This window comes from Protomyctophum parallelum (genome assembly GCF_964188405.1).
Source record: "Protomyctophum parallelum genome assembly, chromosome: 7".
NCBI lineage: Eukaryota > Metazoa > Chordata > Actinopteri > Myctophiformes > Myctophidae > Protomyctophum > Protomyctophum parallelum.
This window is the reverse complement of record NC_139705.1, coordinates 40,847,024-40,919,112: the sequence shown is the minus strand read 5'-3', so window position 1 is coordinate 40,919,112 and position 72,089 is coordinate 40,847,024. Positions and strand designations below refer to the sequence as shown.

At 42.0% G+C, this 72,089-nt stretch overlaps 4 protein-coding genes across 5 annotated transcripts; 2 read left to right on the top strand and 2 right to left on the bottom strand.

Annotated features, from left to right (window-relative positions):
- Window positions 1-2,791: 2,791 nt before the first annotated feature.
- LOC310862097 (general transcription factor 3C polypeptide 4-like) lies at window positions 2,792-5,197 on the top strand (the record flags this gene model as incomplete). Its single annotated transcript, XM_083769834.1, has 1 exon — window positions 2,792-5,197. The coding sequence occupies one exon, from the start codon at window positions 2,792-2,794 to the stop codon at window positions 5,195-5,197; it is 2,406 nt and encodes an 801-aa protein (XP_083625960.1).
- Window positions 5,198-24,524: 19,327 nt separating this feature from the next.
- On the bottom strand, window positions 24,525-41,671 carry LOC310861507 (N-fatty-acyl-amino acid synthase/hydrolase PM20D1.2-like). The gene is made up of 13 exons (XM_083768970.1): window positions 41,416-41,671; window positions 40,808-40,894; window positions 28,760-28,995; window positions 28,591-28,677; window positions 28,342-28,475; window positions 27,960-28,079; window positions 27,671-27,746; window positions 27,513-27,574; window positions 27,351-27,429; window positions 26,456-26,527; window positions 26,163-26,328; window positions 25,952-26,051; window positions 24,525-25,089 (listed from the first exon to the last, which is right to left on the bottom strand). Exons 1-13 carry the CDS (start codon window positions 41,633-41,635, stop codon window positions 24,960-24,962), a joined length of 1,569 nt encoding a protein of 522 aa, XP_083625096.1. The 5' UTR covers window positions 41,636-41,671; the 3' UTR covers window positions 24,525-24,959.
- Window positions 41,672-43,115: 1,444 nt separating this feature from the next.
- Window positions 43,116-44,141, top strand: LOC310862096 (eukaryotic translation initiation factor 3 subunit H-like; the record flags this gene model as incomplete). The annotated part of the gene is made up of 1 exon (XM_083769833.1): window positions 43,116-44,141. The coding sequence occupies one exon, from the start codon at window positions 43,116-43,118 to the stop codon at window positions 44,139-44,141; it is 1,026 nt and encodes a 341-aa protein (XP_083625959.1).
- Window positions 44,142-47,210: 3,069 nt separating this feature from the next.
- Window positions 47,211-55,430, bottom strand: lemd1 (LEM domain containing 1). Of its 2 annotated transcripts, XM_083768971.1 has the most exons (7): window positions 55,097-55,430; window positions 52,354-52,462; window positions 51,917-52,102; window positions 50,724-50,779; window positions 48,583-48,678; window positions 48,278-48,369; window positions 47,211-47,940 (listed from the first exon to the last, which is right to left on the bottom strand). In XM_083768971.1, the coding sequence occupies exons 1-7, from the start codon at window positions 55,295-55,297 to the stop codon at window positions 47,619-47,621; spliced, it is 1,062 nt and encodes a 353-aa protein (XP_083625097.1). In that variant the 5' UTR covers window positions 55,298-55,430; the 3' UTR covers window positions 47,211-47,618. The 2 variants fall into 2 exon arrangements, with proteins under 2 accessions (XP_083625097.1, XP_083625098.1); XM_083768972.1 differs by lacking the exon at window positions 48,583-48,678.
- Between the last annotated feature and the right edge of the window lie 16,659 nt (window positions 55,431-72,089).

Here is a 72,089-nt window from a genome sequence, read left to right as displayed (position 1 = left end):
CGACCCATTTTGGGCCGTGGACCCGCTTTTATGGGTCGCGATAATAAAAATCACACCCGTTTGAAGTGAGGGGCGCTAATAGGCCTATATTAAAGTATACCTCATTTGAATAGGTGATGTAAAACAAACGGTGTAAAAACAAACATTAGGCCTAAATGTTATTTGGCATTTAATGTTTGTGTTAGGGACAAGATGACAACATTTTCCCTTCATTGTCAATGCCGTTTTGAACATTGAACTAAAAACAAACATTAATTTATTTCAATGGCGTTTAAAACAAACATTGAACTAAACACAAACATTAAACCATAGGAGGGGCTAGTGCCCGTCAAAAATAATATATAATATAGGCTATATAGTATAGGCCTATAGTAGCCTATAGCCTATTATAGAAAAACATAATAGTATATTGTCAGGGTGCGTTCAGTGGACCCAAAAGCAGTACGGCCAAAAGGCAGGATTCACAGTTCAGGATGTTTATTAAACAATAACTTAAACTTCCCATAAAATGGGGCAGGCAAAATAAGGACACAGTAGACACTATGACATGAAATGACATCTGACAAGGAACTGAACCAACTGGGGTATATAAATAGACAAAGACTAACTAGACACAGGTGAACTCAAAACACAGGATAAGCTAACAGGACAAAGAGGACACAGGTGAAAACACTGACACATCACAAGGTAGGTGAGACAAGGTAGGGAACAGAAACTAGGCAGACAGGAAACACTAGGGACCATACTACAAAATAAGATACACAAAGGGTAACAGAAAACCAAACAGAACAGGAAGACATGGCAAAATACTGAACATAAAACAACCACATAACCATTAAGGTCAAGACACATATTAGTCCAGTGGTTTGGACCTAAGTCAATTCTCAAATTAAAATGCAGAGGAGCGAGGTGTGACAGATATATAGTACTATAGCCAATTATATGTTTTATTATCGCGATTATATAAATATGTAATTTCATATTTTATTATAGCCTAGGCCTACTATATGAAATAACATATTTATATAATATAATATAATATACTTTACAATAGATTGAATAGAAGAGTGTTCATTTGATTTAACCCATCAAGGCCCTTATGCATGCATTGGTTCCATTTGTAGGCTACACTCTCCGAGATACAAATGGATGCATTAACTAGCAACCATTGTGTTGCTTGCTATGGGAACAGTTTGGGTCCAAGTTCATTTCTTTTCAGCTACATAGTAAAATCCAGTGTTCATTTATTCATTTGTAGCCTTCCAAGGGAAGCACTCCAACTTTATATAAAATAGCAAAACCAAAACCACAAGGTAGCAATATTCTGTTACACATGAAAAGCCTGCATTTGCATTTGAGTAAAAGTATTATTATTGGAATACTCACTTAACAATAACAATCAGGCCAGGACATTGATGATCAATTGCAACACTGAAATGTGCATCTTGTGTTCAATGTAGGCTACTTTTAAATGTATATTGCAATGATTTGAGAGCTTACAAATCATGCTTCCGTGTCCAATCTTTAGATTTAATACTTTCAAACCATCCTATAGAATGTGGTTCAAATATGCTGTCAGACTTAGGAGACCATTAGGATTTGTGTACCATTTCACCTCTAGTGGTTTAAATTGGGATGATCTATTCTATATTCATAAACCATCTTTGGTTAAACTGTACCAGAGTTTCCAACCTCCCTCCAGACAGTGTGGAGATCAACGTCTGTTACCCGATTATGAGGACTGGTTTTGGGCGTTGGGGACTACAGTACCATGACCTGCCTGGAGGTCATGTCGGTTCACGAAAGAATATATACATCACCTCATGAACAACTGAATTTATGTGATTGGTTAGCAGATTTACATATGACGTAAATGTTCCCTTGTGTGGGGACAGAATTTACGTCATATTTGAGGCACATATTGGTTAGCCGATTTGCTCATCTACATATGACGTAAATTTTCCCTTCTTTGTCAATGGCATTTAATGTTTGTATTGCCACAAATTTACATCATATTTGGTGGACATTTGACCTAATTTCTCCTTTCATTGTCAATGGCAAATATTGTGACATGTGTCTGACATGAGTCTCAGACTAAACTACTGATCGGAAATGTATTACGCCTGAAACCCAGATGCTATTAAATACCATTATCTTTGGACACGTCACAATTAAAACACAGTGGTGAGAATGAGCCTAACCTTTTTTCAACCATAATAATAAAGCATAGTTAAAACAGTGACTGTACAGTATAGGCCTATGTCCATATCTGGGAATAATTTTCACTGACATCAGGGATCTCCATATGGTATGTGATGTCAGATATAACAGAAATGTGATCATTTGAGTGACAGAAATTTCCACAGACTGCAGGGATCTCAATACATATTGGCATAATGTGGGCATACAATGCATAATAAACATACTTTGATTTCGTGATGTCATCTCTGACGCCACGGTTGTGATGTCAGAGTGATGCTCCGTTCCTTCGCAACAGCTAATAGCTTCACTAAGGGGGAGTGTTACGAAGGAACGGAGCGTCGCTCTGACATCACAACCGTGGCGTCAGAGATGACATCACGACATTATAAATATAGGCAGCCTAGCGGGTTAGAGTTCGAATTAAACATTAAAAACGACAGTTGGGACTTCGACTATTGACTTATAGCTCGCCTCAAGATATCCCATTTCTATCCCTTACTACTGAGCTAAGGTGGGATCTCTCGGCAGTAATTCTCAGACCAGATCAGGCCCTTGACTTAGGGCCTCGGTTACACATACAGTAGAATAGATGGCAGCATCCAGTGCTTCAGGAAATGAAGCAAGTGGATCCATAACAAGCAACATAAGTATTAAACCTGAATGTATGGACGAAAGCCCCCCATCTACTTTGACAGTAGTAAAAAGAGACCCTGTCGTAAAGCTGAAGTCACCGGTGAGCGGCTCTCAGCCGCTGCAGTGGGCTGCAGACCACAGGTTGGCAGCATCAACAGCTACTGCTGTATCGCTCATGGAGCTGGTGTGTGATTTCCACAGCAATAAACAGGACATGGTTCTGCATAGAACCTCCATCACCGTGCCTACAGAGACTCTCAAATTGAAAGTCGGATCAGACAGTGAGCTTGAAACAGCCAGAAAGCACTTTAGCTCGGACCCAGACCCAGCAACGAGTCAGCGTTTCAAGGCTGAAAGAGTCATCAACGCCTCTAAATGGAACCGCAGAGGCATCAAATACACAAGTTGGTCTCCCCAGGGCTGTGACGCCAATGGTCGCTGCCTCATTGCTTGTCTGACTTTGGACCAAAGACTGACAATCCACTGCAGTCACAAACGCTTTCAGTGGCTCCATCTCGTTGACCTCACCAGCCTCTACAGCAAGAGGCTCGAGGCGTACGGCTACTCACACACAAAGAACGAACCAGCCAAGTTGAACCTCCTCAACCTACAGGAGCTGCAGCGTCGTTTCCAAATGCAGACCCCCGTAAGTATGGAGTGGTCCCATACCTACAGGATGAAGAAGGTGCTTGACGAAAACACCTGTAAAGAGGTCGAGATGGTTATGCTTGCAGTCCTGATGGAGAATGGCGACATTGTCCTGTGGCGGTTCATTGTTCCATTTGTCCGGGGGGGTGAAGTCGAAATCCAAGCCATAATTGAATCCGGTGTCGCCAAGCCTACTGGCTTGGCATGGTGGGAGTCGGAGAATGAAGACTGCAGGATGACCGCGCTCGTAGTGGGCAGTCAAGTTGGGACTTTAAAGGTGATGCCAGTGCAGGCCTGCAATGATACCTTGAAGAAATACTTCACTCTTCGCCAGCCTGTGATCCTGTGTAAAGAAGAGGACCAGATTCCTGTGGAACACATCAAGTGTGTCTCCATCTACCACCCAATGGAAAAGAGGAACTGCAATCTTGTGCTTGCGACACGAGGCTGCTATGTCTTCTGGTGCTTGTTGATGATTTCTCCCGCTGGACTTAAAGTCCAAAAATCCCATGTTTCCGGCCTGCATAGTCTCCCAATAGTCTCTTTTTCAGTCACTGAGCATTCTGCAGCTGCCTATACTTGCTCCTTAGATGGCACAGTAAGGAAGCTGACCCCCACTTTCACAGAATCAACTCTGATCTTCAAGAGAGACTACTTAGTGACACCAGACTGGTTGCCAGGCAGGGCACTAAACCTGTTGCCAGGCAGGAGGCTGCAAAGTATCTCGGTGAGTCAAAATGGTGCTTACATGGCTGTTGCCAGCACTGATGGCTTAGTTGATGGCCATCACGTTATTGACAGGAGCTATCAGGTAAACCTCTTTGCATTACAAACACCTGGGGAGGCTGCAAAACAGATATTGAACTCAACCAAACAGAACCTGCACAGGTATGCAGACCTCCTCGAACTGGTGCGCTGGCAAATCCTGCAGGACAAGGCCATCCCTCAGCCCTGGCTGGATGAAGTTGACAGTAAAATCCAAGCTGCAGACCAGCCATACTTTTGGCGCTTCAAGCTCTTCCTCGTCCGAGTGTACTTCCAGGCTCTGAAGAGGGCGCCCGTGGACCATCGGTGGAAGCCTACACATGAAGGCACTAGTAAGGTCTTCATACAGGAAGAGGAGGATGCCGCTACATGTACACAGGATGTGAAGTTTGGCGGTGTGAAGGAGGAGGAGGAGGAGGAGGGGGAACCAGGAGCAAGGTCACAAGTGAAGCAGGAGAGACCAGTGAAAGACGAGAACTTAGACCAGCAGATAGACATGGCACAGGCCTGGATCCAGAGTGCTGAGCAATATCTGGTGAAACAGCATGTCAAGAAGGTCCTTGCCGAAGTCTGTCTGAACATCTGCACTCATGTAACGAACAGCATACCCACATGTGGGTTGTTGGACTACCTGTCTAAACACTCTGAAGACAGGAATGCAGAGATCCTGATTGGTCACATCCGCCAGAAGGTGAGCAATCAGACATTCACAGAGAATTGCAGCCTGTGTGGAGTGAAGCTGCCTTTCACAGACCACAAAGAAGCCATGTGTGACAACGGCCACATATGGCTCAGGTGTGGGTTGTCATATCAAGCTTGCCAAACGCTGACGTTCAGGCATTGCCTGCTTCTAGATAGCATCGGCAGCATGCCTGCACCTGAGGAACCAGAGTGGATCAGGAACCTGCTGCAGTGGAGTTGTGCTTTTTGTGACTCTCCCATGATCTGATCTTAAGAGGAGCTGCAAGTGACACGTCGTCAGTGATCAGAGACATCAAATACATTCTTGAACAGTGCTAACCGCTCCAACACTTGACTATGTGTGTTTTGCTTGGGTGCATGTCTATTATAATATTTATTTATAGTGGACAAACCTTATGTTACCGTTGATTTGAATGGTAAAATGCTGAAACTCACTATTCCGCCCCTGTATGTCAATACTCAATACATCATCAGACATAATCATCATATGTCATCATCAAATACTTAATAGTGGGTGCAGCAGCACTGAGCACTTACTGCAAAGGCACCGCTCACTTCAGTCACACTGGGATTAAGTTTGTGTTGTGTTAAGTTTGTTCTTGGCTGTAACAGCATGTTGATCCAAGACCACGTCACTCAGTGTTTTTATTATTAATTAAAACGTATTAATAATAATGAAAAGTATTAGTTGAGTGTTTTCATTATGATTAATATTGGATTAATATGTTCATACTCTTTAGGCAAAATTCACATGAAATAAAATAGTATTTACAGAAATGGGCCTAAATATCAATAATCTAAATGTATAGAATATCAAACAGATGTTGCTAAAACTAGAACCAAAGGTAGATTATTGTGTTATTAATATAGTTTACATAATTTTATTTGTCTTTATATAGGACCTTTAGATGCTCTTTATTAGCAATTGAAACTGCCAATCATAGAACTTTGGTGTTGGTCTTTAGTTTGAAGTAGGAGTGTGGTAATATTGTGTGATAGTTTGATTCATGTCATGTACTGTAGGTGCACCATGGTTGCCTGGGTGGGACTATGGCTGTCAATATGAACTCTGTGAGGAGTTGCTGAATGAACGAAACAAGTCAGTCCAGATGTTTGCTCCTCCTACGGTTGAATTACCTAACGATGAGAAATGGAATCAAGTATTGTATCATGTCAAGGACAAAAAGGGTTAATTCACTATTGCTCTCAATCTTATCTACCATATGCAGAACTATTGGAACTGTGAGTGACCATAATTAAACTAAAGTCAACTTTCAAAGAATATGTCAGTAGCCTGATATGTGGCAATAAAAGTATCACATTTTCTTGTATTAATCATTATATTTCATTCTGCAGTGCAAAGATGCATTGTATTGTGAAAGGGTGAATTTCAACACTGAAGCAGAAGGAGCTTGCATGTAAACAGCTGTTTACTTTGCAAAGTATTCAATTATAGGACTATAATCGTACACCACCAAATAATAAGGTATCATATTGCAATGTAGTTCCTGAACATTCTGTCTTTACTTAGTTTTAATAGCTGCAAGAGTATATTTCATGAAATAGAGCTAGTGAGAAGTGATGAGGTACTGGAGACACTAATGGAGATCACTAGAATGTGTGATCTTGACCTGTCTTGTGTTTCATTTGTTCTTTAGGAAAAGGGAATATCAATTATTGATGACCAATATAAGTTGGCTCAGGAGGAGGTAGAGTGGCCGATTGGTAACAGGTTCCCATGAAGTTCCGATTCCGGGCTCCCCCAGACGCCAGAGCTAGTGTCAAGTGTCTTTACTATGGGTGACTGTATAATGCATCATTGTAAAGCTCATTGGGAAGCACTTCATAAATGCACCATTTACAGCCTAATTAATTGAATCACGATGCAACGTGTTCGAAAAGATTTTCATGAACAGACAAGGAAATAAACAATGTATTGGTTCACCCCCTGACCCAAGTGTCATGAGGGGGTTTGAGAAAACACAGCACAACAGGTATTCAGACAAGATCTGATCTATACAGCTGTTGTGGGCACAACAAGCAGCAAATAACTTTGTAAATACCTACACACACCTTCATGGTAAGGCGTTGGCTCAGACAACTGCAACTGGGGAGGATATTGATCTACAATGGATGCTTACATGGTCAAAGGTGCATGCCTCAACAAGAACACTTCCCTATACACATCAATTGTTCTAATGGATATACAAACACAAAAAACTAGAGTTCTCTTAAATTATACTTATTTCAGAATTATTTTTAGAATTTCAAAGTATACAATTGAATGCCACAGACGAAAAACAGTCTAAGTCCACAGTATTGATCCATAATGTATGATTGATAAGGGTTCAGGACGAGGAGGGGTCAGAATGAAATTTGGACTTGGACTGTTTTTCGTCTGTGGTACTCAATTATTGAGTAGTACTCTGTAGTTGGATGTTTGATTGCAAAAGGTCATTTTGATTTATTTGAATAAAAAGCATGTTCATGTATGCTACGTTCCAGCAGCATAATTCATATTTTAGGATATTCTTTTCTTTTTCCAATTTTCATCTTTCCACTTTCATGTCCTCCTGATTACATCACTAGTAGTGAATAGTCAAGCTATTAACTCCATATAGCTCCCCTCCCCTATGCTTCAGCCCCTATAAGAGAAGTGCATTATTCCAAATTCTTATAATCTTTGAAGACTTCTGGAGTCATATCCAATTGTTTATTCAGGAGTAGTTAAGAGGGATCTTTATCTGTGTTGTTTCAATTATTTCAATACATCCCAAATAAGTATTTTGGATCTTGACTGTTAAACATGAGTGGACTGCTGATGGACTTTTCAAAGACAAGGATAGGTTTCCCTCCGCTGGCCGCATTTGGTATTGTATTCCTGAACTAACTCATTAGTATACTACTGCTGTGTGTCACTGTGGGCAACAACTATAGTGAAGTCCCAGCTTTCCTCCCTGGAAATAAAAACGTCAGGGTTTCCGAGGCTACAGCACATGAAGTAAAGTACCCGTAAGTGGAGGATTCTGATATAACGGTTCCATAAATATTAGGTGCTGCAGCTAATGGAAGCCACCACCTGATAACCACTCTATTCTCCCTTATTTGAGAATGGATAAGGTATTGTCTGGATTAAACAAATATAACTTCAGCCATCTTGGACAGCTATTACAACACAGATCTTTTAAACATCTTGAGAGCGGCTTAAACAAAATTTGCATAAAAAAAGAACTGACCCAGTATGCAGTATCGATTGATATATGAAGGATTTAACTACTTTTGATGAATAAACGTCCAAATTGCTGTTGAGAAAAACTCAAGTCACATCACATATGTGCACATTATGTGCATGCAGCACGCTGGTATGCATGGTAACCATGGTCAGAACACCTTCAACATCATCATTCTGGAAGTATTGCAAACTGTTTTATTTTGTAAATGAAACAACAACAATGGAACAACAATGAGGTAAAGAACCAGCGTTTTGTTCACATACTGTAGTGTAGACACCACAGAAGAGATGCAGCCCCAACTACAAATCACCACGCATCAAGACTTGACAGCTAATAGACAAGACTGTCAAACCACAGTTCGACAAAATTTGTTCCCAGAAACGCAAAGAGCTTTACTTTTGGTCTTCAGGGGAGAAAATGGTAAGCTTTCAGGAATTGTGTTTTCTTGTCGACGCTTTCTTCTACGGTCACAGTGCTGTTGTCGTCACAGGCCATCACGGCGACCCTGAAACAGATAGGACCCCAGCAGCAGGGGAAGGTTTAAAACAGTGCTTTTGTTTGTTCGTAATCATCATCTATTTAAGCTATTTGGAGCACTGATGCATATAGCCAGTGTATAACATAACGATATTCGTACAGGTACAGTAGCAAAAGGCATGGCTGAATGTGAAACACACTATATTCGTTTATGCATTATTTGAACAGAGGAAGAACGTTTTCAGAAAAGCACACTATTTACAAATAACTTCTAAAATTAATATTCTTGCACTCAAACTGAATTACATAACCTGACTTTCCAGGGCTTTATATCTGCCAGTAATATTTGGAATTCTCAGATCATTCGGCCTCAAATTACATGTTGATCTATTTTCACTATTCTTGAAAGTTTTCAAAATGTTTTGAAAGATTTCTCCTATGACGGCATGCCCAAAGACAGGGGTAAATTATTAACAGATTATTTTAATAGATTATCGATTATTTTTTCATATAATTGATTGATCAATTGATTATTTCTGCTGTACTTTAACGGCCACCTGTCTGTTGTTGTTGACAAAGTGTTGTGTGTATTATACCGTGCATGAGGGACGGAACTTGGGATGGTAAATTTGTCGTTCAGTTTCTCGTTGTTCCATGTGTACACTTTTAAAGTCCCGTCCCGACCGGCAGCCACCACATGAAAGCCATTCTGTAAACACAATTGCATGAAAATAATTTACTAATTGTAGCCGAGAAAGGTGTTGCAGCATCCAGACACACTTGATTTCTTGACAACTTGCCTGCAAGTTAACCAATGCAAAGGTCACACAAACAATCGATATGTTTCACAGCTATAAAGTAGCCTGGTAAACCATCCCGGTCGGTCGTGTAAACTCATATTATCATAATGTCATCTGCAGACCAGTCTGACCCAAGCGCTGTGTGAGAAATATATAAATAGAAGAGCCAATCGGTGTCTGTCAATCACAGGGCCCTGAGTGCTGTGATTGAATACATATTATAATGTGAATTCACGCGGCTGGGATGGTTTACCAGGCTAGCGACAAGCTTACAAGTGCTTGTCCTTTTCACCATAAGAAGAAGAGCCTACCACAAATATGGATGAAACAAGTTCAGCTTGGTAGACCTTGACGACCTCGTAGACCTTGTCAGTCACATGAAGGACCCAGATGTCGCTTTGATCCGCCAGCACGAGTGTATTCCCGTCCTTGGCCCCCAGCAGGAGGTCTTTTGGAGATGGTTTAATAGCAAAGGATTTGGACTTCGTTGCTACAATGGAAACGTAAATTATACACGGGAAAACTGAGGTCTATTCATTCGAAAATCATTCCGTATGACTCGAAAAGTCGAAAGTAGGGCTGCAACTAATTTATATCTATTTTCTTAGTGATTATTATATCGATTACGACAGAGGTCTTCCAAGCCAGAGAGGAAGCTAGTACATTGTGTAAAATTGTGTTGCAGATAAAACTTTTTCATAAATTCTTGATTCATAGACTTGTTTGACAACACTGTTATCAGTGTATGTTGGATTCATGGAAATGTGCATTTACTATTTTTCATACATTTAACCACTTAAACCCTCAATACTGGGGGGGGGGGGGTCCTAACACAAAGATTTAGCGGCCCCCTTGTAGTAACTCAGAGGACCCCCTGTTGAAGACCCATGGATTACACCATGCATCCACTATCCCAGCTTTAGAATACAGGTACAACATTCACAGCACAGAGTGTATAGATACCTATTATATGGTCATCCAGCCGTGCTTTATTGTAATTCATCATTTCGTAATCCATCACACGGACGTATCCAGCCACAGTGGATCCGGCTTTGCTGTGGACGATGGCCAGTCTACCAGGCTGGGTGGGCATAAAGACGGCCGCGTGGAGACAGTCGATCGCCGGAGGCAGTTTCATCGGAGGAAACGTAGTTACACCGATCAAACTGCTGGAAAGGAACACCTGCCAGCCACATCAAACAAAATAAATGAACCTTTAATCCAGGTTTCATTTTCATTTATCAGCTGCACACAGAAATGTAATATAATATAGTAAAACAAGCATTACCCAGTGCCTACAGAGCTATACTTACCTTTGAAGGCGAATTACAGTCGACTGTGGTTCCTGCGAAGATCCATTCCCCATTGGGAGAAGCTAGCAGAATGTTGACTTTGTATTTGCTGCACACCACTACACTGCGTTCATCTGACCACTCTGAGTCTCTGTCCGACTTGTAGGATAGTGTGTGCAGTGATCCATTTATGGTGCCTACCTGAGAAACATTTGAATTAAGAGAGAGCGTTGACATTTCAGAAGAGAGGGACTTGAATAAAGATGACGTGAGCAAAGATTTGAAGAATTGAGTTGGTAACTTACAAAGAGAAAGTAGCAGCCTCCCCTTGTGTATGGTAGTAATGTGGAGATAGAGTTTCCATTGGGCTCTGTCCATGACCATGACCTTCCTGTATCAACCTGCCAGAACTTGATAAGCCCTGAGGAATACCCTGTAATGACTGATCCTTGCCCTTCGTGACAGACAATGCTCGTCCATAACCCAGCTCCGATCGGTGCCGCCTTGGAATTGGCCTTGACCAACCCCTAAAACAAATGAGACAAACACAACAAGCTAATTCAGTTCACTTAAATGGCCACACAAGTTGCTAGCTTGTGATGTGAATACATAATACATTTGGAGTTACTGTTTAATTGATTGATTTTTTATAATACATAATATATATTGGTACATATCTGTCAACATGATCTTTCAACACAAAAAAGGCTTGAGCTTATTTCCATTAGTGGTCCTTTATGTATGAATGTTTAATATATGTTGTTTGCCCCCATTGTAGTCATTGCCAATTATGTTTGTACAGAATAGTAATATAGTAATCGAAGCTTAATTACTTTGACCTTCAATCCCTTTCAAATGTCTGTTTCTTTGCCTGTAATTAAGGTTGCATTCATGCCAAATGTTTAGAATCAGACTAAAAGAGTAGGATTGACATTTCTTTGTTGCGAGGCTTTTGTACACAAGGTAATAATGTCTTTGTGACAGGTGTGTAGGTGAAGCACACAATGATGCACAGAGAACAATAAAGGCGGTAAGGCACAGGACTTGCACAGTACAAGAGAAGAACTATTATTAAACACATTTCGGTCACCAAGGCCTTCTTCAATCATGCATTAAGGTCTTGGTGACCGAAACGTGACCACAATTATTAAGTTATTCTCCTGTTTTGTTTGTTTTTTTTCTTTGTTTTGTTGCATTTATTTTTCCTTTCTATAGCTATTTTGAATATTAAAAGGGCTGGCACTATAAGCTGAGGCTTCTGCCAAACACTCCCTTTTGGTCAAAAAAGAAAACCCTGAATACATTGTATAAGGTGTGTGTATTTTAAATGACCAATAAACTTGAACTTGAAAAAAAACAAGTTGGGCAGTGTGCGGGTGCCTTTATTGTTCTATATTTACATGATACAATTACAAGGTAATTGAAGGCAACTTTGTTCCAAAGCTAGAAACCAAGCAAATCCACTGAATCAACATATTTTTTACTCACATTTTTCACAACCCACTCTTGCAGTGTGCCATCAGCTGGGGCAGTGCAGATGCGCCAGGGATCCTCATTGGCTGCTTTGGGTGTATTCTTCTTCAGGTACACTAAACCAAGAATAGATGATTCACCTAGAATAGATGACAACCATTTCACACCAAAAGAATGAGGTTAGAGTGGCATGGCATCATGGCAGAAAGGGTGCAAAACGAATCGATGTAATCAATTACTGTGTGTGTATATATATATAAAAAAAAATAAGATCAATTATCCATTATTAATGTATCCCTAATTTGGATGTCATTATTGGAAAACATTTGCAATTCAACTTTCGATTTTCACACTTTTTTGCATGACACTAATGTATAAAATGGGCTCAAGTGGTTAATCAATTCGTTGACTTGATATATAAATCATTTCAAATATATATATATATATATATATATATATATATAACAGAAAGGCGGTCTCGATTATTTGTATTAATCTAAAAGGTAATTGATAGAATAATCGCTAAGAAGATTATAGATAGCTGCAGCCCTACATGGCAGATATGGGAATGCAAGTCCTGTAGACAGGTACAGTATGTAAGTACATACCTGCATCCTTCAGGTTGTAGCACTTGTACTTCTCCCTGGAGGAGCCACACACACCTGTAGCTATGCCCTTTGAGGAGAACATGAGAAAACAAATAAAAACTACTTTAGAGAAAAACTAAGACTATGGAATAAAATAAATGAAAGTGGAATGAGATAGCTGGGGAAAGAAATATTCTAGAGGTGTGTTTGAACTTGTGTGTGTGGCTGGCATGTCTTGTGAGTTTTGGGAAGTGCATAGTTTTGACAGGTCTGCCTGCTGTGGACAGTGAAACCCTGACCATTAAATACGGGCAGACGCAACGATAGTCTATCATTCATTGTGAAGCCAGCAACATGTTGATGCAAACAGACGTGTACAGTAGCTGCTCTGCCTGCTTCTAACGATATGGACCAGAGTTAAACTAATGTTAGCTCCCATGCTAACTAGTTGCTACCCTCGTCAGAAACAACACCACCATCCAGATCGGGTGGAAGGTGCTGATATCACTTTGCTTGTGCCCGTGGATGGGACATGAGATTTAAAAGGCTATAGAAGCGTGGATGAAAGCACAGATGTGCAATAAAGTTGTGTCGTGACTCGTATTTGCGTGTGTATTCCGTCTGACGACGAGTGGTTTATGCTGCTAGTGCTCTGTGTTGTTGTCGCTGCTGGCTGCTGAGTGCTGAATGCATATTTAAGAGCGTCATAGGCATGCGCCCGTCCTGCGCTGGAAGTAGCAGATCTACAAGTTATCTGCCCGTCGCAATGCACAGCGCTTTGGGCTTGTACATCTAGCTTAAATACTGCAGCATCCCTCACTTAATTTCAGACCAAAACAAAGACATGGTCAAGACAGCTGACCTGCTTTCATGATGTCTTGGCTGGTACAGTCAAAACGGTTTATACAACAGGTTACAGGAATTCATGGCTCTTTTGATTGATTTAATTTTGACTGTTTAATAGATATATAACAGTATAGTCTAAGTCTACTTGCCAGAATGTGAACCCAGGCATGTTGAGTACACCAAGGTTTTATGTTAGAAATGTTGAGTATGGGTCCCCAGCGTGTAGAAACTGACGGATGCTAACTTGCATAATTATGTTGAGCAATTTTCATAATTGGCATATGTCAATCTAGGGGGTTTTCATGATGCTGAATCCATTCAAACCATTAGTTTCGCACAAAAAAACACTCCTTTGGCTAAAATGGCCATAGCCGTCAGCACAAATGTGATGACGTCAGCAATGGCGCGTCGATAAAAGTTGAGATTTTATAGTGGCATTATTCAGGCAATACTCAACAGATTGTTATAATTCCATGTGATCTATAATCTGTGAAGTTTATATTTTCATTTGGGTGTGAAGTAATCAATCAATCAAAAAACACCATACATACACCATCGCAAAACATGCACCATAGTGAGGAAATGTTGGAAAACGTTGCACCGTGAGGAAATGAGAAACAGTGGTGCGTGTTTCCTTGCTACATAGCAAGGAAACATCGTTGTAAACACGTTTCCTTGATGTTGTTGCAAACAAATGTGAACATTTTTTATGGTGACAACAACCTGAGGCATGCTTACTGTTGACGTGACCTCTGAAGAGAACAAATCAGCTGACTCCGCCTTCACTTCCTCCTCCTTGAAGCTTCTACTAGTCGGAGGGTGAACCTTCTGTCTGGCTCCCCCCCCCTGGACGGATGCATGGCTACGATTGGATGAAGTACTCTGACTGATGACAAGGCTGGCCCCCTGAAAAAGCTGATTGAGACAACACAACATCATGATTAGACAGACAGACAGACGGACGGACGGAAGGACAGATATATACACAATGCAATTTAGTGAGATTTAGTTGAGATTTTATAGTGGCATTATTCAGGCAATACTCAACAGATTGTTATAATTCCATGTGATCTATAATCTGTGAAGTTTATATTTTCATTTGGGTGTAAGTAATGTTTTTATATGACTTATAAAACATGGTAGCCTATATTTAATGTCCACTGAGCTGTGGTGCGCTTCCTTGTTTGTAACACGGGGAGGCGGTGCGAGGTGCTGCGAGGCGCAAGCATGGCTCGCGGACCAAATGGGGCCGTCTCGCGGACCAAAAGCGTCCGCTTTTTTTTTAATGACTATTCGATTCAAAATTTAAAAATCGATTCCCGTGCGTATCGATTGAACATCGATTAATCGATTTTTTTGGGTCAGCCCTACCTTGTAGACAGAAATACAAGGTCACCTTGTAGACAGAAATACAAGGTCACCTTGTAGACAGACCTACAAGGTCACCTTGTAGACAGAAATACAAGGTCACCTTGTAGACAGATCTACAAGGTGACTGATTACCAGAGGGCCTCTTTACGCCCCTCAGCTACAGCCACCTCTGTTAAAAGATGTTTACTTTTGCTGAGTTGATGCAGTGGATGGTAGTGTTAATTTAACATGTTCATCTCCTTTGTACATATAGTGTTCGAATTTGTTGATGACTTGACATATTGTGATTAGTTTTTAATAGATTCATAGAACCACAATGTAAATAAGTATCCAGGACCTTTATGTGTTATCCTTTTAGCCTTAATGTCTTACTGTACCATGTGCTGTTTACATTCCTGACAAATAAAGTAATCAATCAATCAAAAAACACCATACATACACCATCGCAAAACATGCACCATAGTGAGGAAATGTTGGAAAACGTTGCACCGTGAGGAAATGAGAAACAGTGGTGCGTGTTTCCTTGCTACATAGCAAGGAAACATCGTTGTAAACACGTTTCCTTGATGTTGTTGCAAACAAATGTGAACATTTTTTATGGTGACAACAACCTGAGGCATGCTGACAACTGATTGGTTCTCTTCAAGGCTGGCCGATCCCTGATCGACATCGTCCTACAACACAACATCATGATTAGACAGACAGACAGACGGACGGAAGGACAGATATATACACAATGCAATGCAATATAACTGTACAAAGAGGTAAAACAATTGCATGATGGACTGGTAACGAATGGTGTCTGTTTTTTATACCCAGCACCCGTCCCTAATCAAGGGAACTTGATTCAGCTGGAGGGGCACTTCCTGACGAGGGACTGGTTTCAGAAAGGGCCTAGGGTACCGCGTGCAAACTTCAGAAAAGATAACCGAGGGTCCCCAAAGGGGCTGACCACACGCAGCTAACTGCTACTGTCTGCTAGTCTCTCTCCATCAATTCCGTCATTCAGCCGCGTTCTAACCTCGCGTCACCGGGCTTTTTCCACCACGGAGGAAAACACAGCGCCAACTCCAACTGTGCAGTCAGTGTTGCCAGATTTTGCGAGAGACATAAGCATAGCAACCATGGTCTATGCATGAAAATAAGCCAAATGAATAATATTAGAAAATAGAGTCATACAATTTTAACAGTTCCCCACAATGATATCAAAATGATATCCTTCTAATGAAATGATAAATGAGTGGAAATGTTATCACATACATGGGTTTCATAGAGGCAAATGTGATAAAATGGCAACAAATGTAAAAATAATAATACATTGAGGAGCACTCATTCAAGGCTTCTTCGATTATGCATGCAACTCTCTGCGAGAGTGCCCTATGGTCACTGCAGGGACACCCGTGGAGCATGCAAGGCTCCGAACATGTACGAATGCAAAATATAAGGAGCCTACCCTCTTGTCCCAAATGTTATAGACACATGCGTGGTGCTTGTACAATGTATTAGTCCGTAATTTTCAATAAAGAAGTGTTTTAATCTTGTCTGTGACCGAACGCCACCCATGCCCTCCCCTTGTTTACATTGAGCGTAATTCCCGTTTTACCGGATGCGCCCCCTCACTACCGCTATTGGGAGTTTCCGACAGAGTCGGCCACAAACGGGATTAAAACACTTCTTTATTGAAAACTGCGGCTTAATACATCGAACATTTGGGGCATCATCTGTAATAGTAATACATAATTAGTTAAATTCCACCATGACTGTTATTAATTGTTGTTTAAAAGAAAAAGTGTAACCACTTTATAACCCGTTACAGCCCATGATACATTAGTTTGCAATTGGGAAAATAATCAAGGCTGCATTTTACTTCTAGTTCTTTAAAGCTTTTTATGCCTTTATTGATAGGGAACAGTAGACAGACAGGCCGTCGGGCTCTGGAGTCGAACCCACGGCATGCCGTCCGACTGCCTTGGCAGCCTAGGTGCACAGACGGTTGAGCTAACCATCCAGGCCTGACTTCTAGTACTTACAGTTTTGGTGGAATCTTTGAGATAAGTGAGCCATTTGAGCGATCCATTGAGCTGTGGAAAAAGAGAAAAAGAAGTTAATTTGGAGGATTTCTCAATCACATTCCAACATCACACGTCAAAACAGGAATATCCCTCTTTTAACACTGAAGTAAACAGTGGTCCCATTCCTTCCCCAAAAAACCTCGACATTTTGTGTCAACGTGTGGACTGACCTTGTGTAGATCGCATGGTTTCCCCGGAATTGTTTTTAGTAAAGAGCAAAACAATTTATCACCTTCCAGAACATATTTGCATGCCTGCGTTTGAGGGAAGAATGACATTCAATAGTAATATCCCATGAGACATAAAACAATAATGAACAAACAATTGAGTGCTAAGAATCAGCTTAAACCAGAAAAACCTGATGCCGATTCTACAAATTCCTTCTCAAACTTTTTCATAATTAAAAATGATTCAAGATTTCACTTTCAAGATTTAAAAAAAGTGAGCATATATATATCTCTGCTATTTTTTAATAAAGCACATCTGTGTCAACTAAAATGACAGATGATTTCGCGGTTTCAATAGGCGAACTTACCTCAATGTTATTAAGGCGTACTTTATTTTGAAAGGATTGTTGTCCTGTATGTCCTGTACACCTGTTGGAGAAAGCATGAGACACTAAATGAACAGCTAGTATTTATGAAAAGGAAAAGGAAATTACCAATAGGAACCACAATTGTGGAACGAGCAAAACATGTAGTATTTGCAGCAAACCCACTTCAATTCAAACGTTCCCTTGTCATGGCCGAATGAGCGTCTCTTGCAGTCTGGAGTGTCAAACTCAAAAAAGACATTGTTTGCATCTTCATGCCAGTGAGCAGTTACTGGAGTGGCCCTACAAGATAAAGAGAACGCAGTGACATTAACACTTACAAACCTTGCCACAATTTCACCTTCTACAAGAATACCACAGACGAAAAACAGTCCACACCATTGATCCATAATGTATAAATGATAGATAAGGGTTCAAGACAACGAGGCCTTTTCGTGGAGGGGTCAGAATGAAATTTGGACTTAAGACAGGTTTTAGTCTGTGGTACATAGTCAAATTATGTTATGAATTGTAAAAAAAAAAAAAAAAAAAAAAAAGTGAATTAATCTTGTAAGCTACATTCATACAGAATGCCAGTGCCAATGCCAATAGCCCCTTACGCCAGGGCTCCACTTGCGTTTGGATGTCAAATAATTTACTGGGGCGAATTGGTGACGCCGTCCAAACACAACACGCAGGGTATCGTCGCAGTGGAGCACCCTTCATTGAATAAAAAGGGAACATTCCCTGCGTTGACACTTGACAGACACCCACTGGCTGCAGTGGAGTCCCAGCATTACAGTTACAGCGTTACGGTTTCTAAATTCAATTAAACTCAACAATTAATGATTGGTTGGTTTTCTGTGAATGTAATGCTGTCTGCGTGCACAGCCCAGAAATGCACTAGTGGGTCGGTTAAAAAGTCCCCCCCACCTTGGTAGCCACAGAAACAACTCTGCTTTTGCATATGATGTGACAGACAAGACAAGTGCACTTCATTTAATTTTATTCTTCCTCATAAAAGATGCCATTTTGTATATCAGCAAAATGTGTATGTGTATTGAGGAATATTAAGATACTCCCATTTTCTTTTTAAATGCCACTAATGAACTAACTGGTTAGTCGATCGATAAGGTTATCAATTATCAACTAATGAATTGATCGATAATTTGCATCCCTAACTAAAAGGGAATACATGATACAGACCTGTACAGGACAGGTGAGGGCTGGTCATTAGCAGTGTTGTGACTAACGCCCTTACATCGCGTTACGTTACATAACGTAAGTACTATTTGCAGTAACTTGTAACCTAACGCTTTACATTCCCCATTCCATAACGGCCTTATAGTTATTGTGCGAGCGTTATCCGCATTATGGCGTTATGTCAACTTATGTGATCAGTGAAAAAAGTCTCGCCATGCAGCTCCATACTTCTCCAAAGAGATTGCTGACGGTGCTAGAGACAGCAAGTCAGGAAGAATATGAGTTAATAAGTAGCCAAATAATTTACAAGTAGCAGCAGCCAACCCTCCTTTCCTTGCAAAGTTATTTAAGAGCCATAGTCGACATATACACCACTATTATGATATAGTCAAGTGACCAACTATGCTAAGAGTATTAGTTAAAAGGATTAAATATGTTTGCGTGGCTGGCATCAAAGCATAGGATGATTCTGTTTGTTTACCTCCTAGTCCAGTAATAATGTAATTTGACCTAGAACAAATTGCAACAGTAGCAAACTCAACTGATTTTGTATCTTACATATGTCCTGAATAACATACAAAAAGTCCCCTGAAATTGTCTGAGGGGAAAGTGTTGAAAATGACCTGTACAGTATGGCCACCATAGACATCCAATATAAGGCAAATAATTTCAAAATGTCCTTTTGCTTTAAGTAGCATGTGACATGTCAAACTAGGGTGTTTTCACGATGCTGAGTCCATTCCAAGCATTAGTTTTGCATAAAAACAGTCCTTGGGCTAATACCGGCCATAGCCACTTGCCCAAATGTGCTGACCTCATCACATTTGTGATGACGGCTATGACTGTTATTAGCCCAAGGAGTGTTTTTATGCAAAACTAATGCTTGGAATGGACTCAGCATCGTGAAAACACCCTAGTTTGACATGTCACATGCTACTTAAAGCAAAAGGACATTTTGAAATTATTTGCCTTATATTGGATGTCTATGGTGGCCATACTGTACAGGTCATTTTCAACACTTTCCCCTCAGACAATTTCAGGGGACTTTTTGTATGTTATTCAGGACATATGTAAGATACAAAATCAGTTGAGTTTGCTACTGTTGCAATTTGTTCTAGGTTTAGCCTAATTCTGGCCTATAATGACTGGACTATCCTCCCTCTCTCTCTCTGAGTCTCTGCCCACCCTCCATATGAGCCATGCGGTTGCACCTGATCCATCCATGCCATTATAGAAGTCACGTTAGCAGCAATGTTGGTCAACTTAACGTTGTACTCATCTGTCTGGCTAAGGTCAAGACGTGAACGACAATAATACATACACGCGTTCAATGGCAATTCATTACCAGAACAGAAAGGCGGTTATTCCGTGTCTTTGGTGCTTTATTCCAATAAATCAGGTTACAAACCTAGCTTGGCTAGCGAGCTAACCGCTAGCTTACATTGGAGTAGCTAGCTAGGGGCAACAAGGCCATTACATCCCGCGAGTCCCGCCTTTGGTCAAATTTATCATTATATCATCATAATAAAACTATTTCAGACCAAGGAGGGAAGAAAGGGGTCTACGCCGTTCAAATTACGTAATTTCTGAGTTAGGCTGTGTGCCCTTTTTTAAACGTTAGCGTTAATTGCTACTAAACTAAGGAAGGCTGGAGTTTGTTTGCGTCTCTTCTCCCAACATTACGCAAAAACAAACAAAAACATGCTTACATGATGTCTCGGGTTGTGCGTAAATCTTCTTTCACCCCCCTACAGACAACAAGGGTTCTTTCTTTCTGACAACTATTCTAAATGATTGTTCAATTTCAATTACATGTTATTCGGCGCAAAGGGCTCCAATGGACGGTGAGTGTGTGTGCGGTGATCCTGGTGGTGGATCTCTCCTCCGCGTGCGTAGACTGCGTACCCTATGTGCGTACCGCCCTTAGAGTAATATATATACTCTATGGTACCGCCAGTGTCTGCTAGTCTATCTCCGTCAAATCCGTCATTCAGCCGCGTTCTAACCTCGCGTCACCGGGCTTTTTCCACCACGGAGGAAAACACAGCGCCAGCTCCAACTGTGCAGTCAGTGTTGCCAGATTTTGCGAGAGACATAAGCATAGCAACCATGGTCTATGCATGAAAATAAGCAAAAGGAATAATATTAGAAAATAGAGTCATACAATTTTAACAGTTCCCCACAACAAATGATATCCTTCTAATGAAATGATAAATGAGTGGCAATGTTATCACATACATGGTTTCATAGAGGCAAATGTGATAAAATGGCAACAAATGTAAAAATAATTAGAAGAATACATTGAGGAGCACTCATTCAAAGCTTCTATAAGTAACCAAGTGTAGCAAAGGATTTACTTTTAGGTATGACTATGCCACCTTGAGATCGTTCAAGGAATTAACTACCAGTAAACTGGGTTCCCCACAAATGCAAGTTTCTTGAGGACTTGAGACTTGAGTTCCAAAAACAGGAAATTTATTAAACGTTTAAGAATAGGAATACAAAACATTTATTAGACCAATGTCATATAATGATATATAATGCGAACAATATCTTAACAGGTAGACTAATAAAACCAATATAGAGGTCAAAAGCTCTACCGATAAAATGTAATATAACAAACATTTAGTACATTAGACTATACAACAAATAAAGTATCTCATCAAGTTATAACTTATTTTGTTTGTGTATACCTTAACTGTCCGTTTGTGCTCACACACTTCCATGAGAGTTTGGCACAGGGCACATGAATGGACATCAACCTGAATTGTAACATATAGTTTAGAATAGATTACAGAACATGATTAAAACTACATTAATGAGACATGCTACTCACCCTGGCAGTAAAATTAATAAAAACAACAGCAGACCCAGGTCTCAAGACCCACGGCCAGGCCAGCATTCACCAAACTTCTGCTTGGAAGAAGACAGGGCATTTAAATAGTTACCTGATGATTGTCAATGAGGAAGTGCCCCTATGGTGGCCTCTGAGGCTCAACTTCAACTGGCTACATTTACCACAATTTTCTTTTTCATTGGCGTCCCGACAATGAGCTAGTCCAACACCAAGGCCTAACCATGGCTGATGTTGAATTGCTTACACCAGGTGGCTGCAACGGGGCAGGAGAAGGACTATATACCACAGACGGGCCAGGGGTGTCTATGACAGGGACTGTTACCAGGGTGTCTGGACATGGCCTGGCCTTGCGGGGTCAGCAGCAGGGTGCACCATGATGTAGAGCTTGCCGTTCTCTTCCTCCTCATCTACATTAGACCCTTCTGGTGGAGAAACTGTGCCGTCACATGGTACTGGTTCCAACATTGAGCGGTGTACATGGCGTACCTGAGACAAGGCCTCTCCTGACCTAGGGGGCCTGACGACCTGATGGGGATAGAGAACCTTTCCAGAGGCTGTGTGTCTTTCGAGAGGCTGCATCGTCCAAACCGCCGGCACCACCGTTGGATCATCTGTCCCATGCCTGGCCAGTAACACCGCTGCCGGATAAGTTCCGTGGTTTGCTCTTTGCCCTCGTGTCCATAGTTTTGGTGTAGACGATGAAAAACCTCCTCTCTCAGACACTCTGGTAGTAATAGTTGATGGACAGGCCTCCGTTGTTCCTGCCAGAATGGCAGAAGAGCACCTATTGACCGATCAGTAGCTTGTAGGGCAGCCAGTTCAGTGTTTGACCGCTCTGGAAGGGCAGAATTTACTACCTGGGAGGCTGTTAGCGGTTTCCCACATGCAGCTTTCTGGACCGTTGCAGGTAGCGGGGATCTGGTACAGGTCTGTGCAAAGACACCCATGGGTTGGTGGTAACCCCACAGCTGCTGGCTCTCTGAAGCAACCCGGGTGTCACCCTCTCTTTGGCTCTGTAGGGCTAGAAGGACCTGTGAAAGTTTGTTAAGCTGCTCTTGTTGCTCCTGCAAGATTGTTTTAAGTTCTTCCATCTCTGCTGTAGTGGCAAGTACAGCAGGGTAACTTCTACCTCTATGTAGATCTGTTCGCTCCTATCGCTCCCAATGGATAGCCTCAGCCCTGATCTGTCGGAGGGAATAGTCAGATTGTTGACGTACCACCCGCTTCAACTCCCTGCGGAGGTCAGAGTCACAGACATTCTCAATAAACTGGTCACGCAGCAGGGTGGCATAAGTAGGCATCCCATCTGAGGAAGAACACTGGATTCTCTCCATTAGACAACACAAAACATGGGAATACTTGAGTAATGATTCTCCCTCCAGCTGCCTCCTGGAAAATAAGCTATGGTGAAGAGAGACCAATGGTTTAGTACAGCCATACAAATCCTGGAGAATAGAGAGTATCTGCCCTGGGCCTATACCTAATCTCATTTTTTGCCTCCCCCTCCAAATGGTCATAAATGAAATCAGCCTGGACATTAGGTCTTAGATGTCTGGCTCGTAGTGTAGCCTGTACCTCTTCAACCCAATCCTCTACTAAAATGCCTGATGTCCCCCTAAACAAGGGACATGCGGTCTCTCCCTACTAGGAACAAAAAGCAAATGTTCATGAGGCACATGGTCCCTTTTAACATAACATGAGGGACTGGCAGATGTTGACTGGGAAGAATGAGCCACTGCCTGATCACTCAGTAGCTGCTCCTTTTCAGCCTGCAGTTGCTGCACCAAGTCTCTCAGTTCCTGAAGCCCACTAGCCATGGCCAAAAAACCAAAGTCACTACAGGAAGAGGTTAGTCGTCAGGCACTTCTTTTGACACACTGGAGAGGATGGGCACAATCAGCGGATCCCACGGAGCACCAAATGCTGCTTTGTTATATAAATCTAAACAATCGAGCCATTTCAATAAAAGAAATTGAGACATTTCCAACAAAGAGAAAAAAAAAATGAACAAATGTCTCAAGTGCCTTATTCTGTCCTGCCGACTGTGACAGATTGTAACCAAGTGTAGCAAAGGATTTACTTTTAGGTATGACTACGCCACCTTGAGATTGTTCAAGGAATTATCTAACTAGACCAGTAAACTGGGTTCCCCACAAGGACTTGAGACTTGAGTTCCAAAAACAGGAAATTTGTTAAACGTTTAAGAACAATAGGAATACAAAACATTTATTAGACCAATGTCATATAATGATATATAATGCGAACAATATCTTAAAACAGGTAGACTACTAAAACCAATATACAGGTCAAAAGCTCTACCGATAAAAGGAAACCAATTAACCAAAGCATAATTAACATTTTAGGATATTCTTTTCTTTTTCCAATTTTCATCTTTCCACTTTCCATGTCCTCCTGATTACATCACTAGTAGTGAATATTCAAGCCATTAACTCTTAAGTATAATAACTTTTGTGGAGATGCATAATGGAAATACACAAAAGCAATGATTTATTCATAATACTGGTTTTGGTTTATGGTACAGTAAGTTAACAATTAATCACAAGCTAAATACAATACAATTTACCTTCAAGTAAAAATGGAACGTATAAGTAAAGGGAAGGGAAGTTATATACATATAAGATACTTATATACGTAATAAGTATCTTAATAAGGCTCGTAAGAGATATGACGTTTCAAATTTCAACAATAAATCACAGCATTCATTAGTGAAACTTTCATGTCTATTATTTAATAACTCATGGAAATTAGCTTTTTCAAAAAGAGTGTATACAAAGTGCCAAAGGTTTCACAGCTCATTTTCAAAATCAAACTGGTTGTCAATTATTTATTTCTGCCAGGAACTAAAACAACATATCAAGAACATAAGTTCTAAAACGACTTTTGTGCTAACTGACATTGCTGAAAAGTACAAACAGTGCATTTATTTTGTCAAAAAGGTGTAAGTCACTTCAAGTATTACATAGATTTTACAATATATTAACTTCTTAACTTATATTATATATTATTTTATCAGCAACAAGTCAAAACTTTAAATTAAGATTACCAAGAACTTTTACCAAAGGTAAAGAAAGACAAGCTTAAGGTTTAAGAACATTGAAAGTTGAAACCAACCCTATATCTGATAAACCACATCTTTCACAACATGTGTTGTGAAAGAAAAAGTGGTTAAATTGACTGCACTCCAAGTCACGGCTAGACTTATTTTGGTCCTGAAAATTAGACATGTTGTCTTTGGATGCCGCTCGTTACAGGTCATGGTCAGAGTTGTGAGGATCAGGAAGCTTCTGAATGTCGCCGTTTTGGAACAGGTTGAAGTAAAAAATTACAATTTCCTCATAATTCTTCTTAGAAATCCTTTCATTGATGCCATGGATCCTGAAAACAAATGGCAAAAATGTTATGTTTTCCAAAACATCATACTTGAGGCCCATTCATACTCAAACGATTCAACGATACGTACTGTATGTACAAACTGTATCTTATCTTACAAGTGAGAAGTGGGCGGAAGTGGTGCCGCTATCATGCAGCCATTATCATGCAACCGTTATCACTGCCCCCACTTTCCATTGCTATGCTTTCTAGTTGTATACAAACGAGTCACGCCCCCATAGAAAGACGCACAGTGGCGTCAGGCTACGAGGGAGCACTCGTTTTGTTTCTCTGCATATTTCCTAATTCATTTAGTGAGTCCCCAAATGGCGTTTGGTGTGTGACATGATCGCACCAAACTTGTTTTCAATGAATGCTAGACTGAAGACTAGATTTTAGTTGTAAAATTCTAAATTAATGCTTTGTAGACATACAGAGTGCAAGAACTACCAGGGTTTTCACATGAGACAAACAAAATAATACAATTTGGCGGGAGTGCGTCTTTAACTACAACTGGGTCACACAGTTGGATCATAAGACTGCCTTTGCCTTCCACACCTCCGGCACACTTCTGCCCCAGAGTGTAAATTGTTCCGGCCTCCCGTCGACACGCATAGCTCCAAAAAAGCGGCCAATGAGGGATCTATTATTTTTAATATCTACAGTATGAGTCAGTGTTCTCCACTGTTTTCTACCAGGGAGGGGAGGGGGCGAGCGCTCAGACTGGTGAACCAATAGGATCCGCCAGCTGATCCAGCCGGCACCTGCCTCTCTATACCAGAAATCATGCTGGCTGGCTGGGCCAGGCTATATTGACAGCAACAGACTTGGTCGAGTGAACCATCACTCACCATTTGAAAATTCTTACCTTTGAGCATCGCCAGGTTTGAGCCAGATAGGAGCAAAGCGATAGATATCATTGGTCAGCTCCTTGAAGTGACGGCTGTCTGTGTTCCCAATACAAATACCTGCATGTGGAACATTTTGGATAAAATAATTACCTCATGGTCATGGATTGTAAGAAATACAACCACCACTCCAGTGAAAAGAATCCTATCCCATTTACACATGGTTCTGACCTGGTGCCACGGTTACTTGTGGGAACATGTCGAGCACAGTTTTCTTGATGATCTGGTAACCGAAGGAGGTTTCATCATACGAACTGACAGGCAGAGGGTCGAATCCTGACACAAGCTCTATCTTCACACGCTCGTCCCCAACAGTGGACTGGATCAGGTCCATAATCTGAACAACACACATCTCAGCTGCTACACATTCTCACTCCCAGGCTGTAATATGGTGATGAGTTGGGTAACATCTACTGTAACTGTACTATACCTAGCAACTTTGTCTGAAAGGGGCTGAATCTCACCTCTTTTAACGTCTGTGCTGAATGGATACGCAGATTGACGAAGGCCTCAGCAAGCGAAGGGAGGATATTCACCTGGGTGTGGAGGAAGGAAAATGGTGAACAGTAGGGAAAATAAATTCAAAATATAACAGATAGGAAAAGGGAGCAGCTAAATGCTTTATTGAGGTAAGTGTCCCAGAAATATACAAGCACCTGTAAAGCTGTAAATGGTAAATGGTGCATTTATATAGCGCCTTTATCCAAGGCGCTTTACAGAGATTGTGCATTACATTCACCCATTCATACACCGATGGCAGCGGAAACCATGCAAGGCACCAACTAGCACATCGGGAGCAATTAGGGGTTCAGTGTCTTGCTCAAGGACACTTCAACAGTAACTCTGGGGGAGCCCGGGTTTGAACTGGCAACCTTACGGTTACCATCCAGGCACTCTACCCCTGAGCCACCGCCGCCCCACTGTATAGTGTCCCAGAAAATTATAAGCACTTGTAAAGCTGTGAAGAACTAATACAGTCTAATGTCTGTGTAGTTTGTTTGACCCAAAACGCTTCTTCTCTCAGAAACCTTCCGGGTGAACTTTTCTTTCATACATATAGATTTCCGGCGCCCCCCGACGTTTTCATTGCTCGGTTTCCATCACCGCATGGAAGACTTTGGCAAAATGCCGGAAGGTAGGCTAGAAGCCTATACGCTCATTTTATTTCAAACTTGTATTGCTATGTATGTAATACTATGTATGTTTGGTTTCACTTGATTGACGTCATACAAACACACATTTTTAACTTAATTAGTTGATATGAACATGCAGACTCGACGTGCGCCAAGAACCCTTTCAGCGTGTCTTGTTCCACAGCCATATTGTACTGTACATAATAACCTTATTGTAAAAACGTACCTTAACTCCTGCATTAAACATGGTGACAGCAGTGGTGGTTCGTACAAAAGCATTGGTGTCAGGTCTTCGTTCCATCATTCTGCAACATGAAGCATTCTTATCTATTTATTCCTAGTTATGCTTAATTAAACATATTTAGTCCCCCAGTGGACATTTAATTACCTGCCAATAAGTGGAGAAAACAGCCACAGGTTCGACATGATGAGTTTCAGTGGAAGCCCGAACTGTTAAATCATAGAAGTAGAACTGGTGATAAAAAAATATTGCAAAGAGATGTTTGATGTCACATGACTGGTAGCAGATTTACAGCAGTGTCTTGCCTTATGAGCCAGATGTTCAAAGGTTCCACGTTCAGGTCCCTGTCCAAACAGTCTAGGCATTGGGTTCTCCTCTAGCCTTAAAACACAGCAAGTGAAGAGACAGTACGTCAGTAAGTCTTGGATATTAATAATTCATCTCAACAACAAGGCAACTTAGAAGTTGTGCATAGGTGAGCCAAGTCAGTGGCTTTCTGCCTACAGTAAGTTTGTTTTCAGCTCCCTCTAGACTAGGATACGCTGGGGGGATAAAACTCTACTGTAGTCCAAAAATTGTATTTCTTTGCAGCACCTTTTTACTGCTGTAGCCAAGATACCAATGCTGCTCTCACTGGGAGGCATGGAGGAATGACCTGGAAATGTAGACACACTCAGCTTTACTGTAGCTTGACCTTTCTCACTTACACCAATCCTACAAAACAGAGAGAGAGAGAGAGTGAGAGTGAGAGAGATGGTTGTTGTTGGGATCATAATGCTTTGTATCTGCTACTAAAGACGATAGTTCAATAAGTCGTGTGTTTCTATCTCTACTTTTCAGTGGGTTGTGCTTAAACTGTATACAACAATGGCTGCAAAACATAAACTGTGTTTCGTAATGGCTCTAAATAACAGGAAGTTTGGAACAATGCGTGTGTTGCTTTTTTCTACAATGTCCGTCAGCGATGGTTCCTCACAGAGCAGCGGGTCCGTCCACACCACTGATGACTCCATCCAGAACCGCCAGACCCTCGTCCAGGACAAACGCCAGCTGCACGCCGCGTTGTTTCAGCAGACGCGCTATGTTCACGGCCCCCTGGTAACCTGACACCTTTACCCAAACATACACACACGCATACTTAAATTTTATTTCTATTCTCAGTGACATGTTGAATGTCAGAGGGAAAATAATTTAGACATTAGTTGTTCATCATTGGTTAACGTACCTCTTCATCGTGTCCCATGCCGATATAAAAGCCCCTGCGTGGTTTATAGCCTTTCATCAGCAAGTACTCCAGAGCCTGGAGAATTCCCTGGGAGAAAAGAAGTTAAAGGGTGTTCAATAAATAACCTTTGACTTGGTGCACTGCTAGCCTGTCACACACCATTTCTTACCATAAGAGAGTGCTTGTCATCAATGGTCCCTCTGCCATAAATGAAACCATTCATCTCCTTAGCAGAGAATGGCGGAGCTTCCCAGCCGTCAGCCTCGGACGCAGGAACTACGTCGATGTGGGCCAATAGCATGTAAGGTACCAGACGAGGCTGGGTACCTGCCACCCATAACAGGTGACTGTAGTTGGAAACGAGCTCATGCTGGACCAGGCCCGAAGAAAAAACTGTTGGAAAGGCTGAAACGAGGAGACAGGCGTACATAACTTTTCAACATATTTCCCTTTTGTGCATATTGCATACAGTGTGACAGTGTGACTACCCTACACTTCACCGCATGAACCGTAGCAAGTAACTAGCATCTCTATTCTTGCCTCGACCTGTCATAGTTAACCAATCTACAATGCGGTGCATTGTGAGTTGTAGATTGGCTATTTTCAGTGACGGGATTTCTAAGCTACACTCCGTGAGTCAGTGTAGAGGGAAAAGTCACACCCGTGTGAAGTGAGGGGTGCTCTTACCATCGTACATCATGGCGTAAATTCTCGATTCATTGTCAATGGGAATTTAATGTTTGTGTAGGACCAAAATCTACACCAATAGCTGAATATAGCCTCTCAAAAAAGAAGGGGACCAAGTGGGGGGACCTGGGGGCATGGTTAACTTCCAGTTCCTTCATTGATACACAAAGTAACTGAGGCTATAGTCTATAATGTCATGTCAGTACTATGCCTAGACTCATAGGAGGCCTTAAGTATGTTTCACCAGTTTCAATTGAAACGGGCCTCCATCGTCAAGGGGGCCTCCACCCTCAAGGGGGACCTCCACCCTCAGAGGGGGACCTCCACCCTCAGGGGAGCCTCCACCCTCAGTGGGGGACCTCCACCCTCAGGGCCTCATATTTAGTCTTGAAACGGGCCTCCAGATTCCTATGGCCACCCCTGAGAACACACAAACACACAAAGCTGTCCATAGGGCGCGCTAGCTCCCCTCAAAGAGCCAGAATGCTAAATGCTTGTCATTCAGCCTCACTTTGAGTTGCTCAGTGGACTGTCTCTCACACAGCGATATGGAGAAAAATATCACACCCGCGTGACGTGAGCGGCACTCTTATCACCATACATCACATTCCGTGATCAGCCAGTCAGCTTGAGCACATTCCGCGCATGCGCGAGCGCACACGCACACACACAGACGCACACACACACGCACACGCACACACACACACACACAGCCTCAAAATACAACACAGCTCAGTGTTAGGGAACCCTGTAGTGTGTGGAAGACCCTTAGGCCCTCATTTATCAATCGAGTGTAAAATCTGCCACAGATTCGAGTGCAGGTTTCGTAGTACACCCACGTCGCCACGGCATTTATAAAGTGATCGCAAACAGCTGATCCTTCCTTAATTTCCCATCCACGGGCACAAGCAACGTGATATCAGCAGCTCTTCCACCCGATCTGTGGACGGGTGGTGGTCTGTTGACGAGGGAAGCTATAGCTAGCATGGGAGCTAACGTTAGTTTTAACAGTACTTTCCATCCGTTCCCCAACACCTCAAACTCGCTGCTGCGTTTACACGGGCAGACACAAAGACGAATGGGAATATCATTTGGAGCTTTAACAATGAATGATAGACTATCGTTGCCTCTGCCTGTTTAATGGTCAGGGTTTCACTGTCCACAGCAGGCAGACCTGTCAAAACGATGCCCTTCCCAAAACTCAGAGACATGCCACCACCTATAAATTCAAACCCACCTCTGGAATTCCACTTTAATTTATTTTATTCCATAGTCTTAGTTTTTCTCTAATAAAGTTGTTTTTATTTGTTTTCTCATGTTCTCCTTGAAAAGTGTCGATAAGTACTCAGAGAAGCTTTATATAAATAATATTATTATCACTATTATTATTACTACTTGTTTTATTGCCTATGCTTATGTAGAAAAAAAAGCTCACTGCTCAGGTCAAATAGGCCTATTGATATGCGATTAAAATGTGATTAATTGAGATTAATTAATAACAAAGCCTCCAATTAATTAGATGTTTTTTAATGGACCCATAAGTGTTTATTATTTAAGTTAGGTTTTGCCATAATCATGTCTTTTGCCATAATCAGGTAGCTTTATAACAAATATGTATTCGGCTATTCGGTATTCGGTTTTCGGCCAACTGTTTCCTATATTCGGTATTCGGTTTCGGCCAAGAATTTCCCTTTCGGTGCATCCCTACCATGAATGGAATAGGTTTGTAGGCTGGCCTATATTCATTTTACCCATTTGTGCGCAGTGCACGGCGAAGGCGTCAGACTGCGCACTGCTGTGATAAGTCCTGTGGGTGAGTGATGCCTGCATGAGAGATAGGCTATCATGTCGATGTCAAGGCAGTCATAATCAACGTTGTAGTGATTTGATCATTGATGAACGAATCATAAACATATGGATGAAGGCTTGCAGCTTGCATGTGTGCTGGTATGTGTTGGCGACGCACACCGCGGTCCCGTCCTCCCGACCCCCTAAAATGATCTTGCTTTTATCTGAACTGTCAAAGCAATTATTTAAATGGTGAATGATTAAGCCCCTTACGCCTATAGCCTGCTACAATTGCAAATAGGCAAGCTGTATGCTTGTCATTGTCACTTGGAAATAAAGGCGTGCAGTCCATTTATGCCTTTTTTTTAAATAATATCACAGACAGTAGGCTACAGTGATATAGGCATCTGATGTCATGCCGCATCTAAGTGCCGCATGCGCTCCCAAATCATCTCACAAGTGCGCTCGCATAACAAGGCCAGTAAAGCACTGTTAGTTTAAGCACAAACTAATACATTGTAAACATGTTATATTGTTTTTAATTGCGCAAATTTAATTACTTATAAAGTTGGAAATCTCTCTTTTTCTTTTTTTTACATGTAGGCTATATACATAGTTTTATATGAACAGTTTAGGAGTGAAAACATATGCTTAGATGCCTGTGACAGCGTGTCAACAGTTCAGACAATGCTGCTCCGCTTGTGTACGACAGAAAAACAGCCAAGGACAAAGCGTACGACAGCTCCCGACCAGACGTGACTTTTTGTCCTACTCAAGTTCAATTTCAAGCTTTGGTGGAAATGGTAAATGCCGAAAATGTCGGTAATGCGTGCACCCATATTTTGGCGTACGCACGGTTGATAAATGAGGGCCATAGATCCATAGATCCATAGACCCCAAGGTAGCCGCAATAAAGTAATAAATGTAGCAATAGAGTTCAAAGGGTGCAGATGAAGAACAGCTGCGTCGTTAAGGTGTGCATGGCAACAGTTTGTGTCTCGTGTGATTTCACACCAGAAGATATAAGATGATGCACCGTGTTGAAAATGACCGTAGCCGTCGAGAGAAAGAAGAGATCGAGATAGACAGACAGACAGACTGGCAGACAAACAGACAGACAGAGTGATGTTGTCTTGGACCGTTTCTAAAGCAGGAGGACCAAAGCGATTCCGTCATGCTGCTGTAGCAGTGAGGAACAAACTGTATTCCTTTGGAGGCTGTGATGGAGGGAACAGATCGGACTACAACATGGAACAGATGGATGTCCATGTCTTCAACACAGAGTCTTTATGCTGGAAGAAGTTACCTCCAGTGGAACCTGGAAGAGGAGACAGTGACCTTGAGGTTCCATCGATGCGCTTCGGCCACACAGCTGTGTTGGTTGAAGATACAGTCTACATCTGGGGAGGCCATCCTTACTGCAATGTGCTTTATGCATTTGATGTTGACTCCCACAGATGGTTCCAACCCAGGGTTTCTGGGACTGTTCCAGAGGAGAGGATCTACCACTCAGCCTGTGTGTTGGAGAAGGTCATGTTTATCCATGGAGGACACACCAAAAGCAATGGATACACTAATGACATGTACAAGTTGGACACCAGCACAATGGTCTGGACTTTAATTAACACCAGAGGAACTCTACCTCCTGCTTCACACGGTCACTCTGCCACCATCGTCAGGACAAAGATGTTTGTAATCGGGGGCCGGAGGGAGGGGGTCTACAACACCATCAGAGTGTTTGACACGGAGACAAACGCCTGGCTGGACACACCTTCTGCACAAATTCTACCAGAAGGACGCTGGTGTCATTCAGCAGTTATCTACAATGGAGAGCTGTACATATTTGGTGGCCTGAAACAAAAACAGACCTTCAATGATATGTGGAAATTCAGTCCAGAGACCTTCTCCTGGAAGAAGGTTGAGCCCAAGTGGAAAGGACTATGTCCAATGTATGGTATGTGCTGTTGCATTGTGGGAGATCATATCATCCTCTTTGGAGGAAATAAAGGAAATAGTGTCTCTTATCTCTGATGAGCTGTTCATCTTATACTTGAGTCCTTGTCTTAAGACGTTATGTAAGCTAGAAGTTATTCAGTACGCTCTGGACCAATCAGAACTCCCACACAACATCAGGTGGGAACTGGCAGCCATGGCAACCAACGACAACAGCAACAACAACAACCGAGACCACATTCCAGACGAAGGACAGTGGTGGTGTGTCTAGTCACGAACGGCGATGAGACACAATACAGAGAGGAGATGGAGAAACTGGCCATGTGGTGTAATGACAACAACCTGTCCCTAAATGTGGACAAGACCAAGGAGATGGTCATTAGAGGCCCTACTGTGCTCACCCCACTTACCATCAACGGTGCTGCTGTGGAAAGGGTAAAAAGTACCAAGTTCCTGGGGGTGCACATTGCTGACGACCTAAAGTGGTCCACTAACACCTCAGCCATCACTAAGAAAGCCCAGAAGCGCCTGTATTTCTTGCAGAGTCTGAAGAAAGTGAACTCCCCCCCCCCCTATCATGACATCGTTCTACAGAGGAACCATCGAGAGCGTCCTGACGTACTGCATCACTGCCTGGTATGGGAATTGCACAGATGACGACCGCAAGTCCCTACAGAGGATAGTGAGAGCAGCGGAGAAGATCACAGGTGTCCCCCTCCCCCACATAGCTGACATATACACGGACCGTTGTGTCAAGAATGCCATGAATATTATGACCGACCCCTCCCACCATCTCCTTGAACTCCTGCCATCTGGTAGGAGGTTCAAGAGCCTAGGAGAAAGCACCAGCAAGCTGTCCAATAGTTTTTTTCCCCAAACCATCAGGACACTGAACACTCGCCACATATTGCCCCCAAGGAGGGATGAATAACACTTTACACACATGCACTTTGAATGCATCAGCACTTTTTCCTGCCAATGTTGTCTGCTCCTTTTACCTTCTTAATGTTTTTTAATAAGGCCTTGCCTCTTTTTAATGTGTCTATTGTTTTTAAATGTGAAGCACCATGAGCCATGGAGAACGGTATTTTGCTCCCCTGTATGCCCAGTGTATATTTGTGGAAGTAACAATAAATCTGATTGATTGATTGATAACAGCAGAAAGATCAAGAAATGATGGATCAACATCTCATCCCACCTGATGGTGAACCTCTCAGCATCACTTACTGAGATTCAAACCTGAACACGGTGGAACTCTCATTATTGTATATTTATTTCTATGATCTTTTTTTATTTAAAGGACCAAGCAGTCCTGAAAGGACTTGGTCTTTTATTGTCATTGTTAGTTTTTTCCCCCTTCTCCTTCTGCCAAAAATGGCAGTTTTGGCTGAACCGTGCAGTCGGTTTTTAGCGAAACTTAAAAAAATTAAAATTAAAGAAAAAGATTATCGGCCTACAGAAAAAACTAAAATCTTAAAGACTATCTGGTACACAGCAAGCTAAAAGGAATAAATACACCAGCACGCCAGAGACCAGAATACTTCAAACCCAAACAAATAGTTATAAATAGAACTACCAAACGCATGTTGGAGATTAAACAACAGATAACAGCCAGCACCAGCAAATGTGTATATTTATTCACATGTGAAAAATGTGGCTTACAATTATGTCGGAGAAACGAGTAAAACAATAGCTACAAGGCTGAGACAACACAGATACAATATTAACTAGAACAGCACTCTGTCGAATGCATACTTGCTTGTTGCACACTAGTAGGCCATAAATGGCCAACTAGTACGCAAACAGAGCGCGCAAGTACTTTCGACTGCTGTGGAATCTTAGTATCTGAACGTTTGAAATGTCTAATTATTAGGTGTAACTATTTGCTACCTATCTACTTTATGCATGTAAACACCTAGTATTATTAAGTATGGTTCAAGTTTCTATCTATATAAGAAATACACTTTTATCAATTTAGAAATATTCTAGATCCCTTTTTAGTTTTTCAAAGATTTTCTTTTAGATATATACTTAGTTTTTGCATACTACACTAACGTTAAGCTTTATGGTTAACTTTTTGACACTATCGTTACTTTTATACACCCCAGAAACATAATGTTGTATTACTTACGTCATCATTGAGAGCAGTTATACATATACTATATAGAGTATGTAGTTGTAAGTTGATTAGCGGTATACTGTGGTTACTTTGTGCCAAAAACCGTGCCAGCCAACCCGCCACTTGATGCGTATGTAAATAAAACAGCAGATTTGTGCCTGGTTTGCTGGGACCAGATTACATAAATGACCATATTTCTTACGTCATCATTGAGAGCTAGTCATACATATACACACCATGTACTCTGGTCCCAGCAAATCAGGCACAATTTGCTATTTTATTTGACTGATTATGTATATAGTACACGTATGACTATCTCTAAATGATGACGTAAGACATACGTATACATACTAGAATTTCGCGGCCGCTTCGCGGCCGCTCATCCCAGAGTTACTTTGCCGCGCACTATGGGAAGAAGGAAATTGCGGAAGTTGACTCCACATGTAGTAACGGATGGGTTATTAGTTATTATTATGTGTCCTTATTAGTGCAGTGTAGTGTAGTCAACACGTTATGGCTCATACACACTGCCCGGTATTTGCTCCGATTATGCTGTCGGGGAGCATTTTTGGCGCTGGTCGAGATCGTGATCTACCTTTTGGGCACCGCTTAACTCAACCTTTTTTGTCCCAGGGCACACTTTTCATAGCCTAAAAATCTGGGGGCACACCTAGATATACGGTTTGTGTACACTGTATATATACCGGTGTGTATATATAGTAAATATATATATTATATATATATATATATATATATATATATATATATAGAATATTAGTGGTCCATGACATGAAAATGTTTGAGAACCACTGCTCTAAAACAACATTGGACAATGATGTTTGACAGTCAGCAATATTGTTGCTTATTCTAGATTTATTTTCTGACTTTTTCGGATTTTCTGACTTGATCTGAGCTGGATGCAATCCTACCTGGATGCAATCCTACCTGGAGGGGAGAGAACAGATGGTGGAGGTGAACGGAACACTGTCCCCTCCCCTCCCAGTGAGCTGTGGCGTCCCACAAGGAAGCATACTAGGGCCTTTACTGTTCCTAATTTATGTTAACGACATGACTTCAGCTTGTGACTGCAACTTGTTCCTGTTCGCAGATGACTCAGCACTGCTGGTCTCGGACAGGAACAAACTGCAGGTTGAAAAGACCCTCAGCTCTGAACTCGGTAGAATCTGCACCTGGCTCGCTGATAACAAACTATCCTTACACCTGGGAAAAACTGAATCCATCCTCTTCGGATCAAATAGTAAACTCAGCAAGGCAGATGGCTTCTTGGTTAGAGTGGGTGACAATATTATCACACGAAAAGATCAAATTACCTACCTAGGTTCCATCCTGGAGGCCAATCTTTCCGGTGATAAAATGGCCACCAACGTAATCAAAAAAGTCAATCAAAGAACAAGATTCCGTTTACAGGATCTCCTCACTGGTCAGCAAAAACACCTTGAAGACCTTAACAGGAGCCCTCGTACAAGGTTTCTTTAACTATGCATCCACCTCTTGGTACCACAGCACCTCAAAGGCCCTTAAAACAAGGCTCCAGACCTCTCAAAACAAACTGGTCAGGCTCCTACTTGGCCTCACCCCCCGAACCCACCTCACCCCTGCCCACTTTGACAGGCTGGGATGGCTTAGGGTCGACGACAGAGTACAGCATCTTGCAATGGGTCTGGTCCACAAGATTCGATACACCACCAAGATACCCATGTACCTGTCTAAATACTTCCTTAATGTAAACAAAGTCCACACCCACAACACCAGAGGGAGTGCAACAAACCATGTACAACCCAGATTCGGCACAAACAAGGGACTAAATTATTTTCGCTCCTATGCCACCAAAATGTGGAACGCCCTACCAACAGTCATTAAGACATGTGAATCCCTTGACTCCTTCAAAACCGCTCTCAAAGGGCACCTACGGATGGCTGCATTTCGAAACTGGCCTCTGTAAAATCTGAATCCCCCCACCCCCCCCCCCCCCATTTTCCCTCACTGTATATTGTATCTTTTCCCTTTTTTGCTTCCCATACGATGATGAATTCCTGTTCTGTTCTTTACCTACAGAGAAATGTCTATTTGTATGTCTCTAAATGTTTGTATGTCTTTAAATGTTTTGATGAATTGAACAATGTGGACCCTGTTGTAAACAAGTGTAATGCTTAATTGGGTCGTCCACTCACAGTTGACAGTCTTTGTATTGAGTTTGTGCTTAAAATGTACTGTAAATTCTACAAACTGTTAATAAAGATGTCAATAAATCAATCAATCTAGCCTGTTAACATTTTCATAGACCTGGTTGCTTGTTTCCCTCTCAGTCAATGTGGCAACCCTGGTCAGAGCCGTGTTGACTGTTGTGGTTCTGTATACCCAGGGGGCAAAGGGGGTTGACCTGCATTTGCCATGACCTCAAAGGTTGTCCACCAGAAATAGTATCTATGACCCCGTAGGATCACAACCTATATGGACAACCCGGTCAATTTTTTGCTGGAAGTCCAATATGGCCGCCGCAATATTGGCCCCTATTAGTTATAATGGGGGGTGAATAGGGCAAAATTTTAAACCAAAACCAAAATCCACGAAACTTCTCAGGTTGATCAATGATATAAATATGAACATTTTCTGTATTGAAAGTTTCCATGAATTTCAATATGGCCGCCACAATATGGCCGCCACAATATTGGCACCCAGAAAATAGGTTTGGCTCTAACTTCTGAACCAGATGAGCTAGAAACGCAAACTCGGTGTCTATTTCATGTTTTCTGACCATGAGAGACTCAATGGAATACCCATTTTCATTATTGGGTGTGTCTGGACCCTTATTGTGCATATTTACAAGATGGTGGCTACCCGAAATAGTGCTTTACCATGATTTCTACCATGATTGTTGACTGTTTTAGCAAACACAAGCAATATTAATCCATTGGCTAAGATTTATGACACAGAAGGGACATATATATTTGACATTGCATATTGTCATTTCCCCTCAGATCCTATGTAGAGTTGTAGGAATGATTTCAGATAAAATCAGAGACCAAAACAATGTATCTTAGAGATTACTTTACTATGGGACTGATACTATGGGATTGAATGGGACTGAATGGGAGTGACAGTCCCATAGTAACAGTACCTCCCATTCACTCCCTCACTCCCATTCAGTCCCATTCAGTCCCATTCACTCTGAATGGGAGTGAATGGGAGTGACAGTCCCATAGTAACAGTACCTACCATTCACTCCCTTTCACTCTGAATGGGAGTGAATGGGAGTGACAGTCCCATAGTAACAGTACCTCCCATTCACTCCGATTCAGTCCCATTCACTCCCATTCACTTTTATTCACTCCCATTCAGTCACATAATAACAGTACACCCCATTCAGTCCCATTCACTCCCATCGTGTTAGTCCCATAGTAACAGTACCTCCCATTCAGTTACATTCCCTCCCATTCATGGATGCATGGATGCACCTGGGACGTATCCTCAGTGATGTATCCTGAGGTCAACGGGGTTCCGGGTCTCTCAACATCATACCCCTCACTCAGGCGACCCAGCCGGGGTTGATCAAGTCCCGACTTACGTCCCAGTAGCTACCCTCAATCAGTCCCACTAGGGAAAAACCAGCGGCACACAATCCGTTGGAACTACTCCAGAACTACTCTGCCAGGGCTGGGAGGTGCACTTCTGGCACATGGAGGGACTAGGCTCTGTGGGTTGTCTCCTGGTCGGGCCCCTCCTACGTCTCACCAGGTCCACTCCTGCTCTCACCAGGAGTAGAGCGAGGACCTGTGCGTTGAATCAGAGTCCCAGCACCAGACAGTTTATTCAGGAGTGGTGGGCATTGGGCAATGGTTCCGCAGGGTCATGGTGCTGCGGTTCCGCTTGCTGCTTGCATGGCCCTCCCAAAGGCCTCACAGAGGGTTGTTGGACTTCATCCTCACAGAGGACACAGGCTGGGGCACTAACCCATACTGCTCACCGGGTGCCGTCTACATTCCGGCTGTCACCCGTCTCTCCGGTGTCACCAGACTATACCTGGTTGTCACATAGTCTATTCCTATGAGTCACTATATAAATAGAAGAACTATAACTAAAAAACATCGCATGGATGCACCTGGGACGTATCCTCAGTGATGTATCCTGAGGTCAACGGTGTTTCGGATCTCTCAACATCATACCCATCACTTAGGCGACCCAGCCGGGAGTGATCAAGTCCCGACTTACGTCCCAGTAGCTACCCTCAATCAGTCCCACTAGGGAAAAACCAGGGGCACACAATCTCTTGGAACTACTCCAGAACTACTCTGCCAAGGCTGGGAGGTACACTTCTGGCACATGGAGGGACTAGGCTCTGTGGGTTGTCTCCTGGCCGGGTACTGTTACCCATAGTAACAGTACCTCCCTTTCACTCCCATTCACTCCCATAGTATCAGTCCCATAGTAACAATACTTCCCATGCACTCCCATAGTATCAGTCCCATAGTAACAGTACCTCCCTTTCACTCCCATTCAGTCCCATTCACTCCCATTCTATCAGTCCCATAGTAACAGTACCTCCCATTCAGTCCCATTCACTCCCATTTTGAAAGGTGTGTTAAAATGGCCTAAGTCACATTTTATTATGACTTAGGCAAAAGAATATGGCCTAAGTCTCCCTCTTGACATAGGCCATTGTTTTAATAGGGTGTAACAGGAAGGCCTTTTACATTAGGGCTCGGGTGATTTTACCAGAGGTGGCCAGCATCACCAGGTGGTGAGTTAGGCCAAAAAAGCAATTTGGCAAAAAATGACTTAGGCAATTAGTTTAATAAGGTGACGATATTCAAAACAGTCAACAATCATGGTAGAAATCATGGTAAAGCACTATTTCGGGTAGCCACCATCTTGTAAATATGCACAATAAGGGTCCAGACACACCCAATAATAAAAATAGGTATTCCATTGAGTCTCTCATGGTCAGAAAACATGAAATAGACACTGATTTTGCGTTTCTAGCTCATCTGGTTCAGAAGTTAGAGCCAAACCTATTTTCTGGGTGCCAATATTGTGGCGGCCATATTGTGGCGGCCATATTGAATTTCATGGAAACCTTCAATACAAAATATGTTCATATTTATATCATTGATCAACCTGAGAAGTTTCGTGGATTTTGGTTTTGGTTTAAAATTTTGCCCTATTCACCCCCCATTATAACTAATAGGAGCCAATATTGCGGCGGCCATATTGGACTTCCAGCAAAAAATTGACCGGGTTGTCCATATAGGTTGTGATCCTACGGGGTCATAGATACTATTTCTGGTGGACAACCTTTGAGGTCATGGCAAATGCAGGTTTCCTAAAAAAAGGGTGGTTTGCCCCCTGGGTAGTATGATGATTTAGCTTATACAGCTAGGAGGATGCAGCAGGCTGATGCCGTCATGTTTAACAGTATTTTGCGCAAATATGTCCCCGAATTTATGGATATGGTGTTGCTGACTGTTTACCTCCCTCTCACACGCGCGCGCGCACACACACACACACACACACACACACACACTTTTTAACAGAGTATAATTGTTCTGTTTTGTAAGATGTGGTACAGTGGTAGGATACACATGAACACCCCATATAGTTATAAAAGGGCAACCCCCTGTAAATAAACTGTGCCATGGTTCGTTTCGTTACCTTTCTTCAGAAAAGTGTTGAACTCCAGCAGTGCGGTGGTGTTGAGTTCTGTCTCTGAGGTGGACACGGTGGGAATGCGGATTGACTCTGAATAACAAACAATGAAAAGCAATGCTTATTATTAATAATAAAGACTAAAGGGCAGAATAAACGCTGCCATAATCAACGTATACGCGGTATACGCCCCTTTTATTTGGGATGACAGTTTGAAGGCTTAATCCTACTCTGAAACGCTCGCCAGATGTTCAAGCTATCAACGCGCCCCACTGCTACGCGTTGATAGTTTGAAGATCTGTTCTTTTTTCTTTAAGTTTGAACAGGTTATTAACCTCATCAGACCAGACTTTCTGCAGGACCTGTGGAATGCCTGGTTTCGATTCCGAATTAACTGGTGTGATTCCTCTGATCCGGGCTAAAGCCCGCCTACTGTATTTGCTCATTTAAACACGCATATACACTGTTTCCGTATCCGCTCTGGACCCAGACCGGACCAGCAATTTGCTAAGCGAACTGAGCCCTGTTTGGAACAGGTCAATGAGTGCACATTATCGTTACGTTATCCACTTTATTGTATTCTACTGACTAAAAATTAAAATAACTCAAATCACCTTTAAAAAGAGCGATAAGTTCTTCTCTCTGGCGCGGGTTTATGTCTGCCGACAGATTGTTGGTCTTCTCCCAGTGAGCGAGCTGAAGTCCAACATTTACATCCAGTGACAGTGTCCTGATAGTGATTATCATACACAACACCAGAATAATAAATAACAAGCTACAAACGACGATCTTTAAGAATCTACATAATTTAAATTTTGTTCCACGGTCTGTCATTTTGCGTTGTTGTTGTTGGTGTGTTCAAGCAGCTGACAGACTTCTCTCTCTCTCTCTCTCTAGTACAGAACAGCACAGTAAAGCATGGAGCCTGGGTAAGAGGTTTTGTTACAGCGACACCTGCTGGCCCGAAAGCAGCCAAACAACCTATGAACTCTTGTTCTCAGTTGTACAATTGTGGCCTTGCCTTCTTGCTATGTCATCTGACTTTGTCCACAGTAGGAACATATTATTTACATGATTACACAACCTGACAAATTGTAAAAACTCTTGGTGGTAGACGGGTAGTGTCTAGTCAGGAGCATAGCGGAGGCATGTTCTTGATGGTTTATATTGTAAAATCACTCGAATTAGACGGAGTAATAGAACCTGCACACTCAAATGCTCCAATTTTATTTATGTTTTCGAGCCTGGGCTCTTTATTAGGCGGCCTGCAGGTTCCATTCTTCCTAATTATAATCTTAAACCAGCATGGTACACCATCAGCTTTTTTATAAACCAAACTCCAAACACACTGCACTCCTGGACTGCAGAGGCCAACATGTTCACATACACCCGGTTAGTGTTACTGTCATCAGAGATTTGTGTCAAACCACTGCACCGCTGTGTCCCTGCTGAAGCCTACTTGATGTACTGTATTATGGTCATCTAGCTACACTGTCTGCATGTGGATATGAAGCTGCTACTTTGTGACAGCTTCAATTTGTCTTTCATACAACGCATCAAAAGTCTGGTTTAGATGGGTTTCTATATCTGGAAAAATATCTAACTATTTGAATGAAAGAAGCCCCTCCAAATAAATTAATTTGAATACCACTCTCGTATTGCCATTGGAAATTGACAATTTAAAGGGAACTAGGAAAGTGCACAAATCTCCACCAGCATGCCTCACTCATCAAAAATATAATCTCTCCCAGGTTGGCAGAGATTATATTTACATTGTAATACAGCAAGGGTTACTGAATGTCAAACTAAGTCTATTCCCCCCCACTGAGCAATTTTCGGCTTTTAGACGTCTAAATGACCGTCTAAAAAATGGGGTAAAAATAGTCTAAAAATGAAAGTTCTTTTAGCAGACTAGGCTTAGATTAGACGTTGAAACAACGTTGTTTAATTAGATTAGACGTAATTTCAACATCTAATCTAAGCCCAGACTGCTAAAAAAACTTTTAGACTATTTTTACCCCCGTTTTTAGACAATTTTGTTTGCCATTTAGACGTCTATTAGACTACAAAAATGCTCAGACAAGAGACAAGAGAGGGCCCTCTCTTGTCTTTATTCTCTGCCTGCCTCACGTCCTCTATCTCTACTTTCTATGATTATGTGGTTATGTCTATTGTCTATATTATGGTTATGCCTATGTCTATATATGGTTATGCCTATGTCTATATATGGTTACTTATGTCTATCGTCTATATAAGGTTTATTGCTTATATTTGGTTTAGTTTGTGAGATTAGCTGCATGCACACAGAACAGAGATGGCTACACAAAAAGAGTTCAGATCACGGTCAAGGCCTGGGAGCTCTGCTGGTGAAAACCCAGGCTCTCCTATCAAGCAGATCCAGATCGAAGGACTGGTGGTGCTGAAGATCATCAAACACCAAGAGATGCAGTGTGGTGAGGAGATCCAGGGTGTCTTGCTGGGCCTGGTGGTGGATGACTGCCTTGAGATCACCAACTGTTTCCCTACCCCCCCAAGTTCCCAACCCCAGGGGGATGATGCAGACTTTGATGCAAAACAATACCAGATGGGGTTTATGCAGTCTCTACGCCACGTCAACATAGACCATCTGCATGTGGGCTGGTACCAGTCCACCCATTATGGCTCCTACATCAGCCGGGCGCTGGTCCAAACCCAGTTCCACTACCAGCACAAGATTGAGGAGTCTGTAGTGCTCATCTATGACCCTATAAAGACTTCCCAGGGTTCCCTGTCCCTTAAGGCCTACAGACTGACCCCTAGACTTATGGAGATCTGGCAGAGTGTAAAGAAGGACTTTACACTGGATGGCTTTAAGAAGGCCAACATTGGATTTGAGCACATGTTCGAAGAGGTTCCCATTGTGGTAAAGAACTCCCATCTTATCAACGTGCTCATGTGGGAGCTGGAGGAGAAGTCAATGGTGGCTTCTGACAAGCACGAGGTGCTCACCCTCTCCAGCAGTAACCACATGGAGAAGAGTCTGCAGCTACTGATGGACAAAGTTGATGACATGAACCAGGATATCATCAAATACAACTCCGCAATCCGCAATCATAGCAAGCAACAGCACCTCCAGAAACGCCAGCAAGAGAATGCCCAGAGGAATATCAGAGGAGAACCCCTACTGCCCGAAGAGGACATCACCCAGACGTTTAAGTCTGCTCAGCCCCCACCACGCATGGACACTCTGGTCATTGCTGGGCAAATAAACAATTACTGCGAGAACGTGAAGGAAATCACCTCCCAGAACCTTGGGAAGTTGTTTATGGCAGAGGCTCTTCAAGGCCACAACAGCAGTTAAGAGGACGACAGAGATGATGGAAGTCCTCAGCCCACGATGAAGTGCTGCTCTGGGAATTTGTTTTAAGTTTAGGGGGCTTTTCTTGCATAAGAGTTGGGGGAGTGCAATGCACACTTGTGTGAAGTGAGGGGCACTATTAACATACATCAAAGCCAATCAATTAATCACATTCCGTGCTCAAACGGACATACACACAAAGCTGTACATAGGAGGCGCTAGCGCCTTTCAAAAAAAATGTTGAAATGATTAGGTCACTCAGTGGTTGTGGCAAAAAATAAAACTTCTGCGAACTCAGATTAGTGATGTCATGACATACTTTTTATTTGTGTTTTTTCTATTCATTTGGTCGTTAAGGTCCACAGAATGATCAAAGTCTGCTCTGCCGGAAATATCGCGAAAATAAGTTATGGCCATTTTTGTATACCACACCATAGACCACCAATATAAGGCAACATTTCATCATACTTTAAGTAGCATGTGACATGTCAAACCAGGGGGTTTTCATGATTCAAACTCCATTCCAAGCATTATTTTTGCACGAAACACACACCTAAATTTGGCCATAACCACTTGAAAAACCCTTAGTTTGACATGTCACAAGCTACTCAAAGTATGATGCAATTTCGCTTTATATTGGTAATGTCTATGGTGTGGTACAGTATATACAAAAATATATATAAATATAAATATATACAATTTCGCGATAATTCCGGCAAAGCAGACCTCTCATTCTGTGGACCTTAATGACCAAATAGAAAAAAACACAAAGAAAAAGTACGTCATGACATCACAGGTCCTCTCAAATTTTGGGTGACTGGCTCCCCGGCAATTAGGAATGTGACAACTTAAAAATATCCATTAATTCAAGTCTCCATGGGGAAAGTAATCTATAGAAGAGGAAAAATAATTCTGTGTCGAGTTTGCATGTTCTCCCCATGTCCCCTAGGGTAGGTACCCTCACAAAAGACATGCAGTAATCCTGGTCTCCAAACTGCCTCCCCCTGGCCAGCCGGGGCGCCTGATGGAGGGGAAAGGAACTGGTTGGAATAACATCTTCCTTCCACGTGCTACGTCCAACCAGGGAAACTCCCCCCTGTCAGGTGTAAAGGAGCAACTTGGACACTCCGGCATGAAGGAAGCATGAGTTCAAGTCCGTTGCTCTCCCCATGTCCCCCATATATGGGGACTAGGTTGGCGGAGGGTGTGTAGAGCCCAGGATCACATTAGATAATTGACACAGGGGTGAAAAATGGGTTACAAAATCGTGGGATAAAAATAAAAAAACAAAGAGGAAAAAGTGTTATACTGTCCCAATATGAACAATCTAATGTCTATGCTGTATAATATAATAAAAAAATCACACCCATGTGAAATGAGGGGCACTCGTCATCAATTTATGTTAGCAGACATTTGACATTGCTACATAAGGTGGTCCCTTGGCCAAGCGCTCCCACCAACATGTGATCGATTAGCCGATTTGCTCGTTTACATATGACACAAGTTTTCCCTTCAATGTCAATGGTGTTTAATGTTTTGATGTTTAATGATGTCATATTTAGCGGAATTATCAGCTCTTAACATATACATCATCTCATACTGGCCAATCAGAATGCCTGTGATTGGTTAGCTGATTTGCTCGTTTACATATGATGTACATTTTCCCTTCAATGTCAATGGCGTTTAATGTTTTGATGTTTAATTTACATCATATTTAGCGGAATTGACAATTCTTCCGTTCATTGTCAATTTAAAATATTGAGATGTGTGGGACAAGGTTTAGCGGACATTTGAACAGACTTCCCCTTTCACTGTCAATGGCAAATCTTGAGAAGTGTGGGGACAAAAGCTGTTTATAGAAGGGGCTAGCGGCCATTAAAAAAAGAAAACGTGTGAAGTGAGGGGTGCTCTTATCGTCGTACATAATGACGTACAATATGACATTATCAGACACGGACGTAAAATTGTCATTGTCAATGGGAATTTAATGTTTGTGTAGGACAAAGTTTGTGCATACACCAAAAGCTGGACATAGGATCACCCCTCAAAAATACATTTACACCCTGCCCCACACCTACATAATTCCAAAATCATGGTCTTATGCTTAAATAAAACAAGCCTACAATATTATGAATCAACACTTTATTAAACAAATACAAAACAAACTAGAACTGCACTCTGTCGAGTGCATACTTGCTTGTTGCACACTAGTAGGCCATAAATGGCCAACTAGTGCGCAAGCAGAGCGCGCATGTACCAAATTGTGCCTGATCTGCTGGGACCAGAGTACGTGGTGTGTATCATTTAGAGCTAGTCATACATCAAATCTGTGCCCAGATTGCTGGACCAATGATGACGAAATGACCATATTTCTTACATACACACCACATACTCTGGTCCCAGCAGATCAGGCACAATTTGGTAAATTATTTTTTATTGATTATGTATATAGTATACGTATGACTAGCTCTAAATGATGACGTAAGAAATATATATAGTATATATATAGTATATAGGCATATACTATATATGTATACATATATACTCTATACTCTATACTCTATACTGTATAAAGTGTGTAGTTGTAAGTTGATTAGCGGTATTCTGTGATCGGCCTGGTCCAAAAACCGTGACAGCCGTTCCGCCATTTCAGGACCCCCCCAGAAAAACATCAAATCTGTGCCCGTATTGCTGGACCAATGATGACGAAATGACCATATTTCTTACGTCATCATTTAGAGCTAAATGATGACGTAAGAAATATATATAGTATATATATAGTATATAGGCATATACTATATATGTATACATATATACTCTATACTCTATACTGTATAAAGTGTGTAGTTGTAAGTTGATTAGCGGTATTCTGTGATCGGCCTGGTCCAAAAACCGTGACAGCCGTTCCGCCATTTCAGGACCCCCCCAGAAAAACATCAAATCTGTGCCCGTATTGCTGGACCAATGATGACGAAATGACCATATTTCTTACGTCATCATTTAGAGCTAGTCATACACATACGTGTATGACTAGCTCTAAATGATGACGTAAGAAATACGTGTATGACTAGCTCTAAATGATGACGTAAGAAATATGGTCATTTCGTCATCATTGGTCCAGCAATACGGGCACAGATTTGATGTTTTTCTGGGGGGGTCCTGAAATGGCGGAACGGCTGTCACGACAAATGGACCAGGCCGATCACATTACTTGCGCGCTCTGCTTGCGCAAGTAATACCGGTACTGTAGATCACAAGCCAATTAAAAAAAGAAAAAAATAACCCGTAAGAAAAAAGCAGACTGGGTGATTAATTCACCGCTTATCACCACAGAACTACTATTATTTGGTAATCCAATATTTGATGAACCTGTATGTATGAGGCATTAGCTATATGAATAGTTTTGATCCAAAACTGGTGGGGAAAAACCTTTTGCTCCCTTGTGTCGCGCATCAAAATGAGCAGATGTACACGCAGGCATTACTCCTGGCCAGAGATAGGATCGGTCACGGGCATGTCCTCCGATGACGTCAACAGCTGTTCCTCCTCGGACCCTTGACTCAAACTGTCCAGTAAGGACACAAGCGGGTTGTTGTTGTCGTTCACGTAGGTGTAAATGAGGATGAGGAGGCATGCCACGACGACAAAGACCAAGATCCTGACCCAAATGGGCACGAGGCGACGTTCCAACTCCCGGCGCTCTGCCGTTGTTGGACTGACAGGGGTCAGAGCGGGGGTGACTGGGTATTTATATACAACAGGTCTCCCTGCAGCTCCCTTGATTGGCTTCCGGCGGGTGACACTGGGACATGACAAAATGACAACTTCGTATTATTGATCCATCCATCTGTGTTGTGCCTAATTTAACCACATGAACCCTAGTGTCCCTATTTTGGGCATGTTATAGGCAAACATTTGGCAAAAATAGGTACACTTTAGGCAGAGAATATGTAGACAATCTACAAGCTCATCGTATCACATCGTTATCATGTATTCCAGAGAAGAAAAAGGTTGTATATGAATGAATGAGAAAAGTAGCTATACAATACATTGTTCCATGAAAGTTGAACATTGCTTTAATATACTTTGCAAAATATATATCTATAATGAAACTCACACAACTATTTTAGGGTACTTACATGATGCCAGGTGGACTGCTGTATGAGCCAGTTGCAGTATCTGCCGACAGTTCAGTCACAGGCTCATCAACAGTCATGGGTTCCTCCGGAAGCTAGGACATGAATACAAACATTAATAAATGACCACACAGCATACAGAAGTCGTCACCACCAATGTGCCACTGGACCAGGAGGTGCAGCCAGTCAGGTGAGAAATACTGAAATGTGACCCGTCTTCCTGTGTCGTAGAATCCATAAAGTTTAAGTGGAAAGTAAATAGTTTGACTGAACAGGGAGTTACACTAATCCCTGATGTCACCCTGTACCTGCGTATCTCTCTGATTGCACCCTCTCACCCCATGTGGAGTAGCACGGTACTGTACAGGAGACGGAGACGGTAGACTGTGATATGATGACTCCTTCTGTTATTGGAGTGAAATCTCATGTCACTCAGCTAGCATTCAGTTCAGAGTAGTGAAAAGTTCTAGGTCTGTCCAATATTTGTCAAATAATCGATTAATCAGTTGGTTTGGTTTAAGACCATCAAGACTTTTATGCGATTAGTCGTTTATGCTTTTTTTCTATGCCAAATTATCTCACAACGCTCAATAACCACTTGAACACTAGCATCCCTATTCTGGGCATGTCATAATAGATGAGCATTGACCAAAAATAGGTGGACATTTGGTGAGAATAGCCCATGTACAACATGTCACAATGTGACACTTTGCAGGCTAACTATTTTCGTCAAAAAGATTTGTTGTAGAGGGACAAAATGAGGGGGCCAACAATAGACCCGATCAATTATATATAGTATATAGGGTTTAAGAGGAGAAAAAAAAAAAACTTCCCTCCATCACCATCTCAGTGATACTGAAGCTCTGCGGGGAGACGCAAAAGGAACCAGGAGAGGGACCTGAGTCACTTGACCAGGATGGAACCTATGTATAGAGGTTAGTATTAATGACACAACAGCCACCCTTTACAGTTGACAATTTCACAACCCAAGAATCTTTTTTTACCTACCCATAAATAAAATATTATCAATTTCAACTGTGAATATTATGAACCGTTGTACCCCTTATACACCAGTGAGTTTTGCTTAGGAGGGATGTAAATGCATTGACGGTGCAGACATTGCCTTCATTGATTCGGCATGTTTAAGAATCTATACCTGTTTTAATGAGTTGACCGTGACAATACTGCTTAACTTCACCACCCAAACATTGCAGGACAAACACAAGACAAATGTTGACAGTGATAAACCAACCTACAAATTTACATGGATTGTGTAGTTTAAACATGTGAGATTGAGAGGAGAGGTTCTAGGCTCAGCGTACCCCAGGCTCTATTGCTGAGGGCCGGTTTACAGAGGCTCCTCTACTGAAACCACTGGCAATCTGTGAGAGGGGAGTCTGAATCCTCTGTGATGATGACTCCACAACATTCCCAGCATTCCTCTTGGCGCTGCCTTCCCTGTGTTCTGGGGGTATACTAAAGCGCTAGAGCAGGCCAGTGGACGTCCAACCAAAATACAAAAACAAACGTTTTCATTTTTATCTGAAAAGTCAATCATTTTGGTAAAACAATGATGGGAAATTATTTTAAGATTTACCAGTCTTGATGAGTGCGAAAAGCACCCATGGAAAACAAAGCCAGTATTTTGAGAACGAGACTCTGCCTATGAAAAGTGAAAATAGTTTAAACACACAGGGAGGTTGGTAGCACAACGCCATAGCAGCTAATGCCATTCAGCCAACGGCTGAATCCTCTATACAGCATAATCCAAATCTTGATAGTAAACAATTGCACTGCGAAAAGACCGTGTACATACTGTATGTACACACATTATGTGCCAGTATCTGGAGCCACTCAATTCTGAATATTTTAGCAAACAATTGGTAGTGAAGATTTTAATTATATAATGGTGGAAACATGGATAACATGGCGTTTTTTCAATAAACGCTAGGGAATGTACCAGAGCTTTTAATAATCAATGTTAACTATAATTAATTATCTTTACAGGCTAAACCTAAAAGGCTAAAGTTTGTCATGCGCTTGTCAGGCGTACTGATACCAATTAGCAAATTTCGTAGTAACTTTCAAAATGTTAAATTAACTATACCCAACTACTTTAAAGACTTGTTGTATTTTCCACTCTTTCAACATGAATGATCAATGATGTTTAAAATGTACATTGAGATCTACTAATGTGTACACTCCACTGTACACAGTGGAAATCTATGCAAATGGTTAGAATCGGAGTTACAACGTATGACCACTAAGTGGTACTGCAGGCAATAATTCTGACAAAGTCACCAGTGACATAAAAAGTAAAAGGATCACAATACAAAGCTTATGGACAGTGATAAAGACACAGAACGGATACATTACTTGGCAAAATAAGTTTGCTAAACAGTACAATTAAAAGCTTGTCAGCAAAAGATGAAATTATGTTATAACTCACCGGGTTCTCCGACTGGTTCAAGGAGGAATCCGGTTCTTGTACTGCTTGTTCGGCAACTTTAATACAATTACAGACACAAATACAAAAGGGTTCATGTTAAATCATATAAGATCTTATACTTTTGCAAAAGTAGTGAAAGAAAATTAAAAAAATGTTTAAGTTCTTGCTTATAAAGGCATGCTCAAAATAAGGACACCAAGTTTAAAGTGGTTAAGTCTGTGGGTTTTATATAAAAAGGCAACCAATGAAAAGTATTAAGCACTTGCGACTAAATGGCCCATGGGATCCAATGAACATTGAACAAGCCAATGTGTTGAAAAGTAACGTGTTGGCTATGCAAAGTTTCTACCCAAAAGCAACAATATGCAGAGAGAGAGAGATAGAGAGAGAGAGAACGCATGCATATAAATGCTCACACTTTTACTATAGCCAGCCACCAAAATTGGTGTCATGCTGTACTTTTTATTTGTGTTTTTGAGTGGTGCAACCACTCCAAAGAACAGCAATGTCCCCATGTCCGTCCCTATGTTTAGAGTACCAACAGGGGGCGCTGTCGCACCACTCACTTCAGACTGGTCTGATTTTTCTATTCATTTGGTCATTAAGGTCCACAGAATGAGAGGCCTGCTCTCATTCTGTTAGGCCTGCTCTCATTCTGTTATGTCCATTTTTGTATACCACACCATAGACAACCAATAAAGGCAACCTTTTTCACATTTCCTCATGCTTTAAGTAGAATGTGACATGTCAAACTAGGGGGTTTTCATGATTCTGAATCCATTCCAATTTGTTTTGCACGAAAAACACTCCTTGGCCTAACAACTGCCATAGCAGCAGTCATCACAAATATGAATGCTTGGAATGGATTCAGAATCATGAAAAACACCTAGTTTGACATGTCACATGATGACTCACATGCTACTTGAAGCATGATGAAATTTGGAACATTTTGCCTCATATTGGTTGTCTATGGTGTGGTATATAAAAATGGCCATAACTTTCTTTCGCGATGTTTCCGGCAGAGCAGACCTCTCATTCTGTGGACCTTAATGACCAAATTATTAATAGAAAAAACAAAATAAAAAGTATGGCATGATATCACAGGTTAATCCTTAACCATTGAGTTTTTGGGCCTGTGGCTCCCCGGCTACTAGGACACAAGGCCAACAGACAACATTTCTACTTGGACATACTCGAGGAGTCCTCCTGTGCGTTGGCCTCTTCCCCATTTTCCGCCTCTTCGCCGTTTTGCACGTCTTCCACCTCTTCTTCTTCGCTGTCGGAGTACAGCGCAGCATCAGCGGTGCCGTTCAAGCTGGGCTGGACGTCAGCTTGAAGGACCTTTATCAGTCGCCTCTCGTACAGGGCTCTGGTGGTGGCTAGCACAGACAAACTGCCCTCAGTCAGCATACGTCACTCATCACTGATGGCTTTTTTTCCTCTTTAACTTTCCTATTATTTTTTTTACAATTTCTTTCAGAAATGTTGGAAGAAAGAATGGTGAAATTAGCCAATCTACAAGCTCACAATGCAACATATTGTGTTGTCAGCTTGTAGATTGGCTATTTATACCATTTCGGAGATAGGTCACAATGATAATGATATTTAGACCAACACTGAGAAATCTCACCAGTAATGGGTCCAATGTTAACCCCAAATTTGAGCAGCGCTGCCCTGAGCTCATAATCCGTCAGTCCACTGGGATCCAGCATCTCCGAATCCCCCCAGTGCTTCTCTTCCTGAAAAAAACAAAAACAAAGATTTAACATGCATACATGTTAACATGAAGTGTATAAAGGGCCATCCATAGTTCCATACTATAACTTCACTATCGCTATAACTTGAACTTTATAGTTGTGGTCTCTAGTTTTCTCTAACTTCTTTTTAAACCATCTCTATCGTCATGGTGCTTGGTGTGTATTGTAGTACATTGTTCAGGGTCGGGGTGGTGATCTGGTAATGGTGATGGATGATTTAAGCAGTCACACGTGGTCCGAGTCAAAATAATTAAGACCTGGCGCTAATCGATCCACACAGGATAAATCAACCATCCTCGGCCACCCCACACACACAAACTCAAGGACAGCCTCAGTCATGAAACTATTCTATTTTCTCCCCTCTGATTCTGAAGGCATGGCAAGCAGCGGGATGGATACTTATGTAGGGAAAACTGTAAAGCTCTGGAAATAAATTCCAACTTTGTTCCAAAAACCCTAGTGTCCAACTCCGTCCTGTCCATTTCAGCCTGCCACAGACGTGGTGCATTAGCTGGGAAGACAGAAGTGTGGTGGCCCGATGAGTAGAGCCTAACCAACGGCATATTTTAAATAATTGAACGTGGGGATGCAACGCAGTGATAGTCAGGGTCAACCCCTGTGAGCTGCCATGGTGATCCAGCCGAGCCAGTGCTCCCAGCCCGTTCAAGACTCCATGAACGGGCTGGGAGGACCGCGCCACAGAAGGGGCCGTCCGCCGTCCGGTAGGCCAATGAATTGAATTGATCAGTCCCGGAAAAGCCGTGCTGCGATTGGCTACCATGGCCAGTGGCCAATGCCCTCACGTCACCAATGAACTGCGGTGGACAATGAGGCATTGACTGTAGGTTTGAGAGTGGTGCAACCACTCCTATAGACAGCTGTGTGTGGCTGTGTCCATCCATGGCTGTGTATAGTACATTGTGAGTTGTTTATTGAGATGGCAGTTACGTGACATTGAAAAGGACAAATCTTTATTAGAACACAAAATAAATCAGCCTCAGTAATCAAGCAGTGAAATTAGGGCATTTTATGCCTCTCATATAGGGATTGCATTGACAGCTGCAGTACAGTTCTAACGGACCAGAAGTAGGGCCGCTGTGGGGGCGTGAAATTTGTAGTCCCTGTGTGTCTCTATGCCTGCGGCAGCCCAAACCCAGAGACTGTGACAGTGTCAGCGCGTCACTCTTGGGAAGACGTCTCGGACAAGTGTGTGTGCATTCTCACATGCACACTGTTTAAATAAATGAACACTTCACTTTGATCATTTTGTTCCTTTAGCTGATCCACAACACGTTTGCTGCAGTTTTCCTGAGCAATATACAGTACACTGCTCACAAAAACTATCGTAAGCCTATATCATGGAGACTGTAATATGCAGAATTCCAGGCAGTGAAATGTTTATTCTTTTTCAAAGTATCAAAATAGCAAGCAGAAAGTAACTGGCGACTCAGCTCTGCCTCCTGACACAAATAAATGAAATGTGGCAGTTGTTAAGACTGAGATTGCAATGAGGCAGGCAAGGCAACCCCTTGCTACAAAAATGTCCCTCACTGAAATCTATACCAACTGGTGGCAGCCAGTCAGTGTGAAGTGACCCAGATTGCACTGCCCCCATAGGACCCCTCACCACCCCTCCCACCACGCCCCCCACTGCTGTCCAACAGGCAGTTTTTACAGCTGCTGACCTTGCAGGGTATCAGTTCAAATGCATTCATTCACACACATTCTCACACACACACACACACAAGTTGCCAGAACATCAACCTGGACAGCTTGCTCAGATAAGAGGGGCATGAAACCAGTCAGATTTTGTTTGTTTTTCTGATTTTGAAGTGTGTTTTCAAATTCAGGTTAAACACTACAGAATGGTAAATGAATACATAGGCCTGCATGCCAGACTATTAAATAGCCATTAACAACGCATCATGCAGCTAATCAAATACATTTATGTGCAGACTCAAAGGCAAAGGTTTGCTGGTCAATGCTTTACAGTACACATAACAAAATTGAAATTTGAAAAGTTGTACTGTAATGGCTGACTACCGGTACATGTTTTCTGCTGTAGTAGTTTAACCTGAAACGAAGTTTATTGTGCAATAGTCCTGTCATTATTAAACCACTTTCACTTATCAGTTTGACCAGGTCAATTTGTCACAGACAAACATGTTAAGTTTAATAAATAGCATGAATAAGTGATCATTTATGTAGGATATTGAATTGCGAAGCCGTATATAAAATAGCATAGTGTGTGTGTGTGTGTGTGTGTGTGGACTTGATTGATTGAAGTATTTATTAACAGTTTGCAGAATTACAGTACATTTCAAGCACAACTCAATACAAAAACTGTTAACATGAGTGGACGATCCAATAAAGCACTACACTTGTACACTTGTTTACAAGAGGGTCCACCTTGTTCAATTCATCATAACATTTAGAGACGTACAAATCAAGGGATTCGCATGTGTCTTAATGACTGTTGGTAGGGCGTTCCACATTTTGGTGGCATAGGAGCGAAAATAATTTAGTCCCTCGTTTGTGCCGAATCTGGGATCACCATCTTGCGGAATAAACAAATCCAGCGTTGCACCAATCGTTGAAACTGACGGCTAAACTCACGGTGACATCATCCGTTGCCAGCAGGTCCTCCTCGTCGCTGGAAAAATCGGCTGCACTTTTGTGATCAATGTGTTTCAAATGCAGATCCACATAGACCTGCTTCTGGCTCTCCTCAGTTGGCAACGCGACGTTGTGCGCTACCAAGTCTGACTTCAGTTTAGACTTTGAAAACTGGCTGGGATCCTCCACAAACACCGGCATGATGACGACCGACCACGAAATAATGCAAAGTATCCGTCCCGAAATTGAGTCAAAACTCAAGCTGCAATTTAAGTTAAACAGCGTTGAAATATACGCAAAAAACACGTGCTGACTGTCAACTACAATAACTGCCTTGTCTGTCACACACAACTCTGAGCGGAGATTGAGAACAGCTGCTTCCACTAACAATCGCCATGCGCGCTTGCTTGCGCGTAGTGTACACCGTGTGTGTGTGTGTGTGTGTGTGTGTGTGTGTGTGTGTGTGTGTGTGTGTGTGTGTGTGTGTGTGTGTGTTGCTGCGTTCACGACAAATCGGGAATTACGGTAGGCCTACGTCAATTATTGTCCTCCTGTGAAACCTAGCTGGGTTGGAAGGTTGGAAGACGTTTATAAGGGGGAAAGGTAGGCATAATACAAAAATAAATGTTCTCAACACATGTCCTAGAATTAAATCATTATGCAAGTTACCTTACCTGTTGTCAGTCAGTCAGTCAGTAGTCTGCAGTAGGCTACTATGGGTGCCCGTGACATGGTGCCAGTTAAACAATTCAAATAAACAATTCCAATTTCAACTAAGATACTATTTTGATATGTAGGCAAGTTGAAGTGCCTAGCTTTGATAGTTGCAGCAATGCTAATTTAAATGAGTTGGGTTAGGAGGATGGCATGGCATCCACCTGTTGTTAATTTTAATAATAAAACGGGGAAAGAAACACATGTAAACTATGATGTTAACATAGTAGCTTATTTGATATTAGCAGCATTACCGTCCAACAAACGTGTCTTTCAGGCCAGGTGGAACTTTGTGTTCATCGCTGCGTTTTTGACTTTTTGTAGCGCAGCTGTTCGCACTTCGCACGCGTACCAGTGATTGAAGAAGATGCACATCTTGTTTGAAGATGCGCCGCCTGGTGGAGCGGCTGCGTACAGGAGTTGCAGCATTCTTCCATGTCCTGCAGATGCTTGGACTCACACCACAACCAGTGATGCAAAGGGTAAGCCTAGGCTGTACACACAAAAAGAAAGAAACAATAAGCACACACATCCACTAACTAAAACGCCAGGTGCTGGGCCGAGGTAAATAATGGAAAAGAAAATAAGGTCCGCAGACTGGACTGAGCTCCAAAGCTTAAATATTTATTCTTTACATCAGTGGTTTTCAACCCTTTTCATGTCAAGACCCATTATTTATTCTGCATTCGAGCCACGGACGACCATTTGATGAAATGTTGCCTCTCAGACCCAAAATGTAGAATATTTAGTTGTCGTTGGTTAAGAAGTTTTGGTCCACAATTCAATGCTGTATTGATGTGGTACCATTAAGAGAGAGAACGGGCAAACGTTGATCAAAATAACAATTCTTCTACACTCTCTAATTGTGTAGACTTCTTGTAAATTGAAAGTAATGGATGTTTACCAGTAATTTAATTATTTCAGAGCAAAAAATGAAACCAAATGGACCCATATGCATGGGTCCATTTGGTTTCATTTTACACTCTCAAGTTAAGATCTATGCGTCCATTTGGTTACCAACTCTCCATAATTTAGCTGGGGACCACCTGGAACCCCCTCAAGGACCACTGGTTGAATACTACTGTTTTACACCAAAGTGGACATGACGTTTCAGACCACTCTGATGAAGAGCCGTGAGGCTCGAAACGTCATGTCCACTTTGGTGTAACAAATAAATATTTAAACTTTGGAGCTCAGCTCAGTCCAGTGTGCAGACCTTATTTTCTTTTCTGTGTATGTACACACACACACACACACACACACACACACACACACACACACACACACACACACACACACACACACACACACACACACACACACACAGTGAATTCATAAGTCTCTGCTGTTGGGAAGAAACTACTTAACTAAAAAAAGAAAGGAAGAAAACCTTTTATATACTGTATTTTGAAAACAAAGCAATACTGCCTCATCAAAGTTGGTGTTGTGACAGTTTGAGGGTCCAATGGAGTCATTAGGCTTTCCCCCCCCCCTTTTTACTACTTTTCATTGGTTCAATTCAATATTTTCAAAACAACACACAGACCTAAAGCGTGTTCAATAGCACTAATTTATGCAACAAACAGACTTGAGAGAAGTTCTGGTGTTAGCTGTTCGGACTGATATGAAAGAGTGGTGCATGCCAGATGGTTGGATTTGTTTGCCTTATTGTAACAGCGCCTTATGACGGACGGGATCTAACAAGGAACCAGGTTTTTGATGGCCTATTTTATTCACTACAACAAGTCTGTCTGTATGAATATAATATTGATGGGGTGGTTTAGTACCTGTATTCTACTACTAAACTGTTATCGCGGTCACTCATGAGTGAACGATTCAATGACTCATTAGGGAGAGTTGTAATTGAAACTGTGTTGTGTACAGTTCAACACTGCTACATCATTATAATCATTGTTTGTAGCTGAAGGTTGTTACATTTTACATTTGACTACATGCTTCAGTCATCCTTTACTTAGACAACTTGTGTATTAACAAAGGATTCTCACTTTAGCTATTATGGAGCAGCACACTAGAAAAAGTGCCAGCTGTTACCATACCATTACCTCCTGACCTATAGCTGACGCACCCCCCAATGCTCAGTCTCGTTGTATTTGACCGAAAATGTTTCAAAAAGAAATATGATTATGGCAAATTTTCACAGAATGTCACTGCACTGAGAGACATGCAGTTGCTGTATACTCCCGCAGCTACTCTATACATCTCCTTACAACAGTGTTTTCCCGGAGTTTGCCGTGTGTGTTAAAAACACCATAAAACCGCCGTTACCCTTTTCATGTCACTCACTCCCGGCCTAGAGGGTGTGACATGTTTGGGAACACCTGGGCTAAGGTATCCAGTGGTCACTTTTCCATTTGGGCCATTCAAAATGTTGATGTCCTGTATTGACGACAAGGGAAATTCATTTTCCTGCTCTGGTCAGTATTGACAGACAGACAAACTAAATATCTCAGAACTTCTAGATGGTTGCTAATTTGCTATAGAAGTTGCTTCCACTTCTCATCTCAAAATCTAGTCAGCTGTTTGCTTAATGTCCTACTCCTACCTGACAGCAGAGTCTACATGTCTCAATGGAAGATTAGGGAGACCAACTACTGTAGATGTTCCATTAGTATGGTATTAACCATTGAAACCATATACAGTATATGTAGTTGACCATGGTCCCTCTGTACCAAATCTCAAAATTGGTACAAAAATCTACAACGCATTGTGAACTTGAACATAGACTGTTTAAGTCTGTTTTCGACCAGTGTTCACCCTTTTTAATTGACTTTCATAATTTGTGTGTGCATATCGTGTGCATATCGTTTTAATTTCAACAAACTTTTAGTCCAGTCACCTACTGTAAATTGCTGTTGAGAAAATGCCATTGTTTAGTTGTTTATTGACTGTAATTAAAATGACTTTACCCTGGAGGAAATGACAGCTGGTTGTCGCCTTGGCGGGGGGCGGGGGGATTAGTGCATGTTGGCCCAACATTCACAGCAAACTCTCAACAGTGACAGAAAGTAGGGTAATTAACACTAGAGAGGATGACATTATACCTTTCCCCAGCATCATTACCAGGGGTTTAGCAGCTACATTTTATTTTACCCTTCCAGAGTTAAATTAACACTTTTGCTGTGCAGCAGCCAAATTAAAACACAACACCACTGCACTGTGAATAAATAAACAAAAACAATTCAGCAAAGCAGGGCAATTCAATGGCACACTGTCAGTCAGTCATACCATCTATTCTAAAGAAATTGTTTAATATCCAATACTCATACTAGCTGGTATAGTAATTGATGTATGGGTGTAACAGTTATTTGAACTACCGTAATTTCCGGACTATAAGCCGCACCTGAATATAAGCCGCACCAGACAAATGTAGGGAAAATCCCATATACAAGCCGCACCGGACTATAAGCCGCAGCTACGTTAGCTCAGAGCCTGAGATGGCTCTGCGTTATAGATTATAGATTAGCCGCACCGTTGTATAAGCCGCAGGGTTCAAATCATGGGTAAAAAGCCGCGGCTTATAGTCCGAAAATTACGGTAATCAATTTAAGCGATTATGAAAGCTAATGGATTTTAATAAAATAACCGGTGTTATGGGGAAAAGTAATTATTTTCAAAAAGTATGAATATAGCCGATCTACAATACAATAGATTGTCTATGTTCACTATTTTAGAGTGTGTTTAGTAATAATATTAATATCTTGAAACCTAGCATAAATTATCCCTGAGTGAAAGTAGCAGATATAAGATGCGTTTTGAGCTTGTAGATCGGCTATTTTCAGCAAAGAGCTGAAATATATTTCCGCTGCAGTATGTCTGAGTGCTTTCACCTGGCAGGCATTTTCCAGGGCCGTTTGGGCAGTTAATCAGTGTTGGGTCTCAATGGGAAATGAACTGCAGTAGCTTTTGTACAATTTCATTGTGTAGTATTTCAATTAAATTGAAGTAACACACACACACACACACACACACACACACACACACACACACACACACACACACACACACACACACACACACACACACACACACACACACACACACACACACACACACACTTTCAACACACATTGTGTTGAATGTGCAGGGCAAGAATAACTGTTACTGAAGATTAATCCTATGTGAAGTGAACCTTGTGAGACATTGGTGAAAGCAACATTAGGTTAGGGACAGATTGATCCACACTAAATACAAAAAGGATTCCATGAAACTGCAGACATCAAATATGTTTTCTTCAGATCTAGATTAAATGGCGTGCCGACAGTGTGTCCAATGGTTGATGATCATCCACTCTGCACCCAATGGCTTTAGACCCTACGTGACATGTTAGACAGAAATCACATAGGAATAGAAAGCCATAGGACACAGTTGTGGGATAACAAGCACAAACCGTAGCAAATTGATAAACACAAAACTAAGCCTCAAATATGTAGTCAAAACGTTAATAGAGCTTCAGAATAGAGAGCAAGAGCATCACAACAAGAACAGTAACAGAAATAGCAGAATTGAAGATCAAATATTTCTAGTAACCTGTACTGATATTGTGACGGAAATATAAAATGTCTTTGTCAAAATATTAAAAACTGTGTGTGAGCTAATGGTTTAGCCATTTTCTTGATTTGTATATGGCAATTTTTAAATACGGTGCTGTACAAAACAAGTGTAGAGAAATAGTTAAAATTATGTTTTTATGTAGCCACACCCACCAGTTCATTAAGTATAGGCCTACCTGGTTTTCACCTTAGCACCACCCACTTGAACTGAAGCCACATCCACAGCTGTTGTTGTGTAGCCTATGATAAAAAGGGGAGGGGCTGATTTTAGTGTGTCACTAAAGCGGTATGTATTTTCGATTGGGTCTTTTGACTCGAAGGCTTTCAGCTTTAAAAAACAAACTAGATAAAGTGCCAATCAGCACAGGTCTCCACCAGGATTCTTCCTCAGCCTAGTGGGAATATGCGTGCACAGTTTCATCGCAATCGGACGCTGCGTTGAGGAGTTGTGGCCATTTGCTACTCCTGAAAACTGTAGGAGCCAATCGTGGCCAATCAGGATGGAATATGAGAAATCAAACAAACCTGTCTTGATCACATGACTATGGAGATCATGTGTACCGATTTGCGTGAAATTTGGATAAAATCTGAAGGAGTAATAATAGAAAATGTGTTTTACATATGTCGGCCTCCTGGTGGCGCTATAAAGAGCAGATGTGAAAAATTGCAGACAAAGGTTTTTCCTTGGCCTCTAGGGAGTTGGCATACAAAGTTATCCACAGATCCGTGCAGTTAGAGGTAAAAACACTTTTGGGCCAGTTATAGCGCCACCTTGTCTTGGCTGAGTTGAAATTGTTCATGTGGCATTTCGTCCTCGGCCTAGTGGGAATGTGGGTGCACAATTTCACGGAAATCACGCGATGTGTTCATGATTTGCAGCATTTTGTTTGAAATTGAGCACTCCTGTGAATTTTGGAAGCCAATCTTAACCAATCAGGATGGAGTCTGAGAAATCTGAAAGACCGGTTTGGTTGAATGACTCTAGAGAGACTGTGTACCAATTTGCGTGATGTTACTTTGGACACAATCTGTAGGTGTACTGTGCAAAAACTTGTTTTGCACAAAGCGGCCTCCTGGTGGCGCTATAACAGGCCGTTCTGGAAAGTTTGGGGCAGAGGTTCATGGTTGGCATCCAGGGAGTGTGTGTGCAAAATTTGGCATCGACCGGGTTAACGGTGGCCGAGATTAGCTGCTCACGGACGGACGGACACACGGACACACGGACGGACGGACACACGGACGGACGGAGTGCAAAACATACTCTCCCCCATGCCTTCGGCTGGTGGAGACAATAAACAAAAATAAACATGGTAGACCAAGTCCCCAGAAGGGTGCTCGGCCCTACTGGTCAGAGCTGGGACTGCAGGCAGGCCCGTGCATTTAGCACGAGGAAACCCCATGCAACTGAGGTTTGGACACCACATTTTGGTGTCCAGCGTTCCAGGTGCTTCAAAACGCCACTGAGCAACTTCCATCTAAATGAATAGCAGGGGCGGGGCTGTCCGCCCTCTATCCTTTATAACTCTGGGGTAGACATATCTGCATATTATAACCACAACCAGAAGTAATGTTAACTTAAATAGAAAAAGTACAAAGATATGGCACCCCATCTTTAAAGTATAAATTAAGGCTAGGAAGTGATTAAATCCAGGAAAAGGCAACACTTTTGCCACATCATGACTTTACAATATGCAAAATCCCACACTATCTATTCTCATATCGAAATATTGATACATATCGACATCGGTTGGCCCTAGCAGGGGAGAGGTAGTGGATTGTATTCACAGTTTAAAACTCCCATCTACATGAATAATTGACTAGAAGACATGGTGGTGTTCCTCTGAAACCTACACGGAGGGAATTAAATTATAGTATCTCATGTTTCCTGGGGGAATAAAAATCTATTTTTAACAGTACCACTACCAACTCAAACAGAATTAACAGACCACTAATCTAATCTATCCACAAGCCATTCAATTCCCAAGGCTATTAAAATAATAATATTTGATTAAAATTGCAGCCTTAAATCAATATTTATGATGGGAAGGTACAGAATTAATCAAAGGGTTTTGTAATTTAATTCAAGGCGGGTTATGTAAACTCTGTCTTATGTATTCAGGCAAAGTCGTCTCCTTCTTTGCAAAGGACTTCATTACTTTAGCCTTTTGTTTAATTCATCTGGCTAAAAAAATCTCACTCGAATCTGCTAATGAACAAAAAATGTTTAGGAGTAGTAATTGCAAACTTTTGATGCAGATTGTCTTGGGCCCATACAGTATAATCAACCATTCCAGACATGCTTACCAATTTTTCATTACAGCAGACTGCAGTATTGGGCGCCATTCCATCAACCCGTTCTTAGTTTACATTAACCAAAGATATGATATTATCATATTATGAAGGATGGCTTCATTACAATCTGTTTCAGTATAATGTGTTCATTATAATAGTTCATTCACATTCCTGTGGAACTCGAATGAGAACGGTCATTGGCCACTTGCCCAGATAATTTAGACACAGTAAATCCTCAGTGTTCACTTAACTCTGAAGAGAGTAGAAATAGAACCAAATGGACCCGTAAGTGTCCATTTGGTTCCATATGTGCACTCTTCAGAGTTAAATGCAGGCAGGGGTTCTCAACTTCCCATACCTTTTCAGCTGGAGACCCAAAAGAGAAATGTGGTGGTGCCTCCTGGGACCCAAATGTACATTTCATTTTAAATAATTAATGTAGCTTAGTAGATCTTCTAGAGCTTATAGAACTGATATTTTCACTGTTCTTGGAATGTTTTATTATTATTATTTTGCCCCTCCAATGCATGGCTCTTGAAATGACATCATATGACAGCCAAGTCTATGGACTTATATTGTTTGTTTATAGCACTTTTTAACAAAAATAACCTTTGCTAGCCAAGTCTATGGATTTTAATGTTTGTTTCATGCCGACTTGAGACGCAATGTGGCCAATATAAATACTTTTTGTGACTGGTTTCGTTTTTGAGGGGCGCCTATGCCCAGCTTTGTGTGTTTGTGTGTACCCCATAGCGATGATTTGAATGGCTGAGCACTGAATGTGATGTACAGTGATGTATGATAACAAGAGCGCCCCTCACTTTACACAAGTGTGATCTTTTAAATATAATACACTGCATTCATGTCTTGTGTAACGTATATAGTGGCAGTGAATCTGCGATGAATTAATGGCACAGTGGGCTCCCCTCACTTCACACGAGTGTGATTGTTTTTTTACACCATATTACACAGTAATATTCTTGGGGGATTTCATGTTTTTAATGAAAAGTTAAACTGGATATTGACCAGCACACTTAAACCCCAGGATTCATTATTCTCATTGAAAACCTTCGTGAGATCTACAATCTTAAAATGCCTAGATCTGCTATTTTCTGCAAAGATATTTAATGTATAGAGCGAACACAAAAAGATACTAGCATAGAGCCCTGAGGGACTCTGCTCAACCATAGTGGTTAAGCAACCCGATCTCACCCAAACACGGTGAAATAACACGGATTGGCAATTCCGTACATTACACTATATAAAAACCCCAAATCCATACAAATTACCCTGAAATCCTCCCCATAGACCGCAACGGAGGGGCGCCGTCTCAAGCCAACTTGAGCAACGAGAGCTCCAGGGGGTCCCCAGCTAAATGTGTTAATAGGCTACAGCATCACAATCATTTTAGCAACTTTATCCATTTATACAGTACATGGGTTATTTAAAAATAGAAGATATACAAGCTCACAGCGTGTCACTTGGTGCAGCACTGCGAACTTGTACATCTGCTTTAGTTTTTTTTTTTTTTTTATAGTGAAAATGTTAAATCACTTGTTTCTTCTCTTCTGGGGGTCCTTGGCATTTTCAGAAGGGGGTCCATGGCATGAAAAAGTTTGAGAACTGTATAGAGATACTGTATACCATCGATACTGAACGCCGGCCCAAATCTGCCAAGCCAGATTCCTCCCTCCCTCCCCAGAAAACACAGTAGCCTTCACAAAAACATGAAAACAGCGAGATACTTGTGGAGAGGAGGAGGACAGAGGAGGTAGTTGTTGACATTGTATGGAGTTCAGAGCTGAGGTATTTGAGACACAGAGGGGCCAGCAGGTATTTGTCACTCACTGTTTTGCTGCCTCCAACTCCCAACTACAAAAGCCCCATTGAGACGAACCTGACTTTTCCCCCCCTCTCCCCCCCCTCTCTCGCTCTACTAGCACACAAAGCTTCCTGTAGTACTACGGCGACTCTCCACTACTGAGAGCATAATGTACACTCCACTTTTTATCCACCTGTTCCTAGCCGTAGAGTCAAAACAAGGAAGGTATTGTGAAAAACCATTAAAGACACAACTTTGGTCATTACATCTACATTTATAACCATATATTTTCTCTTAACCACTTAACCCCTTATATATAACTCATTGATTGGACTCTATACTTTGTCCAATTAGTTATTTTCCTCTACACCTAAAATGAATTTTGTCCGAATGTTCACCCCAGATTAGGGACGCTACGGTTTATGTGGCACCTCTAGACTTTGTAAACTGTACTTGGGCCTCTTTTTTCTTAGCCAAAAATAACCAATCTACAAGCTCAAAACACCTTGTGAGTTTGTAGATGGGTTATTTTTGGCTAATGTTCAGAATATGGATGCTGGGGGTAAAGTTACTTGAAGCAGATGGAGCACTTGATTGCGTCGCCAACTTTATTGCAATTCCGTCATCGCTGAAATTACCTATCTCTGTTGGGAGTGACATTAATCTTACAGATTGCAGCTTTAAATGCTGGCAAAGGTCTGGCAATGATTTTAACGTTGTTAATTAAACTACCAATTAACAGCTCATGAATTAAATTAGCTGTCCCCTGTTGGCCTCATACACTGTACGGATAAACATGAGTTCACACTTTCAAGTGGTGACAATGAATATGTTCTTAACTTGAATCGGAATAGAGTCATCTGAAGCACGTCACCAAACCCCCAGCCCACCCACACCCACCCACACCGCCACCACCCCTGGTAAACTCTGAGACCGTAATGATAGGTCAATTTTACACTCAGAGTTAACCTCAGAACCTGTTCTGGGCATGTCATAATAGTGGAACATTCAACGAAAATAGGTATTTTGCGACAAAGACATTTGGGGCCCTATTTTCGCCAGTGCCTTTCCCCTTATCTCTAAAATTCTTTGCCTTTTTGAGTGGTGCTCCTATATAGACAGCTATTTGTGTCCCTGGGTCTGTCCCTGGCTGCGTGGCTGGGTCCGTCCGAGCACGAAAATAGCGTTATAGCGTCTGTTCACCTGCAATGAACTGCAGTAGCTTTTGTACAATTTCATTGTGTAGTATTTCAATTAAATTGAAGTAACACACACACACACACACACACACACACACACACACTTTCAACACACATTGTGTTGATCGTGCAGGGCAAGAATAACTGTTACTGAAGATTAATCCTATGTGAAGTGAACCTCGGTGAGCCAGGGATGAGGGCTTGTACAGTAAGTACAGCACAAGTACAAAAATGTTTTTTCCAAAATAGTAAAAAGGGTAAAAGAGTTTAGGGGTAAGGGGTACGGCACTGACGAAAGTGTGTGTGTGTGTGTGTGTGTGTGTGTGTGTGTGTGTGTGTGTGTGTGTGTGTGTGTGTGTGTGTGTGTGTGTGTGTGTGTGTGTGTGTGTGTGTGTGTGTGTGTGTGTGTGTGTGTGTGTGTGTGTGTGTGTGTGTGTGTGTGTGTGTGTGTGTGTGTGTGTGTGTGTGTGTGTGTGTGTGTGGGGGGGTTAAGTATAGACCCCTGAGGGCAGTGGCGTCAACTCCGGGGGTGCACAGGAGCAGAAGAACCCACTGGCAAAATAATAACACAACACAACGGCTCTTTTAAGAGCTAATAGCAGCCAGCCGCAGCGCAAATATGCGTGGCTGCACCCACTGCCGTTATAGGAACCTTCCGCCACTGCCTGAGGGGACCCTGGTCGGTCAAAGAAGTATGCACTGTTGTAGGGTTGAAGTGGTTAAATGGGCACTGAGGGTTTCACTGTGTGTGTGTGTGTGTGCGGTGGGGGGCAAGTGTGTGTGCGGGGGGGGGGGGGGGGGGGGGGGCAAGTATAGACCCCTGAGGGGACCCTGGTCGGTCAGAGAAGTATGCACTGTTGTAGGGTTGAAGTGGTTAAATGGGCACTGAGGGTTTCACTGCGCGCTCTCATGCATGTCTCAGAATAAATGAGTAAAACCTCTAGCTGTGTCAGACTCGGGCCAGACGAGATGGTGAATCTCTGCCACAGGGAGGATTAGCTGTAATCCCAAACATCCTACATGCTCCCTCTCTACCGGGAGCCAATTTAAGTCCACAGTCGCTGGCCAGATGTTTCTATGGAAAGACAGACGTTGTTCGGATTAGCAAACGTCAGGTGTTCTTTTTTCTGTCTATAGTTTTTGAATTACCTTTTTATTTGCAAGTGCAAGCAGACACACACACACACACACATACACACTACATTCAGATCTCTTTCACACACATGCATACACACACTGACGCAGGTGCACGCTCGCACTTATGCGCACACACATGCACGCGTGCATACATCCCACACCCCTTTTACAATAACAATGCACAACAAAAATAACATTCCATAATTTGACAAAATACTTTCTTAAAGACTGCCTAGATATTCTGATATAATCACTGTGGTTCCTTATCTCTGTCTGACTGTACAGACGCCAGACACTGAAACAGTTTGTGTAACACATTCAAAACCTTAAAACAGCAGTGAAGCCCTCCTCTCTCTCTCTCCCTCTCTCTCTCTCTCTCTCTCTCTCTCTCTCTCTCTCAAATATCTCTCTCTCCTCAGTGCACTTGCAAGTTCAAATAGTTTAAAGATTAACGGCTCTATGCATTTTAGTGACGGATGGATTCTCAAGGCTATAAACTGTGACACTTACCTCCCTGTAGCCCTCCTGTGTGCCCCCACTGGTGTGACTGTGGCATCCTGATACTGTATAGACAGAGAGAGACAATGGGGTAGTGGGTGGGAGGAGTTACTATATGAGCAGGAGGAAGACTGGAGAGATACAGAGGGAGAGGAAAGCCAGAATAAAAAGAGAGAGAGAGAGAGAGAGAGGGAGGGAGAGAGAGAGAGAGAGAGAGAGAGAGAAGCTCTGGGAGATCACTGTGCGCTCACAATGCAACGCTCAAATCACAAATCTGACGAGAAACGTTTCTTGAATGGCAATTCTTGAAACCCCCAGATGCGAGCCTCGATCCGTGCAGAAATCCCTCTTCACATGGGAAATGTAAGAGGAAAAACAAGGGCAGAGAGAGAGAATGGGTCCTGTTTTTTTTCTTTTTTTTTAAACAAGTCCCTTTCTTTGGCGTTCTTTGAATGAGTTCTTAAGATTCCAAGTTGGCAGAGTGCCCATGGGTCCTGGATGGAAGGGATAAAAGAGAGGGTGAAGTGGAAGGGGGGGCTGCTATTGTGTTGTGTTCCCTTCCATTCAAAAGTGGCTCTCTGGTTGATCTTTGCAGGCCGTTTGCTGAATATTCCAGTTGAGCCTAGTTCATCATCATAACCCAAGATTCACGATGAGATGAAACCATTTCAAAAACCCAATTTATACTTTGTCTTATGTGGCATTGATCTCCGACCTCACAGATCTACAACCTCACAATTTGTCACGTCCGTGAGACACATTGTGAGCATGGAGATCTGCTATTTTAAACCTTTTGTTTTACACATATTCTCTGCGGTTCCTGATACATTCATCATATATTTCATCATATATTTCATTGTCCCATGCACTTAAACTTCCCCTTTACATGTTGTTGGCAGTCTTGTTTCACATCAATGAAACAAGCATATTACACAACAAAATGCTGGAAGATTCCCATATCCCCATAAGAGACCCCGTTATTTGTTTGTTCTGTTTTTATATATTTTTCCCTGAAGTCTTTTTTTTCGAGCGCCCGTTACTCGTTTCTTTGTCCTCCTAACAGTCCATTACTAGTGGGGGAAGAATGCTCGCTTCGCCTGGCGAATCTCGGATGAAGACAGCAGGTGCCGTTGCCCCCTCTCTCCGAGACACATTCAGTTTTCTACTTGTCTATCGTTTCCTCTGCTAATACCCCCCCCCCCCCCCCCCCTTCGTGTTCTGAGAGTGTTGGGTGGGGCGGGGTAGGATGGGTGCTTTAGTGAGGTGGGGGGAGAGAATGTGCTACTGTATAATGAAGCGGTCCAGAGAAAAGATACAGTTTGTTAAAAGATCTCGGTGAACGGAGTCACGCCGCGCCGACGGGGGGGATGAGTGATGAGGCCGTCGATGGTGTCACAGGGGGTGCGAGAGGATTAATGCTTAACTGTGTCTCCTTCTCTCCTCCACCAATATGCTCGCACACTCTCTCCTCACCACGGCTTGTGCTGCATCAGTGCCTCAAGAAGAGACCCCCACCCTCCTCCTCCTTCTTAAAACCCTCCCCTCTCTCCCCCACTCTCTCAATATCTCTCTTCCTCTCACTCTCCCACTCTCGCTCTCTCTCCCTCTTTCCCTCAAATAGACACAGAGCTCGCTTCATTACTATTCACCAGGTCTCACTGAGACACGCATCGCTGCTCTGCTCTCTACAATTGGGTGGAGAGGAGGGGAGGGATTGGGAAGGATTTGGGGGTGGAAAAAGGGAGTGATATCTCATAACAGAAAAGGAGAATAAATCACAATAGCGTTATCTCTGTCCAGATGTGTGTACAAACATATATCACCATGCAGATGCATCAATAGTTTTGCGTCTGGCGCTGACAGGGCATGTACACACCAGGTGCATAATGCTGCTTTAATCCGCTACACAGCAGCCTATTAGCTATGCGTGGAAACAAATGGCATGTTTAAGGCTTTGTGTAAGGCTTTGCAGAGTTCAAATTAATTCACCACTCGCCTTTCATCAACCCCGACGAGGTCTTGTGCCCTAACACAGCACCATTCCAGTTATCAGTGCCCATATGCAGATAAATAATTTAATCCATGAAAAGGGATAAAATGGCTGATTTATATTCCTGTGTTTTCTCTTGCGTGAGTCATCTATAGTCTTGAGATGACTGATTCCACTGTGGAACTAATCTCCTGTTATCCTGTCCTTAATTTGACATTTTAATTTGCCATGCTTTTCCGAGCAATCATAACCAGTCCCGGGATGATAGAGAATCACTAGGAAAAAGAGATTGAGCTATTGCCATAATTACTAAATAAAATAACATTACTTAATAATAACATTAACCACACCATCTCTATTCTTTGAGCGAACATTCAGCAAAGATACCAGATCTGCTATTTCTGACATTGAGATTTATTCTAGAGACAAAAAGTGTATAGACCCCTGGCCCTGGGTGACTGTTCAACGAAGTATTTAAGAGTTTAAGTGGTTAATGAGTAATTTTCTCTACAGATCAGACTCTTGTATAGTACCCTGCTGTGGTCGATCATGTAGAAATGTGTTGCTTGTCTTGTTTTGGCACATTGACCTGAGCTTTATACATGAAATGATTTGCATGATGTAACATCTGCACTGAAGAACGATGTTCTCTTCTCAAGGCGGCGGGAGGAGGAATTCATTTCACTTCCACTGTGCTTGTTGTTGGGATGTTTTCTGTTCAGCTGAAAATCTATGAATATCCAGTAGAGATGCTCTGGTAACACCCCACCCCCTCCCACCGTCATCTGAGGGATTATGTTATACAGTATAACTACTGTCCAACGATAACATTGGAGTCATCTGCATGTTTTACATGTGGGCAGCATGGCTCCATGCTTAAGATTTCAAAGAAAATAAAAAATAGCATCAGGATTCCAGCAGTTAGATGTTTTAATTCATCTATTATAATGTAAATGGAGTATAATGTAGAATAGACTGTCTGAGATGACTGACTGTCGAGTCATGGCTCTGATGAAGACCTTTTAGGTCGAAACGTTAGTCATTTGTATACTAGCACCTAAATAAAAGGCTTACAATTATGTCCGTGCTGCTCCAGTGTCCTCTCCTCCTTCTGCAGACTGTCTGATATGTTTGATATTAATTGATATTATAATATATTTTTAAGTATGTTAACCACATTAACCCTATAGTGCCCTGTCCTAGACCTTTATTACTTGCGCAAGCAGAGCACGCAAGTAATAATTTCGCCCAGTCTTCGTTCACCGCGACAGCCAACCCGCCATTTTATGCGTATGCCAATAAAACAGCAAATCTGTGCCTGGTTTGCTGGGACCAGATCACATAAATGACCATATGTCTTACGTCATCATTTAGAGCTAGTCATACGTATACTATATACATAATCAGTCAAATAAAATAGCAAATTGTGCCTGATCTGCTGGGACCAGAGTACGTGGTGTGTATACGTGGTGAGTACGTGGTGTATATATAGTATATGTATATGTAGGGACCATATGCTGGGACCAGATTACATAAATGACCATATTTCTTACATCATCATTGAGAGCTAGTCATACATATACACACCACGTACTCTGGTCCCAGCAGATCAGGCTCAGCGGTATACTGTGGTTACTTTGCGCCAAAAACCTGTCGCGGTTTTTGGCGCAAAGTAACCACAGTATACCGCTAATCAACTTACAACTACATACTCTATATAGTATATGTATATGTATACGTATGTCTTACGTCATCATTTAGAGCTAGTCATACGTATAATATATACATAATCGGTAAAATAAAATGGCAAATTGTGCCTGGTTTGCTGGGACCAGAGTACATGGTGTGTATAATATACACACCATGTACTCTGGTCCCATATTATGTATGACTATCTCTCAAAAGTGTATTTCTTAAACTTGAACCATACTTAATAATACTAGGTGTTTATATGCATAAAGTAGGTAGGTAGCAAATAGTTACACCTAATAATTATACATTTCAAACGTTCCTTCACAGATATACAGAGATTTGACAGTTTACAGCGGTCGAAAGTACTTGCGCACTCTGCTTGCGCACTAGTTGGCCATTTATGGCCTACTAGTGTGCAACAAGCAAGTATGCACTCAACAGAGTGCAGTTCTAGTTACTTGCGCAAGCAGAGCGCGCAAGTAATGTGGTCGGCCTGGTCCATTTGTCGTGACAGCAAAAAAAACGTTCCGCCATTTCAGGACCCCCCCAGAAAAACATCAAATCTGTGCCCGTATTGCTGGACCAATGATGACGAAATGACCATATCTCTTACGTCATCATTTAGAGCTGGTCATACACGTATTTCTTACGTCATCATTTAGAGCTAGTCATACACTCTAATAGCTCATAGCTCTAAATGATAACGTAAGAAATATGGTCATTTCGTCATCATTGGTCCAGCAATACGGGCACAGATTTGATGTTTTTCTGGGGGGGTCCTGAAATGGCGGAACGGTTTTTTTGCTGTCACGGTTTTTGGACCAGGCCGATCACAGAATACCGCTAATCAACTTACAACTACACACTTTATACAGTATAGAGTATAGAGTATATAGATATATACTGTGTATGACTAGCTCTAAATGATGACGTAAGAAATACGTGTATGACCAGCTCTAAATGATGACGTAAGAGATATGGTCATTTCGTCATCATTGGTCCAGCAATACGGGCACAGATTTGATGTTTTTCTGGGGGGGTCCTGGAATGGCGGAACGGTTTTTTTGCTGTCACGGTT

Coding starts and splice junctions, on each gene's coding strand:
- LOC310861507 (XM_083768970.1), bottom strand. CDS start 41,635: ATGACAGACCGTGGAACAAAATTTAAATTATGTAGATTCTTAAAGATC. Junction 28,996..40,807: donor CAACACTTTTCTGAAGAAAG/GTAACGAAACGA, acceptor TCCTCGTTTCAG/CCTTTCCAACAGTTTTTTCT. Junction 27,747..27,959: donor TTGGCTACAGCAGTAAAAAG/GTGCTGCAAAGA, acceptor CTGTGTTTTAAG/GCTAGAGGAGAACCCAATGC.
- lemd1 (XM_083768971.1), bottom strand. CDS start 55,297: ATGCCGGTGTTTGTGGAGGATCCCAGCCAGTTTTCAAAGTCTAAACTG. Junction 52,103..52,353: donor TAACATTGGACCCATTACTG/GTGAGATTTCTC, acceptor TGTCTGTGCTAG/CCACCACCAGAGCCCTGTAC. Junction 50,780..51,916: donor CGCACAGGAGGACTCCTCGA/GTATGTCCAAGT, acceptor ATTGTATTAAAG/TTGCCGAACAAGCAGTACAA.